At 37.1% G+C, this 52511-nt stretch overlaps 1 protein-coding gene across 1 annotated transcript; it reads left to right on the top strand.

Annotated features, from left to right (window-relative positions):
* Window positions 1–1576: 1576 nt before the first annotated feature.
* Window positions 1577–31178, top strand: Myh8 (myosin heavy chain 8). Its single transcript, XM_015504488.2, has 40 exons — window positions 1577–1730; window positions 1934–1977; window positions 3260–3495; window positions 4348–4491; window positions 4679–4835; window positions 7962–7989; window positions 8092–8200; window positions 8300–8392; window positions 8518–8581; window positions 9249–9347; window positions 9435–9538; window positions 9716–9854; window positions 11029–11147; window positions 11236–11385; window positions 12617–12787; window positions 13957–14266; window positions 14379–14446; window positions 16001–16088; window positions 16174–16291; window positions 16633–16756; window positions 16848–16984; window positions 18651–18906; window positions 20613–20855; window positions 20936–21112; window positions 21191–21336; window positions 21416–21506; window positions 21594–21983; window positions 22609–22735; window positions 23035–23153; window positions 23280–23476; window positions 24512–24695; window positions 24779–24944; window positions 25041–25165; window positions 26046–26354; window positions 26989–27192; window positions 28352–28477; window positions 28568–28738; window positions 28904–29008; window positions 29736–29831; window positions 30897–31178. The coding sequence occupies exons 3-40, from the start codon at window positions 3286–3288 to the stop codon at window positions 31044–31046; spliced, it is 5814 nt and encodes a 1937-aa protein (XP_015359974.1). The 5' UTR covers window positions 1577–1730; window positions 1934–1977; window positions 3260–3285; the 3' UTR covers window positions 31047–31178.
* The last annotated feature ends 21333 nt before the right edge of the window (window positions 31179–52511 follow it).

The following is a 52511-nucleotide window of genomic DNA, read 5'->3' as shown; positions in this document are numbered from 1 at the left end:
CCAGAAAAAAAAAAAAATCATATTGTCAAGGAGGCTTTCCCTAACTCAAAGACTGCAGGTCATACATAAATTTTATATATTCTCAATCAACCTAATGATTTTAAGAAAATATTGATATTTTTAACCAAGTGTGTATGTGATTGGTTTCTGGATTCCAAATTTTGTACCATATTTCCGTGTCAATAGCACATGGGATTTGATGTCTAATAGGGCAAATTTTCTCTCATTATTCATCTACTTCAAAGTCATCCTGACAATTCCTACAGTCTACTATATGAGTTTTAAAATTAGTTTCTTAGAATATGTGGGAAATTCTATTGGGATTTCAATTTTGATTAATTTAGTAGGTTGATTTGATAAGAATAGATGCTTTTACAATAGTGAGTCTTTGGATCCATAAGTTTGATATATTTTTTGTTTATTTTAAATCTTCAATTTTTTTTCCTTCATTTTCCCCCCAGTTTTCTGAATATAGGGATTCTACACAGAATTTTTACAAGTAATATCAAAATAATACATACATAAATGTACAAAAAAGATCTGGAATATTACAAACCAAACTGATATTGGTAGCTACCTCTGAAGAGAAGTTCTGCATGAACCCCTATGAGCTCATGAAAGGAGAATTTTAGCCTAATGTATAAGGCTTTAAGTTTTACACAATTAAAATGTAAGAGGTCACACAACTGCCTATATTTATCAAAACTCGTAGAACTGCAGTTATTCTGCATTCCATCAATTATGGGAGTTACATGAATCAACGCATAGGTTAAAAAAAAACTCATAGAACCACTCAACAAAATAAGTAAATTTTATTGAAAAGTTTAAAATTTTTAAATCTGTAAGCAATTATATAACTGTCACTTAAAATAGGTAAGTTAGGATGTACATAAATTATACCTCAATATTCATGACCTTAAAAGAGTTTAATTTAAAAAGAACAACCATAACTTGTTTAAAGAATAAAGATAAAATTACATTAGTGGTATGAAAATTACCTATGATATATTAATTTTTAAAGCAGATACAAGATATGCATACTATGTATGTGTGTACAATAAGATCTCACTAATAAATCTGAATCATATCTCTCCATACTGGGATTATGAACATTCTTTTCTCTTACCTGTATTTTTTTTCCTATTGTGCACACATTAATTTCTAATAATAATTTTCTTCAGTGTTAGCTGGTTGGGCACTGGCTCAATTGTGGAGACTCAGCAAAGAATCTCCTCTCAGTTTGGCTTTCCTGCCTGAGCCCAAACTCCAAGGGTGAGCCTTGGCAATGGCCCAAGGGAATGCAGTGGGGGTTCCCGTGAGAACAAATGAAAAACACTGAAGGCCCTGACAGCAGTGTGCCTCTGGTATCTGATCATTTGGTTACAGGCATGCATGAAAGAGTTTGCCAAACTGAATATAGCTCTTAAGAACTGACTTTGAGGTCTCATAAGGCACTGTCAAAGATTTCCTTCTCAACACACTAGAAAGCATTCTCTGCCACCAGATTGGTCCCTGTCAAATTATTTATAGGCAATTGGTTCACATACTCAAAATGGTATGAATACTTCTAATTATATCCAAACATGCCAAATGTCACTACAAACTATGCTGAGGGTTCATGTTGCCAAATGTGTTGCCTTAACAAAGAGGAGGTAGTTGCAGCATCAGCACAGTAGTTCCTATATAAACAGGATTGGCCCTTGAGCCTTATCTCCACCAAGAACTCAGAGGTAAGTGATGGGGTCTTGGGAACCCAAGGACCCCTAAAAGAAGAAAGAAGTGAGCCTGCGGCTATCTCTGAGCATGAAACTCTTCCTCCCAACTTTAATTTTTCTTTTCATAGAGCCAGGCTTTAGGACAGGGAAATTTTAATTCTGTAACTGTATTACTAAAATTGTAGAGAGTCACTAATTAGAAACTTCTTGTTTTATAGTGTGGGACACTTCTGACCCTGCATTTTCTTCTGGAATTCCAGAGGTAAGGTTTGGATTGATTTAATCATTGGTGATAGAGAGGATTTATTTAGTCTAAGGAAACTTTGAACAATTCTTAATTATACACCAATTCCATGTTTTTACAGTTATAGCAATATAAATACTTGCAAGTGACTACTTCTAAATGCTGGAGAATCTTTTTTTTTTTTCTTTTTTCAAAATGTCTTATCTTTAGAGATTACTATTCTCAATTGAGTTCCAGGGTTAAAAGACCATTTAGGACAGAATGAGTTTTGACAGTGAGTTCTCAGTGGTTCTTAAAACCATCCAGGGCAATAGAGTATCCCACACCAATCTCCCTACTGCAAAGCACTGAACACTTAGACATTTTACAAACATTTTTTAAACACCCTAGAAAAATTCTTACCAAAAAAAAAAAATGAACGCAAACATTGTTAAAACAATATTTTAGCTATTTTTGATTATTCACTGTTGTTGTTAGAAATATTATTGTTCTTTTAAAAAGTTGCAAGTCTTTAAATGAATAAAGAACCTCATGGAATTTATATGGGAAGAGGGCCTCTATGATGAAGCTCTCATTTCTTGTGGTTAGATCTGTAACTGACAGATGAAATCTCTCATGGCATAAGGAGAGTGTCAGAAGAGATTTAGGAATTAGAACAATGCTAAGTCTCTTGGTAACAAGCCAAATAATGAAAAAAATCCAGAGAACAAGGATTTATTTAGATTCTCTTAACAAACCACTAAGAGACATAACACCAAAAAGCAACATAAAGAAGAGGTTAATGTTAATTATTTGAATCATAAGAGAAAAATGACTATCTGAAAGACAAAGATATTTTTGATAGCTTTGAAAATATCCTTAATTTGCATAAGATAAACTTTCTTTCCCTACTATGTGGTTGTCCTAACATATGGCCGATGCAAACATTATGCAGAAGGAGAAATGAGGATTCAACAATGACAGATCCTATCCATCACTGGTTTTAGCTACAGAGATTGTTAAAGCTTAGAAATAAAAACATGTGAGGATTCCATTCTAACTCAATTGTAGGTACTCCACCTGATGATCAAGGTATATAATCTGGAAAGGAAACTTACAAATTGTAAAAATGAAGTGTCAAATTACAGTCTCATTCCAAACTAGTCCTTTAGCTTGTGTTAGAACACCAGTCGATGTTAAGATTGGAAGATTAGTCACAGCAGCAGCTAAACTCAACACTTTGTTCATTTCCCAGCCTAACTTACCTTAATGATTTCTGCTTTCCCTTTCTACCTTTCTTGTTTTTTTTCCCCCTGCACAGAATCCTCTGCTACATAAACTGCAGCCATGAGCTCGGGTTCAGACGCCGAGATGGCTGTTTTTGGTGAAGCCGCTCCCTACCTTCGAAAATCAGAAAGAGAGCGGATTGAGGCCCAAAACAAGCCTTTTGATGCTAAAACATCTGTCTTTGTGGCGGAGCCCAAGGAATCCTATGTAAAGAGTGTCATACAAAGCAAGGAAGGAGGGAAAGTAACTGTCAAGACTGAAAGTGGAGCAGTAAGTAAAAGCATAAGGAGAAAATAATCCCCATTTAATTTCTCTTTATCTCCTATTGCTGGAAATCTCCAAGCCTGTTGCTAATACAAACACACTTCTAGTTAGCAGGTAGACATCAGATTTAAAAGGCAAAAGAATTCACAGCAGTAACTGCATGTCTTCCTTTCCAACTTCATATAGGACTTTAACCCATTAATACAAACCATTTCTCTTCGATTCCCAACTTCCCAGTCTGAATCTCCCAATTAGGAAAGTAAAAAATAGCTTCTCTGACCACAAGAATTCTTCAGTTACTTATTTAGTTCAATAATGTATTAATATCTCCTTTACTTCAAAAAGAAAAAAAAAAGCAGTTGTTTTATAATGAATAGTAAAAAAAAGAATAAAAAGATATAAATTGATAGATAAATCTGGATAGGAAAAAGATAGTGGGAAGAAAGAAAATCTTTTAAAAAATGGATAGTGCCACAATGAACATGCATGCAGGTAATCTCTTTGATACATTGATTTCATTTCCTTTAGATATATATCCTGGAGTGAGATAGAAGGATCATGGGGCAATGAGCGGGTAGAAAAAGGGTGATTGGATTTGATCGATGCATGCTGTAATGTATGTATGAAAATATCACAGTGTATCCACTGATATGTACAATTAGTATATATTAATTTTTAAAATGGTAGTATCCTAACTTATCATAAGAAACATTTTCTTGGCATTAAACTCTAAATAAATATGTTTATATGCCTTTAAAGAATATAAAATAATATAACAAAAAGTATGTGTGATTAGTTTTATATCATAAACCCTATCTCCAACCATTAATTCTAACTCGTCTCCTGTTTCCTTACCAGACTCTAACTGTCAGGGAAGATCAAGTCTTCCCCATGAACCCTCCGAAATATGACAAAATTGAGGACATGGCTATGATGACCCACCTAAATGAGCCCGGAGTACTGTATAACCTCAAAGAGCGCTATGCAGCCTGGATGATCTATGTAAGTGTCCTTCAACATCTCTTTTTAGTCCATTTATTTTTCTGAAACAAGAGACAGGAGCTAGGGATATAACTCAGTGGTAGAGAACTTGTTTGGCATGTGCAAGGCCCTAGGTTGAACTTCCAGCACTACCAAAAAATAAAAATAAAAAAGCAAGATACATATTTTGAACTATCTGATTTTCTAGACCTACTCAGGCCTCTTCTGTGTCACTGTCAATCCCTACAAGTGGCTGCCAGTGTATAACCCTGAGGTGGTGGCTGCCTACAGAGGCAAAAAGCGCCAGGAGGCCCCACCCCACATCTTCTCCATCTCGGACAACGCCTATCAGTTCATGCTGACTGGTGAGTAAAGCGTGTATAAATAGACTCTACAATGAACAAACAGACTGCATCCTAGTCTTATTATAATAATGTATTCCAGCCACTTGGGACTTCACTGTTTTCAAAGAACTTTCACAGTCATTATGTCATATTTCTTCCCAGGTGAAACTCGCTGAATTCATTGTCCTGCCAAGCTAATACAGCTAGTAAATGGCAACCTATTTAATTCAAGTAGAAGACTTCTGTAAAAATAGTTATTACTGTCCAAAATTTTTTAAACTTTCTGATTTGGGTACAAAAGAGTTTAAATAAAAATTTTTTAAAAGAATCTACATTCACAGTCATGGAGGAAAAGACTTCTCAGCCACAGCTGGAGGATTTTGTGAGTTTTTATCTTTATTTTCAAATGGCACAGTTAATTCTGCCAGCCTCTTTGGTGAGTGAATGAGGCATCTATTCACAGAAATGTATTGCCAGCCTCTCTGGCACTACTAGAACATGAATAAAGAAAGATCTGTGACTCTCCTCCCAAAGATTGTGAAGGGCTTTCCTACCAGAATGGAAGGGGAAAAAAATCTACTTTCACTTTGGGGAAAAAAAAAAATCTCTTTTCTTTGAAACATTTTTTTAAAAAACTGTATGAAAGTCTGTTATTCATGCCTTATCAGAGCATAAACAAGCAGCTTAGATTCACATTAGAGGCCCAAATGTAGGATTAAAACCTTTTATCTTAACATACCAAATGTTTTGCCTCTGGAAATATTCTAAATTCTCTAGTTTCCTGTTCTTCCATGGAATTTTGGAAACTGAGGGGCTTTTTTTTTTTTTTCATTTTTCTTTCTTTTATTTTTTCATTTTTCTTTCTTTCTTTTCTTTCTTTTTTTGTTCATTTCGTTGCACTTTCTTTTAAATTGTCTTTTATAGAGGGAAAGAGAAGAAAAAAAAGGATAAAATAGGAATATCCTATTATGAATTATTCAGGAGTTCTACAAGGATTCTGTGCCAGCAAACTGCTCTTTGGTTGTCTACAGAAGCTAGCTACCTCCCAAAATTTATCCAAATGCTAGCTTATGTCAGAGATTTTAATACTCAGCAGCTGCATTTACAAAATCATGGAAGCTATGTACATCACCCCTACTAATTCCCCAGGCTTTGGGGCTACTCCAAACCCAAGGTCACCTATAGGTGACCTTTGTTTAAAATCATGCACAACTGTGGCATTCAACCTAGTTAATATTATTTTAGCACTGCCAACAGACACCAGAATGTTGTTATCTATTTTCCACTATGTGCGATAGTATCTTCCATTATTTTGCTTATAGTAAAAATAAAATCATCTGAATATGATCCAAATCTGCATTCTATTTCCCTGAATAGAACTTTAAAGTTCTTTAAAGCTTATGTCTATATCTATATCTAGAAATGAATACAATGTTAAAAGGAAAATAAAAGTAAGTAAACTCCAAAATTCACAATTCCAGATCTCTTCTTATTTAGTATTATCAGCAATCAAATTAGTGACATCAAAGACTGGAAGGAGACCAGGTAGCAGAAAAATATGTGAACTGGAAATCAAAAACATAAATATATTTGAGTTTAACTAGCTTGTAATTAATATTAGAAAAGTCACTTTTTCCTCTTTATGTCTCAGACTATTAAGACTTTACCTAAACAATTTCTATGGTTTCTTATGATCTCAAATTTGTATAATTCTTTTTAAAGAATTTACCAAAAAATTATATGATGCTTGAGGTTTTCTTTTTTATTAATAATAAATTTATTTATTTTAATTAGGTATATATGACAGCAAAATGCATTGATTCACTGTATACAATTACAGCATAACTTTTCATTTCTCTGGTTGTACACAATGTAGCATGGCACCATATGTGCAGTCATACATGGACCTAGGGTAATGATGTCCATGTTATTCCACCATCTTTGCCTGAGGTTTTCTTTAAAATAATTCAGCGAGTTTGGTATGGGGTTGAGATGATATAAAACTGGCTGGTTAAACTGAAAATTTTATGCTATGTATATTTTACCACAATAAAAAAATTTAAAATTGTTGTATCTATAAGATGCTCATACAGGGACTCAGTACATTATTGTGTCCACTTTTGTGTACATTTAAATTTTTCTGAAACAAAATTTTTAAAAATTAGTAAAATGTGTACCTCTGTGCATAATATTTTTCTATTATAATATGGCTACTATTAAAAAAAACAGAAAATAAATGCTGACAAGGGTATAGAGAATTTAGAATCCTTGTGCACTGTTGATAGGAATGTAAAAATGGCACAGTTACTGTGGAAAACAGGTGGTCTCTCAACCAATTAAAAATATAATTATAGTATGATCCAGCATCCATTTCTGGATATGTACCCAGAAGAACTGCAGCAGGATCTCCAAGAAATATTAGTACATCCATGAGCACCATTCACAATAGCTAAAATGTAGGAATAATTCAAAAATCCATTAACATATTAAGATATAGGCAAAATATGTTATATTCATATAATGATATATTATTCTGTCTTTAAAAAAAAGAAAATTCTGATCTGTGCTATATGGATGAACCTTGAGGAAGTCATGCTAAGTAAAATAAGTCAGTCACAAATAAAGACAAATACTATTTTACTTCACTTATACTATAAATATAAGGTATTTATAGTAGTAAATTCAGAGAGACAGGAAGTCGAATGGGGTTGCCAGGAGCTAGAGGAAGAGGGAAATGAGGAGATAGGGTTTAATGGTTATGGTATGTCAGTTTTACAAGATGAAAGAGTTCTGGAAATAAAAGGTAGTAATGATTACAAAACATTATGAATGTACTTAATATCAATGAACTGTACATTCACATGTTGTTAAAATGGAAATTTTATGCTATGTGTATTTTACCACAATAAAAAATACAAAAAAAAAAAAAAGAAAGAAAAAGAAATGCATGATTCTTTTACCTCTAATTTTCACAAACTTTACACCAAGCATCAATTGGCTATTTGGAGGGCTAGACACAAAGCCAAAATCCTAAACAAAATCTTCAACAAGTTAAAAAGAACAAGCTTTGTCTGAGCTGAATCGATTTAATTATCTTCCTATTGAATGCACTTTTGTTTTAACTGATGATCTTGATTTCTTTCACAGATCGTGAAAATCAGTCAATCCTGATCACGTATGTGATTTTCTTCTTCTTCTTCTTCTCTGATTTGCAGTGATTGTCTTAGATGTTGGCAATGTGGGTCATAGTTCTGATCTCTTCTGATTTGTTTGACAGTGGAGAATCTGGTGCAGGGAAGACTGTGAACACCAAGCGTGTCATCCAGTACTTTGCAACAATTGCAGTTACTGGAGAGAAGAAGAAGGAAGAATCTGGCAAAAACCAGGTGCGCCTGACTGCCATGGTCAGAATCCAGGCTCTAATTAGGGGTCTTAGGTACTGAATTCTTGAGCCCCAGATGTAAGAACTGCTCTCTCCTTTGCAGGGGACTCTGGAAGATCAAATCATCAGCGCCAACCCTCTACTAGAGGCCTTTGGCAATGCCAAGACCGTGAGGAATGATAACTCCTCTCGCTTTGTAAGTCTCTTGTTCATGAAGCTCTTCTCCATCTTCAAGTGTCGAGTAGCCATGTCTGAATTATTATTTCAGTTTCATCTCTCTGTATGCTTTGATTTTTTAATACTAATCTTTATCTTTTCAAGGGTAAATTCATTAGAATCCACTTTGGTACTACAGGGAAGCTGGCATCAGCTGATATTGAAACATGTGAGTAACAGGACTTCTGACAATCCAAACAGAGATACAAGTAATTTCATTTCCAGGGTTATTTTGCAATACTTACTGTGCATGAAGCCTATAAAACAGTGGCCTGCTGCCTTGTTGCTTGTGAGCTCATGCCAGAGTTCCCCCAGATTCACTGTACACTCCCCTTATCTCAGTCTGAGATTGATGGTCCTATAGCACAACCTAGAGAATATCTGCTTCAGAAGCAGCTATGATTTTTTTCCCAAAACAAATACTAGGACTACCTATGGGTTCCTATGAGTTACCTGTGAGGTTGCAATATAACTTTACTCAATAAATTTTGCTCTTGATCTGAACTTTGATGTGTCCAAGGTAGCCCCTCACCATGGACTGAATCTGACATCATCCAAGGAAGGATGAGATATTAGATATTAACTAAAATAGAGTTCACATATCCTCCATATGAAGCTGTTTTTGTTCCAGAGCAGGTATGCTTCGATTTCTACTATTAGATGACAAGAAGCATAGGAAATGTCATATGCCTATGTACAACTGCAGGATGGTCATCCAGGTGCAATCTCAGTGAAGCCAAATGTAGTGCCCTCAATTTTGACTAAAGACACTGAGGTTCATTTAATTTGTTAAAAGAAATGATATTTTTTTTCTAGTTGTCTTTCTCTCTTTCTAGATCTTCTGGAAAAGTCTAGAGTTACTTTCCAGCTGAAGGCAGAAAGAAGCTACCATATTTTTTATCAGATCACTTCCAATAAGAAGCCAGATTTAATCGGTAAGAAAGAACCTAAATTCATAGATGTTAATATTTTTATAAAAAATTTCTAATATAAAACATAAACTCTGAATTCTGTGTACCCAGAAATGCTCCTGATCACCACCAACCCATATGACTATGCCTTCGTCAGTCAGGGAGAGATCACTGTCCCCAGCATTGATGACCAAGAAGAGTTGATGGCCACTGATGTAAGTCAGTCTCTCTCTCTCTCCGCCCCCCCCTCCTTTTTTCTCTCTCTCTCACACACACACATACATGATTTTTAAAAATCCATGTATGGTAATGATGATAGCAATGTACCATAAATTTTCATAAATATGTAGTGTCTTCTTCCCTAACTTTTGTGCCCTTATCTTTTCTGGTAGAGTGCCATTGACATCCTGGGTTTCACTCCTGAAGAGAAAGTATCCATCTATAAACTCACAGGGGCCGTGATGCATTATGGGAACATGAAGTTCAAGCAAAAACAACGTGAGGAGCAAGCTGAACCAGATGGCACTGAAGGTACCAAATGAACCTTCATCAGGGTTTAAATCAAGAGAATATAGCAACAACAACAACAAAATATTAAACCCTATCCTACACTCATCTCTCCTTTATGGCAGGACTTCTAAAGGGAACAAACACATTTATACACTCCGCATGCTTTCCTCATCACTCACTTTCCTCTCTCCATCTCTCCTTCATTTCTATCCAGCCCAAATAAGATCCAATATCCACTCACAAGCCTAACCTAGGGCCAGATAATTGGACATAAAATACAATGAACTAGTACTCCTGCTTTGCCTCAGCAATGGTGGGTCATTATATTAGATAATTTTGCATACTGGTCTATTTTATCATTATCTGGACAAGACTAGGAGCTGGCAATAGAGGATCTGCCCAAATACTGGATAAGGGGTGAAGAATGCCCCTAGGGACATATGCATGTATATGTGAGTTGTGTACATATAAACCTGTTGGCAATATCAGCAGCACATAAGATTAAAAAAAAGGATTTGAGAAAAAAAAATCATGTACTCTGCATATGACTAGGATATGCAATGTAATGGATATACAACACAAAGCTAGTTATCTGCTCTTTAAAGCCATTCCTGACCACCAAAGTTTAACATTTGTTCTTCCCTCCTCTAAACTTTCTAGAAGTTACTTTTGAACATGACATGTGTCATTACATTATAGTCACTAAAATTTTAGTCAGAATCATCCATTTTAATTTAATCCCCACATTTTCAGATAAAGAAATCAAACCAGTAAGGTTAAATCCAGAATGGCAAAACTAAGATAAAAATCCAAATATTCTGATTTTTACTCCTCCCTACTATTGAGTATTAAGGTTTATTTATCTTATCTTTTCAACTATATCTAAAATGTCTTAAAAGCAGAGACTATGAATTTTACCTTACATAAAATATTACAATAAACACTAGACACATGTTTACTTTTAATGAAAAACTTCTCAGAATCTACTTGGAAAAATCACTAAAGGCCAGTATACATGATCAACCTTTCAGAGGCAATTACATGTCCTGATGTACAGAGAATCTTATTTGACCTTCTATAGAATTAATTAAAGCTTTTTATTTAAATAATAAGAAAACTGGACTGGAAGAAAATGGAAAGATTAAGTTAAAAAGGATGTGCATCATTAAACAGTCCCTGATTTGTGTGTCTGCAGTTGCTGACAAAGCAGCCTATCTCCAGAATCTGAACTCCGCAGACCTGCTTAAAGCCCTCTGCTACCCCAGGGTCAAGGTTGGCAATGAGTATGTTACCAAAGGTCAGACTGTGCAGCAGGTAAGCACACAACTTCAATGAATCACACCCATCCCAGGCCTCCATGACATGTTTTTAATAATATTAACAAACATTACTGTTTATGAAGGTGTACAATGCAGTGGGTGCTCTGGCTAAAGCTGTCTATGAGAAGATGTTCCTGTGGATGGTCACCCGTATCAATCAGCAGTTGGACACCAAGCAGCCCAGGCAGTACTTCATTGGGGTCTTGGACATTGCTGGCTTTGAGATCTTTGATGTGAGTTATCTTAATATTAATACTAAGTGAGGGGGAGGCAATTATGGGATTTGATATACTAGATATTTTCATTATTCACTTACATTTACAGTGTCCACACAGTTTGTTCCAATGATGCACCTAGAACAAGACTTATCTCCAAAATATCCAGGCAGTAATAGAATGCAATAATACTAATAACTAACTTTTATTGAGCAGTCAGTGTATTTCTGGCACTATACTAGGGATTTCAAAAGGTTACTTCATTTAATCTTCAAAACAACCCATGAAGGAGAAGTTAACATTGCCTTTAGTTACATACAAAGAAGTTGAGATTCAGGGAAGTCAAAACAATAGCAAAAGATCTAACAGACCTTCAAGACAAAGCCACATCACGAACCCAGATCTGCAGCATTTGAGCCACATGCAGGCATCTTTCACGGAGGAGAAAAGGTAGAAAGACGTCCAGACATAAATGATAGTCTTTCCTTGTCCAAGTTCATCTTATACAAATGATTTAACGTCCAGGAGGATTTTTTAAATGTTTGATGTAGAGATAATAGCCTATTAATTTCACTTTATGCATCAATTTAAGATAAGATTTCCTAGCTGGGTGCTGTGGCTCATGCCTATAATCCCAGTGGCTTGGAAGGCTGAGGCAGGAGGATCATGAGTTCAAAGCCAGCCTCAACAACTTAGTGAGGCCCTAAGCAACTCAACAAGACCCTGTTTCTAAATAAAATAAAATAAAAGGCTAGGGATATGGCTCAGTGGTTAAGCACCCCTGGTTTCAATCCCTAGTACCAAAAAAAAAAAAAAAAAGGATAAGCTTTCCTTAATAACATGACAACCAAGGTGAAACATGAACTTTATTTTGAATTGTAGCATTGGGGCAGTTAAATAAGGGAGGTGTTCCAATAAGTTTCTTTCCTTTTTGCTCTTAAATCTGAACCACAGCATACAGGACCATGATTGCATTTTTAATGTACATTCTTGTCTGTGCAATCTTAAAGTGAAAAGATACCTTATAGTGTAATTGATACCTGGGCCCCTACAGAATGTCCAGAATTCATAAGAAAGACTCATGTCAATAATGATCATATTTTCCTGGAAATTTTGAAGGAAGAATAAGTACTTTAAATCGTATCTCATTATTCTATTACACATTGTTTCAGTAAAAGAAAATTTTCAGTAATGAATTTTACCACCATAAAAAACAGTTAACATTGGAAATCTCTTCTGTTTTGAGCAGTTCAACAGCCTGGAGCAGCTGTGCATCAACTTCACCAACGAGAAACTGCAACAGTTTTTCAACCACCACATGTTCGTGCTGGAGCAGGAGGAGTACAAGAAGGAAGGCATCGAGTGGACCTTCATTGACTTTGGGATGGACCTGGCTGCCTGCATTGAGCTCATTGAGAAGGTCTGTTTGGCTTCCAAGGAAAAGTCAGGCTGTGAGGATTACTTTCACATATGTCTTCAGTAATTTTAGAAAGTTATTACTGTAATCTCAAGTAATTTAAGATCTGAGTGAACTGGAAAATAACTATTTAGAAATAACTTCTTCTATGACTCTTACATTGGAAGGATGAAAGAGAGGTTAATTTTGTTCTACCCAGTTTTCCTTTTCCTTTCTTTTCTTTTTTTCTTTTCAGTACCGGAGATGGAACCCAGGGCCTCACCCATGCTAGGCAAGCACTCTAACTCAGATTCATCTTCAACCCTTTTTATTTTACTTTGAGACAGGATCTCACTAAGTTGCTCAGGCTGGCCTCAAACTGTGATGATCCTCCTGCCTCAGCCACCTGAGTAGCTAGACAGCAGGCATGCACCACCGTACCCAGTCAGTTTTATTCTAATACCAATACAAACACAATTTTAAAGCAGCACTGAAATTCTACTTGAGGTCTGCTTCACCAGAAGAATCACCCTTATTAGATTAACTATCTCCATTACGATCCAATATGTCATTATAAAAGACTTCTCTAAACAAAAATGAATGCACAGGTGATACAGTTGGTGCTTTTATGAAAGCTAATTTGTTAAAGTCAAACTGCTCATGCTACTTCATAATGTGTTTTTTTAACTTTTTTTTTGTAGTTCTAGATGGACAGAATGCCTTTATTTATTTTTATGTGGTGCTAAGGATCGAACCCAGTGCCTCACACATGCTAGGCAAGAACTCTGACACTGAGCTATAACCCCAGCCCCATAATCTATTTTTAAGGAGATAAATATACAACACTTTAAATAAAGTTTGGATTACTCATACAATTCCATTATTGTATATAGAGTCAACATCATTCTAAGTAAGTAGGTTCTTTCCATAGCAAAATAAAACTTTGACATTTATTTAATAGAAAAAGAAGTGTGATTATTCAAAGCATCTTTAAAAATCACCGCTAATTGCTCTGCTGACCTTTGGATTTGTAGTCAGGTATTCTTTTAATTGAAAATAATGCTAGATTGAATGTGAGAAAAAATACACACACACACATATTTAATTGAGGGACTCATAATTTTACAAAATAACAGATCTATATATTTTGAAAGAGAGGCGACTGATACCACTATTTACTCTTCTGAATCCAGCCACTGGGCATCTTCTCCATCCTGGAAGAGGAGTGCATGTTCCCCAAGGCAACAGACGCCTCCTTCAAGAACAAGCTGTATGACCAGCACCTGGGCAAGTCTGCCAACTTCCAGAAGCCCAAGGTAGTCAAAGGCAAGGCTGAGGCTCACTTCTCCCTGATCCATTATGCTGGCACTGTAGACTACAACATCACTGGCTGGCTGGACAAAAACAAGGACCCCCTGAATGACACTGTGGTTGGACTATACCAGAAGTCAGCAATGAAGACACTGGCCAGTCTCTTTTCCACATATGCTAGTGCTGAAGCAGGTACTTTCTATGTCCTTAATCTAAATTAAACCTGTATCCATAGAGTGTTCACATAACATTCTAGCCTTTGGGATTCTATTATAATTGATGGGTTTTCTTCTTTTTACCATAGATAGCGGAGCAAAGAAAGGTGCTAAGAAGAAGGGCTCTTCTTTCCAGACTGTGTCAGCTCTTTTCAGGGTAAAATGCTAATTTAAAATAAAAATATATATTCAGCTTCTATAAATTATTATAATTATAGGATTTAGAAAGGAATGGAATGTTAATAGGAATCAATTCAAATATTTACTTTTGTCATTCCTACAGGAGTGGTTGCTTTATTCATTATTCCTTATTATGATTATCTAATGAATTCAGGAATGCCAAAATATTCTTAGAAGCTTTTTATTATATAATGACCTGATTTTTAAGGAAGCATAGCTGAACTTCATAGCTATTTTGTGAAGGTCATATTCCTATTTCCTAATGTTGCCCTTTGAGAATGTTTTTGAGTTTCTCTTTCAGAATGAGCCTGAATATATTCTTTTTAGAATATCCTTACACTATAACACATCTTTGTCCTCTGAAGTGCATTTAATTTTTTATATCAGCTGAAAAATCCTAGTGATTTAAATGAATAAGATAAAAAAATCTCTTGAAATTGAAAGAATAATAATTTCACTACAAATGTAATTTTCTTATGTCGTTGAAGAAATGGTTCTTCCTAAGGGAAGTACATAATACATCTAGTCTAATGCCTGCTTTATGAAATTTTGTGTGGCTAAGTCTCACTCCCTTCAAAACTAAAATGCAGATATGGCCCATAACCTCTGACTTAAACGGAAAATTTCTCTTGTTCTTTTCCTTTCTCACTACTGATTTGCATTAACTCACCAAATAGACTCAGTTTGTTAAATTGTTCTTATTATATGTTTTCAAGACTACAAACTCACATTACTTATTTCCATTTCCTAATGGTTAACTGAGATACAGAAAAATCTGTCTTCTGTCTTCTTAAAGATTATGCCTAAGAAAGACTGATCAATATTTATATGTAAGATTTTTATGGCTGGATGAAACATCCTCTCCTGTCATAATCAATCACTGTATTTTTGGAATAACTATCCCATATGCTGCAGACCATGTTCTTGGGTACCCAAGATCAATCCACACAAGATTATAAAATCTCAAAATTTTAGATTTGTCAAAAAACTAAACAAAACTAGAAGTTAGAGGACCCTGGGAACAATGAACTCAAGGAAGGAATCGAAAAAGTTGAACAATTGTTAATCTAGGTTACCTCTGTAAACTGCTAGCAACTGTGAAAACTATTAGCACTGAAAGAGACAAAAGAGACCAAAGGATCATATCAACTATTTTCAGATGAAGCTCAGAGAGACAAAAGGGATTTTATAAAGTCAGGCAGCTCATTAGTGGCAGAGAAAGGCCACTAAGTCTTTTGTCTTCTGATTCCCAGTTGAGAACACTTCCTGTGTATCAAGGCTACTGACTTTGCAGTCTGTTTATCAAACAGATCCTAGATGTTATAAATTAATTCCTTAGAGGTCTACATTTCTTCCCAGCCCTCTGGCCTTCTGGCTACTTAGCAAAATAGAATCCTGAGACCTTCAAAATACTGAGCAATTGAAGCTCCATAAGCTTATGTCTATTAGTTAAGAGAGTATCATATAATTATTTTTTTAAAAAATCCAAAACAGAACTTTCTCATCAAGTCCCTTCTATTTGGTTTTCTAGGAAAATTTAAATAAACTGATGACCAATCTGAGGAGTACACACCCTCACTTTGTACGGTGTATCATTCCCAACGAAACCAAAACTCCTGGTAAGAAACAGAGCATGAAATAATCAAGCAGGAACAGGTTTGAAAATTCAATGCCCAGAAGTTAAATTCTCTTCTTTATTTTTAGGTGCCATGGAGCATGAACTTGTCCTGCACCAGCTGAGGTGTAATGGTGTGTTGGAAGGCATCCGCATTTGCAGGAAAGGATTCCCAAGCAGAATCTTATATGGGGATTTTAAACAAAGGTCAGTTCTCTTTGTTGTATTTAATCAAACGTTGTGAAGATTTTATCATCTTAATTGCTGTCCTCTGTTATTCTATTTCATGTAATCTTCTTGGTATATATTATAAAATTAAGAGGTTTAATAATACAGTTTTGAGGTAAAAGTACAGGATAACAGGTTAGAAGAACAATAGGAAGGAGGTATGCAACAGAAAATCATAGTTTCACTATCTGACCTTAAAGAACAGTTAGACATCCTACTTTGACTTTTGTTCTTAAGATTTTTATTGATATTTCTTTTTGGTGTCATTTGAATCTGGAATCACACCTTCCTAACTATTCTTCATCTGTCTAACTTAACAGATACAAGGTTTTAAATGCGAGTGCTATTCCAGAGGGACAGTTCATTGACAGCAAGAAGGCTTCTGAGAAACTCCTGGCCTCTATCGATATTGATCATACTCAGTATAAATTTGGACATACCAAGGTACGTTACTTATTTATGCCTGATCCAAGTACCTTCTGCCATTTCTGTCTCATGTAGTATGGGGATGATTTGTGACTCTTCCTTTCTCCAGGTTTTCTTCAAAGCTGGTCTTCTGGGTCTTCTGGAAGAAATGAGAGATGAAAAGTTGGCCCAGATTATAACAAGAACACAAGCTGTCTGTAGAGGATTCCTAATGAGGGTAGAATACCAGAAAATGTTACAGAGGAGGTAACAATGATATAGAATATCAAGACTATAATTATCAATTAGACTGGAGATTCCCAATCAGACTTCATCATTCACTAATTCTTTTGTTTTGTGGTTAACATGTGCCTCTCAACCCTATAATACATCAGCTTTTGCTTCACAGCTCATACTTGAATTCCCTCCAAAACTTCTCTTGCCTCCAATTTCTCCCTTTTCAACTATGTCACATATAGCCACAGAAACAGTTTGCAGAAAGCACTATTTTCATCAAGCCATATCTGAGTTTGTGGCTCCCCGTGGTGTGCCATATCAAATCCAAGTTGCTTTGTTTGGCTTCAAGGCCCTCTCTGTTCCCCACCTCATCTATCATTTCCAACCACACAGTCTTTTCCAGCCAGGCTAAACAGTTTACTTATCTCTTATGTTCATGTTTTCACAAGTCCTGTCCCCTCATCCAAATTTATCTATTTAAAAGTTCCATTTCTCCTTTCTGTAATTAACCTCACCAAGCTTATCTACACATTCCCTCTCCTCACACACATCTTACGTTCATTTTGCTTGACTGTACTTATTCAGGTTCACATTACTAGTGTTCTCAAGGCTTTCCCATGTGTCTACATTATGGTTTTGCCATAGTGTCTGCCTTCTCAGACTTGTAGTTCTTAAAAATTGGACCTATAGAGATAGAATTTTCATTTTAACAAACTTGAATATAGATACACATTGTTACTAGTTACTTAAACCCTTTTAGTCTATTGGTATACTTTGCAGAAAGGGTATATTCTATTACTATTTTTTAGTTTTACCTAAGATTAAACAAATTTTAGAGCATAGTTCATATTAAATACTCAGCAATTATTAATATCTAATTAAGCAGATAAGACTGAGGCCCTCAAAAGAATTTAGAAAAACCACTGTATAATCTGAGGAAGCTAACAAAAGAAGAGTGGATATTTCAGTGGTGATTAAAAAAGAGAAGTTTAAAGAAAGAGATGACAAATCAGATGGTCACTTTAGGTGGGGCAATTCTGAAATAAACCTATTCCATTTCACAGCTAACATTCATATGGCAAGAGCCAAGCAACACAAGCAACTTAAAATTGCTACATCCACTCCCAAATCATTACCACTGTAATAGGTCAAATGATCCTTCAGTGAATGGGTATGCTACTCATAAATTCAAATATTTACCCTCCAAAGTCAGCTTCTATCCTAGTTTGATGGAAACTAAGAAAAAAGAATTGCTCAATAGGAACAGAACTTATTAGCAAAGTAGTTGTGCTGAGGACTGCAAACTATGAATGTGAGTGTTCAGAGTACATGTGTGTAAATTTTGCATATACAGAATCTGACATTCATGTACAAAGATTATCATTAAAAGAACAGTTCATGTGCAATAGTCATAATAATATTGCATCTAATGGATCAATCTACACTGATATTGTTTTGTTTTTGTTTTTTTGGTAAGGAGGATTGAACCCAGGGTTGCTTAACACTGAGCCACATCCATAGCCCTTTTTTAATGTTTTATTTTGCGACAGGGACTTGCTAAGTCCTTGGGGCCTCACTAAGTTGCTGAGATTGGCCGGAACTTAAAATCCTCCTCCTGCCTTAGCCTCCTGAGTTGCTGGGATTACGGGCATGTGCCACTGTACCTGGCAACACCGATATTTTTATGTTATTTCAGAGAAGCCATTTTCTGCATTCAGTACAATGTCCGTGCATTCATGAATGTCAAGCACTGGCCCTGGATGAAACTCTTCTTCAAGATCAAGCCCCTCCTCAAGAGTGCGGAGACTGAGAAGGAGATGGCTACCATGAAGGAAGAGTTTCAGAAAACCAAGGATGAACTTGCCAAGTCAGAGGCAAAAAGGAAGGAACTGGAGGAAAAAATGGTCACTCTCTTGAAAGAGAAAAATGACTTGCAACTCCAGGTTCAGTCTGTAAGTACCCCATATTCTGAACACTCTATGTTACCAAATCTTTATCTGAAATGAGCATAGAGTCTAACTAACAAAATTGTCTTTTCTTGAAAAAAAAAATCTCAGGTTTTGATGTTATTGTTGTAAGTATTTCCTGATCTTCCCATATTATGTGAGGAAGGAAAAGCACAATTACATCCAAGTTACAAAAGGGAAAAGGGAAGATTGAAGAATTTATTCAATAACATCACAAAATTTAATTGCCACAATAGAATCTAATTGAAAGTAAAGCCCCCAGATCTCAGTGAAGTATTTTATTCCTTTGTCTTGGCTGCACTGTCTTGGCCTTAAGAGTATAGTCTTATTTTCTAAACACAAGTGTATGAGATTGTCTTCAAATTCAAAAATTACAGTTAATATTTTTTGTCTCTATACCTCCTTTCCTCAACACCTGAGGTTAAACATAATAAACATACTTGCATTGACTTGAACTGAACTACCAAAGAAGGAGGCCAAGCAATGCAGCCTCCCAATTCCTCCTTTGATGCAAAGAAGAGTTCTTAGGCCTCTGTTTATGAGTCAAGGAGTTCTGTCAGGGTGAGAAGTATATTTGTCACCAGCATCCTGGACAAACATAACCTCCCATTTCCTTAGTTCAACAAGCCCAACATGTCATAAGGAAGCTATAAAGAGGATAGTTTTCCTAAATTTTAAGTGATTTTCAATGTTTCCTCTGATAGTTTCATTTATATGAAAGTTACACTTTTCTCAAAACACAGGAACCACAGCCTATCTTTACCTCTTTCCATAGTCATGATCAGTTAGAGAATACTTATTGAATACATCACCATTTTTAAAAAAGCAAAGGAACCATAAGAGTATCATTATCACCCTTTTTTATTACACTTATTTTCAAATAATTTTTTAAAATGTAAGATATAAACAAAACAAACTGTGAGAAGTTAAAGAAATTCCCTGAGGCAGAGTTAATCTAATAAGTTGTTGGCTGAATTGATTTTAATATGAGTCCTTTAATCAGTCACTTATAAAAAAATTTTACAAAGCTCTCTATACAGTTTCTCAGAATTACATATACATTCTAAAGTTCATTTTGAAGCTAATAGGTAATTCTTTAAATGGAAATGGAAATGTTAAATAATTATAGTGTTGTTATGGACTGTCAAAAAGGTTTCAGCTTAATAAAATGCTTAATAGTGTTTAAGTTATTTTTCTTTTATTTTTTAAATTAAATCCGGCAACTAGTTGTTGATAAGAGGAGGGAACAAACAAAATCAAAACTAATTGATTTCATTTAATCAACATCTTTGAACATTACAGCTGAAAGGCCCTTGGCAATCATTTATTCCAGTCTCCTTTTTTACATATAGGGGAAAAAAAACAAGAATAAGAGAAATAAAACAATTTGCCCAAGAATCCAGACTTCCTTTTGCACTGTCTAGATGTCTCTCACTCCTCTACACACTATTTTTCAGAGTCAATGGCATCTATGATCCAATCATTATGGAGACAAGTGAACTTCTGAACCTAAATCTCACGTCTAATTAGCCACATTTCTTCAGGCCATGTAATAAGGTTCACTTAAAGTGGAATTTATATTCATACTGAAAAATTCAACAGAATTCAATAAAACACTAATACTTTGTGCAAAGAATAAGTTTCAAAATCAACACCAAGTTCTCTAAATGTCTTAATGAATCTCTCCACAGGAAGCAGATAGCTTAGCTGATGCAGAGGAAAGGTGTGAACAACTGATTAAAAACAAAATCCAGCTTGAGGCCAAAATCAAAGAGGTGACCGAGAGAGCTGAGGATGAGGAAGAGATCAACGCTGAGCTGACTGCCAAGAAGAGGAAACTGGAAGATGAATGCTCAGAACTGAAGAAAGACATTGATGACCTTGAGCTGACACTGGCCAAGGTTGAAAAGGAGAAGCATGCCACAGAGAACAAGGTATGAAATATACTCTGTTGTACTGTATCCAGGTTCTTCTCAGTCAGTAGCAGAGGTCACCTCTTTCTTAACCCCTATAGGTGAAAAACCTCACAGAAGAGATGGCAGGCCTGGATGAAACCATTGCTAAGCTGACCAAGGAGAAGAAGGCCCTCCAAGAGGCCCACCAGCAGACCCTGGATGACCTGCAGGCAGAGGAGGACAAAGTCAACACCCTGACGAAAGCTAAAACCAAGCTTGAACAGCAAGTGGATGATGTAAGCACATTTTTAATGGCCTTTTGAAATATTTATCAAATATACTTTCAATTTTTAACATGTTTATTTTTTCATTAGCTTGAAGGGTCTCTGGAGCAAGAAAAGAAACTTCGAATGGACCTAGAAAGATCAAAGAGGAAATTAGAGGGTGACCTCAAATTGGCCCAAGAATCCACAATGGATATAGAAAATGACAAACAGCAACTTGATGAAAAGCTTAAAAAGTAAAACTCTAAAAAAAAAATTTATGTGATACCATTTTGCAATTAATATGGGTATTAAAATGACTTATTCTTTCTACAGGAAAGAATTTGAAATCAGCAATTTGATCAGCAAAATTGAAGATGAGCAAGCAGTAGAAATTCAACTACAGAAGAAGATCAAAGAGTTGCAAGTGAGTCATCTCACCTCTATTTTTTCTATAGAGCAAAACCACTAAAATTGAGCTGGGTTGATGTTAATGTTCTTGTTTCACTCATAGGCCCGCATAGAAGAGCTGGAGGAGGAAATCGAGGCAGAGCGAGCCTCTAGGGCCAAAGCAGAGAAGCAGCGCTCTGACCTCTCTAGGGAACTGGAGGAGATCAGTGAGCGACTGGAAGAAGCTGGTGGAGCCACTTCAGCTCAAGTGGAGTTGAACAAGAAGCGGGAAGCTGAGTTCCAGAAACTTCGCAGGGACCTGGAGGAGGCCACCCTGCAGCATGAAGCCACTGCAGCTGCTCTTCGGAAGAAGCATGCAGACAGTGTGGCTGAACTTGGGGAGCAGATTGACAACCTGCAGCGGGTCAAGCAGAAGCTGGAGAAAGAGAAGAGTGAGCTGAAGATGGAGATTGATGACCTCAGCAGTAACGCAGAGGCCATTTCCAAAGCCAAGGTATTCAATACTGAATCTAAATGAGGGTAATGACATAAAAATACTCATCCACTGTTCTCTGGCATTAAACATGGTTTGCAGGCATTTTATAGCACTACTCAAAATATTTTTATCCTAATATATTCATTTTATTTCATTTTTTAAAAAATTACTGGCTATCGGGCTGGGGATGTGGCTCAAGTGGTAGCGCACTCGCCTGGCATGCGTGCGACCCGGGTTCGATCCTCAGCACCACATACAAAGATGTTGTGTCCGCCGAAAACTAAAAAATAAAAATATGTTTAAAAAATTCTCTCTCTCTCTCTCTCTCTCTCTCTCTCTCTCTCTTTAAAAAAAATTACTGGTTATGACCCACTAAGAGGATTTCAAAATTCACTTTAAGCAAGTGTCAATATCATTGGAATACACGAATGGTCTCCAACAGCAAACAATGCAGAGGCATTATGTACTCACCATGCTTGAACTCTGGCATATCCCACAGAGTTGACATAACTTTCTACTCACACTCGACATAAATTTATACATGCTAAAAATGTTTTAGGAATCAGAGTCTAACTTTCGTTTTTATTTTTTTTATTTTTTGCTGCATTCAGTATCTTTATCTTTCATGGCATCTGCCCCATAGGTAAACCTTGAAAAGATGTGCCGTACTCTAGAGGATCAGGTCAGTGAGCTGAAGACCAAGGAAGAAGAGCAGCAGCGGCTCATCAACGAACTGACAGCGCAGAGGGCACGCCTGCAGACAGAAGCAGGTAAACGCACCTGCTTGGAGTCCCAAGGTTATGGTCTAGGTCAAAGTGATTCAGGGGATCTGAAAAAATAGAAATCCCCCATGCAGAGGAGGACAAACTAACTATCAGAATTTTCTAGGCAGAATAAAAAAGGAAAAAAAGCAAGATGAGCAGATAAGTTTACTAGTTACCCTCTTCTGGCAGTTCTGCTAGTTAGTTCCCAGTTCTGTAACAATATTTAAAAGCAGATTACACACACCAAAGAAGTTTGAGGCTTATTGTTATGCCACTAAAAATTCTTTTGCTTCAATTATTCTTAGGTGAATATTCCCGACAATTAGATGAGAAAGATGCCTTAGTCTCTCAACTTTCAAGGAGCAAACAAGCATCTACCCAACAGATTGAGGAGCTGAAACGTCAGCTAGAGGAAGAAACTAAAGTGAGTTTTACCATTAATCTTCTTGATTAATCAAATCTAAGCATGCTCAATAGGGACAACTTAAGTTGTATAAACTAAGTATCACTAAATACATGAACTAAAGTATCTGAATTGCCATTTCTATAGGCCAAGAATGCCCTGGCCCATGCCCTGCAATCCTCCCGCCATGACTGTGACCTGCTGCGGGAGCAGTATGAGGAGGAGCAGGAAGGCAAAGCCGAGCTGCAGAGGGCGCTGTCCAAGGCCAACAGTGAGGTTGCCCAGTGGAGGACCAAGTATGAGACGGATGCCATCCAGCGCACGGAGGAGCTGGAGGAGGCCAAGTATGTGCTGTGAACTTGGAGGAGTAGAAAGACATAGTCTCTTAGTAGTGCAACTCTGCAACTCCTAGAAATAGCTGTGATTATTTTGATAATATAAAAATAGGACAAGCTAATATCCACTGAGTGTATACTATGTGTCAAGTACTGTATTAGTGGATATGTATCCACTAATTTAGTTTTTATAACAATATTATATCATTATTCTTATCCCTATTTTACTGATGAGGAAATTGAAGCCACAAGATGTTAACCAATGAACCTAAAGATATATGCTTAATAAATGTATATAGTTGGGATTAGAACCAGATATTCTGATTCAAGAACCCACCTTCTTAAGCACTGAGTAGACAAACACATCTCTTAAAACTTTTTATATACCAAAGATGCCTTCCAGTATTTTCTTGAATATCAAAACTAAAGTTTTTTGTATCTTAAGAATATATCCTTGCAAACAATTATAAATAAAACAACAATGTAGAAAATTTTAAACAAAAAATAATCATGCCTTTGCTTAAACTATGGAAATTTTCCTGATTTTCTATCAATTTCTCTTTTTTAGATGGTCCAAATATATATATAATTAGAAGAAACTGGCTATTCTCAGGGGGGGAAATGGAACAGAAATGGAAAGTATGAGAAAATAATGCTGGGTATATTTTTGCCCAATAAAATATCTAGTTAGCCTCAAATCCTTTTTGAAATGAGAAAGGATATGTAAATCAATCAGATTTTCCCTGATAATAATTTTCATAACCACCCCCAATCAAAAGTCCTAAAAATTCCAAATTACTAATGAAGTAAGGCCCAATGGCAGCATCCATAGCAGCCTCTAAGAATTCAATGATATACCAAGGACATAAATTCAGTTGTTGACTACTTCAGAACTTTCCATATAGTTTATCAATCGAGACAGCTCTTTCGGCTCCCACAGTTTTGAAAACAGAATGGGTTTTGCAAGTATTGAACAGGACTGTGAGAGAAGCCATGGAGGTTTTCACTTTATCCCTGGTCTTGACTGCCTGGCTTCTTCTTTAGGAAGAAACTGGCTCAGCGTCTGCAGGAAGCTGAAGAACATGTTGAAGCTGTGAATGCTAAATGTGCTTCCCTGGAGAAGACAAAGCAGCGACTCCAGAATGAGGTGGAGGACCTCATGTTGGATGTAGAAAGATCCAATGCTGCCTGTGCAGCTCTCGATAAGAAGCAAAGGAATTTCGACAAGGTGGCCGAGCCTTCTTCAACTTTATGAATTTGTTATTTGGTTTTCCTTCTCCATGTATCTGCTGACAATGTATTGCTTCTCAGGTCCTGTCAGAATGTAAACAGAAATATGAGGAAACTCAAGCTGAACTTGAGGCCTCCCAGAAGGAGTCCCGTTCTCTCAGTACAGAGCTGTTCAAGGTGAAGAACGCCTATGAGGAATCTCTGGACCTACTTGAAACACTAAAGAGGGAAAATAAGAACTTGCAGCGTGAGTCCTCATGACCCTCACTGCCTATGCGGCCCTGACAGGACCTTCCTGTGTTGCTAGAGTCTAACTACTTCTCCCTGGTCTTTTCACACACAGAGGAGACTTCTGATCTCACAGAGCAGATTGCTGAAGGAGGGAAACAAATCCATGAATTGGAGAAAATAAAGAAGCAAGTGGAACAAGAGAAATGTGAAATTCAGGCTGCCTTAGAGGAAGCAGAGGTACATATAATTATGTTGTGAGAAAACTCCCAAGACAAACATCAGTGAAAACACTGAAAGTGGGTACCATGAGATCTATACATTATTATGGATCTGATAACAATCTGAATTTGTATGATATTTGTGAAGAACAACCTGACAATGGTTATCAAAAGCTGTAAAAACACAAATTTTCTGATCCGTTAATTGTAAGGATTTATCCCAAGAAAATAAAGTTAAAAAGAAGAAAAGCTTTAAGATAAAAATGGACAAAAAAAATTATAGAATAGCCATATAATGGCATTCCATATAGCCACCAAATAGGATTAATATGGGGAAATATTTATGATAGATCAAAATATTTGCTTTTTAAAATCAGCATACAGAGTTGCATGTACAACTTTGATTATGTAAAAAATATGTAGAAATGGGAAAACATATTAAGATGGGGAAAAAAACACATTAAGATGACTATCTCTCAGTAGAGGCACAATTGGTGGTTTTAAATTCATTCTTATACATTGCCCCTACATTCTAAAATGAACATATATTATATAATCAGAGAAATATATATTTTTAAAATGATAGTTTCTATACCAGATTAGTATATCATGAACATTTTAATTTATAAAACAGATTGAGTTCATGTTTACTACACATTAAATTTAATCACACAACTTTGCTACTACTAAAAAGAATCTTTTTGTAACAAAGCATCTTCATTACAAAGCTGTCCTATATAATTTGTGAGTGGATAAACAAAAGCATTATTTTGCCTAGGTTTCTCTATTGTGCTTTGCACAATTAGATAAACTTATATATTAATAAGTTTGGGTCACAATGGGATAGGCTCCAGATACTCACATTTTTTTCATTATTAATTGATCACTGTTTTGTTCAGGCATCTCTTGAACATGAAGAGGGAAAGATTCTGCGTATCCAGCTTGAGTTGAACCAAGTCAAGTCTGAAGTTGATAGGAAAATTGCTGAAAAAGATGAGGAAATTGACCAGCTGAAGAGAAACCACATTAGGGTGGTGGAGACAATGCAGAGCACCCTGGATGCAGAGATCAGAAGCAGGAATGATGCTCTGAGAGTCAAAAAGAAGATGGAAGGAGATCTGAATGAAATGGAAATCCAGCTGAACCACGCCAATCGCTTGGCTGCAGAGAGCTTGAGGAACTACAGGAATACCCAAGGGATCCTGAAGGTAAATGGGTCCACATTAGCCTCTCAGACCAGTCAAGGAAGTTACCTGGCTGTCATTCCCCAAATACTTTGCTAGGGGTGAGCCCTTTTTTTGTCTTTTAACAAATTATGTCACTGAATGTATGAAGGCAACTAAATTAAAGGCACATAGAACAAAATATTTTAAGATACCATATAAAGAAAAGCAAAGAGAAGCCCAAAGATTAAGGTATAAACATACACAGAATTTGGTATCAGACAGGCCTAGGTTGAGTCTGTTTTGTCGCTGCCTGATTTTTAACAAGTTATTTAGCCTTTCAGAACTTCTGTTCCTTTTTCTCCAAAATAAGAATGAAATGTTCCACCTCATGGGATTACTGTGAGGATCAAATGAGATAACAGATACTATGTACTATGTAGAACATATGCACAAGGATAAACATTCATGACTCACACATTAAATAACTACTTAAAGGCAGAAAAAGAACAAAAATCTATGTCCTCTATAAGCAAGCAATATAACCATTCTCAAATTCATTCAAATGACATGCATGTCATTTCCTGTTCCTGGTACCAGTACATTCTTCTGGTTTGTCTCCTGTGATGTTTCCCATCCTCTTCATAATATCTAAAATCTTTTTTTTTTTACTTAATAGGAAACCCAGCTGCACCTGGATGATGCCCTCCGGGGCCAGGAGGACCTGAAGGAGCAGCTGGCAATCGTGGAGCGCAGAGCCAACCTGCTTCAGGCTGAGATTGAGGAGCTGAGGGCCACATTGGAGCAGACCGAGAGGAGCAGGAAAATCGCAGAACAGGAGCTCCTGGATGCCAGCGAGCGTGTCCAGCTCCTCCACACCCAGGTGAGTCAAAAGCTGATTATTGGTAAGTGATCAGTCAGATTTGTTTCTATAAATATGGATATATAAACAAGAATGAGAGATATGCTTTAAAATATCAAGTGCCATTACCTTCAGGTGATGGGATTATGGGTGATTTGGGTGTGTGTTCCTATTTTAACTTTTTTATTTTATTTTTTAAGATTCTCTACCAAAAAGTGTTGTTGTTGTTATTGTTGTTAACTTAAAATTGAGGTTTGCCTCTTCAGATTATCTTCAAAACTATGAGGTAGAATAAATTTGAGTAAAGACATCTGTGTCTCCAAACTCTGAAAATGTTCCATACAGGGCGCTCATTAGGGCCACTGCCATATTTGGCTTCACTGTATCCACTGTCTCTGTGCTTCACAGGATCTTTGGCATCCCTGACATGCACAGGCATTAAGTGCAATAGCAACTCCTAGTCATTGTGACACACACACAAAAAATGCATTTCCAAGCATTATCTGATATCCATGGAAGCAGTTTTGCTTCTCTTTGAGAATACTGGGTTGAAAATTTAACAAATTCAGAATTACCCAAGGAAGCAAGCAATGAAAGCTCACCTTCTGAGAAACTTCCTGTTTCAGGCACTTACAAAAAAGAATCTACTCTTTTCTAACACAGTATTCCTGACCTTTTAAGGATAAAATAGTAGTGCCAGGTCCCATCCACTCGAGAAGCTGAGATAGGAGGATCACAAGTTCAAAGCCAGCCTAAGTAACTTAGCAAGGCCCTACATAACTTAGCAAAACCCTTTCTCAAAATAAAAATATAAAAAATAAATGGCTGGGAAATGTTGCTCAGTGGTAAAGCACCCCGAAATTCAATCCCCAGTACCAAAACATAAAAAATAAAAAGAATAGAATATTAGTGATGTCTTATTAAAATATAATTGAAAGAGCAAATAATTAATGTCCATCAATAGGAGCATTCTTACATTTTAGAGGTCCTTATACATAAATTAGATGACTGCTGGAGAGAGAATGAAGGAGTTTCAAACTGTGCAAATGACTGATTTCGGCACTGAACAAACATTTAAAGCTTGATGAAATGTTGGTATCAAGCCAACAACAAAACATTTGTAAAATGTGAAAAGGGCAAACTGAAAATCTTGTCAATTTCCACTGCCATTTTTTACCAGAACACTAGCCTCATCAACACCAAGAAGAAACTGGAAAATGATGTTTCACAACTCCAAAGCGAAGTGGAAGAAGTAATTCAAGAATCACGCAATGCAGAAGAGAAGGCCAAGAAAGCCATCACTGATGTGAGCAAGATGTGCATTTGTCTTCTTGACATACCTGCAGTAACTGCTACCAGCAGGTGTCATTATTTTCTTGATTTATTTGCTAAATAGGCCGCCATGATGGCTGAGGAACTAAAGAAGGAGCAGGACACCAGCGCCCACCTGGAGCGGATGAAGAAGAACTTGGAACAGACGGTGAAGGACCTGCAGCACCGTCTGGATGAGGCTGAGCAGCTGGCTCTGAAGGGCGGCAAGAAGCAGATCCAGAAACTGGAGGCCAGGGTGGGTGTTTCAATCTTTATGAACTTGAGAAAGGAAAAGGAGCACTGCCTCCTACATATGGCTTCCATTCATATCTTGGGGCAAGGGACACCTAGCCCATACCTTCAGTAGGTTGTAGTCTAATTAATATCCCATAAACTAATTACAAGTGTTTCTTGGTTGCAGGTACGTGAACTTGAAGGAGAGGTTGAAAATGAACAGAAACGTAACGCAGAGGCTGTCAAAGGGCTTCGGAAACATGAAAGAAGAGTAAAGGAACTCACCTACCAGGTAAGGGGAACAGCTTTCTAGAATATCCAGACTCCCTTACTCAGAGGGAAAATGAAACCCTGGGGACTATTTATGTGGCACTCACAAACAGATACATCTTACCTCCGTACATATAATGGGTAAAAGATGGTTTCCTATCATATACATATACTCAGCTAGGAAGATTAGGGAGGTCTTTAGAAAATAATACAAAGATGGAGATATAATTCAGTGGTAGAGCATGTACTAAGTATGGGCAAGACCCTGGGTTTAATCCCCCCCAAAACACACACACACACACACACACACAAATACACCAAAAAAAAAAAAAAAGAAAGAAAAAGAGGAGAAAGAGGAGAAGAAAAAAGGGAAATGGCATATCAGAGAAAAGAACTGAGTAGATAAACCGAGTATTAATCCTAGTTTGGCCTGTTGATTTTTGAACTTGAATAAACTACTGATCACTCTTAAGCTTAAGCTTTAGTTTCCTCATCTATAAAACAGAAATAACAGCATCTACTTGCCAGGGAAGAGAGGTAGGGGTTAGAGAAGATGTATGTAATTCCCTAATACAATGCCTGCAAAAAGCAGACATTTAACAAGAGTGGCCACTGTTAATACAATGAGGGAATCCTCAGAGTCGGTCAAGTTTCCCCCTGGTCCACCTGCCATCATACCAACTAATTTATTTTACTACCCATAGTTGGACTAATTTCTTTGGGTTGAATGCACATTTTCAAACTTTCAGACTGAGGAAGATCGAAAGAATGTTCTCAGGCTACAGGACTTAGTGGATAAATTGCAAGCAAAAGTGAAATCATACAAAAGACAAGCTGAGGAGGCTGTAAGTATTTTTTAAGCCCTTGAGAATAGAAGCAAATTCCTACTGAGGTTAAAAGAATGTGTTAATGAGAAAAAAGGAACAAAGAATCTACCATTTATATATATTAAGAAAGGTGAATTTATAAATATGAATTTATCCCCTAGATCTTAATTGCAAATTAGGACTTCAAGAGAATATATTTTTATTATTAAGCACTTTGTAAGAGATGGGGGATAAAGAAAGTTCTAAATAACCCACTTACTTGATAGCTGCAAAGAATATATAGCAGAAACTCTAACACCAGGATGAATATTCCTCTCCCTTCAGATATACGCAAAACGAATGGTTCTTAAAAGCCACACCAATCTTTTACCTGAACTGGTGACTTGTTCACTCCCTACCAGTATCATCAATGGGGGCTCTTGTTCCTGTGTCTGCTCTAGCTACCTTAAGATCGTGGTGAAAGGGCTGGGGGTGTAGCTCAGTGGTAGAGTGCATGCTTTGCATACATGAAGCCCTAGGTTCAATTCTCAGCACTGGGGGGTTGGGGGGGGGGAAAGATGTTGGAAGATTCTCCAGCCATACATTTCCTGGTTGTCCCCTGAACTCTTCCAGATACATGTGGTGGGTAGGAAGGAAGGAAGAGAAGGAGAACAGAAAAGGAAAGGAGGCACAAATGGCAATGAGTCAAACTAACAGAGGTGGTCTTTCTCTTCCTTGCCTTTCTCTATAGGCTGAGTCAAACATGGCAAAACAATACTTGTGGGATTTTTCCTAAGTTATAATTTGACCTTACATTTACTTACTGAACTCTATTGGGATATCTGGGTCTTCTTCCTTTCCAGCCCAGGACATGCACCATGAATAATATCTGGGCTTGACAAGAGGCTGACCCTTGTACTCCAAAACTATTTCTCCTTTTCTTCTTTCAAGTAAAAATTGAAAATGAAGTTATGAATTCTCTCTAGATTTTAAGTCAGATGTGGCAAACAGAACATGAGAAAGAAGTATCTGACTAGAGGAAATAATCCTGTGTAATGACAAGTACAATGAGGACAAAAGTCACAATTCTCTCTCTATTCTTAGGAGGAACAATCCAATGCTAATCTAGCTAAATTCCGCAAGCTCCAACATGAGCTGGAGGAGGCTGAAGAACGGGCTGACATCGCAGAATCCCAGGTCAACAAACTTCGAGTGAAGAGCCGGGAGGTGCACACAAAAATTAGTGCAGAGTAAACACACCTGCCTGATGTTGCCAAGTGGTTGAGAAATGCACAAAATGTGCTATTTTTAATCGCTTGCTTTATCACGTTCATTTTTCTCTTCATGTTAAATAAATAAAACCTACGGTAAATTTATTAACTAAAAGACTTATATTTTAATTTGGAAAATTATTTACTTTCAGGTACAGTTCTCACCTACCTATTTTAACATTTATTTTGTACCTCCATTACCATCCACTGCCCCTTCCCCCACGTTTCCCACAGACACATATTAACATCTTTTGTAGAGCTTATTTTTATTAAATTTCTCTAGACTGTTACAAATTACTAAGGAAAACATTCTCTGATGACACCTCTCCAAACAGACCCACTCATTTAACCATTCCATAAATAGATATTAAATATTTACTGTGTGTTAAATACCGCTCTAAGTAGGGAACAAAACATATTCTAGAAGAGAGAAAAGCAAGAAACAAGTAAGTAATCATATAATGTATAAGATGATAAGTGCTAGTGAAAAATTAAAAGTAGAGGAAGTCAGTCACAATTTTATAGAGAGTAGGTAAGTGGGTGAGCTGCAGCGACAGGAAGAAGGTCAATGTGGCTGAAAGAAATAAATGAGACAGACAGTTCTAACATGAGAGAAAAACCAGGGATGCAGATCATCTAGGGACTGAGTGCCACTCTAAGGCCTTACTTTTACCTTTACCTCAGAGTGAAGCAGGAAAGCTTTGGAGGATTTGAAGAAGAAAAGTGATATCAACATGCATTTTAAAAGAATCACTTTGTCTGCTGGCTTGTATAAAGAATGAAGAGAGCAAAGGAAGAAACTGGGAAACCGATTATGCACCTATTGCAAAATAAAAGGTTAAAAAATGTCAATGGCTTACACCAGAGAAATAGCATTAGGAGAGGATCAGAAGTGGATGAATTCTAGATTTACTGAAGGTAGCACACATAGGATTTTCAGGTAGGTTAGCTGAAAGAGGGAAAGAGGGAGAGCGAGAAGAAAAGAGGAAAGAGGGAGTGAGGGGAACATAGAGGGAGAGAATGAACTATGAAAAGAGGGATGAAGGATAAAATAACTTTGGAGAAGTACAATATCAAAGCCGGCCTTCAGAAAGAAGGAAAGCAGTAGAACAAAAATGCAATCTAGAAAAGACTATACTTCATGTACTCCTTCTTTCACCTTCTAGCATCTAATCTTCCCCACCTCTCAACCCCTACCAATCTCAATCCTTTACAGTATAAATTGTTCATCTCATAATCTCAAATATGTCTATAATTAATAACAACAGTTTGAAACAAAAACAAAGACAAATTTTTCATAATGTCTCTTGAAATTTTGGGTCAAAGAAGAAATCAAAACCACAATCATGAAAACTACTAAATGTAAACCTTAAGAGAAAATCTTTGTGACCTTAGATTAGGCAATAATTTCTTAGATCTAATGCTAAGAGCATAAGCCATGAAAGAAAAATTAATAAATTGGACTTCATCAAAATTTAAAGCTTCTGCTCTTCATTAAATACTGTTGTGAAGAATGAAAAGATAAACCAGAAGCTAAGAAATAGTTTTTGCAATTTATATCCTTCATAAAAGACTTGTATTCTGAATAAAAAACAAATCTAAAAGTTCAATTAAAAAAACACCCAAAACTTTAAAAGGTTTAAACAAATGTTACACTAAAGAAAATAGGCATGCTGGGTACGGTGGCATACACCTGTAATCCCAGCCACTTGGGAAGCTGAGGCAGGAGAATTGCCAAATTCAAGGTCAACCTAAAGCAATTTAGTGAGACTTTGTCTAAGATTAAAAAATAAAAGGGCTGGGGATGTGGCTTAGTGGTTAAGCATCCCTGAGTTCAATCCCCAGTATCAAAAGAGTAAAAAGAAGAAAACAACAAAGGAGAAGATGACAGAGAAGACAACAAAATAGAAGGAGGAGATGGAAGAGGAGGAGAGAAAACATGCAGAATTTCAAAAACCGAAAAATGCTCAGCATCATGAGTCAATAGGAAAATACCAATTAAAACATGAGATACCACTATACACCTATTTCAATGATTAAAAGACCAAGAGTTAGCCCAGAAGTGGTAAAATGGGCCTCTCACAGCTACTAGTCATAATGTAAAATGGTACAACCACTTTGGAAAACAGTTTGGCAGCTCTTTAAAAGTTGATAAATTATACATATGAGCCAGCCATTCCATTTCTGGTTATTTATCCAAGAGATATCAAAATATACATCCACATAAACACTTGGGCACAAATGTTTACAGCATATTCATTTCCAATAGTCAAACACTGGAATCCGAATGTCCACCAACAGATGAATGGATAAATTGTGGAACATAAATAAATGGAATTCTACCCAAAAAAATAAAAATCTCAAAATATTTACTTTTTTTTTTAATAGTACAGGGGTTTGAACCCAGGGGTGCTCTACCACTGAACCACATCCCCAGTTCTTTTTATTTTATAATTTGAGATAGGGTCTTGCTAAGTTGCCAAGACTAGATTTAAACTTGCTATTCTCCTGCCGTGGACTCCCCAGTCACTGAGATTAGAGGCATGTGCCACCACTCCCAGCAGATAATTACACTTATTGAAAGTAGCACAACACCTCTCCAAAAAAGTACATACTGTATGATTCCATATATATAAAATTTCTAGAAAATGAAAACTAATCTATAGTGACAGAAAAAAAAAAAAACTAATGGTATGCAGAGGGAAGTTAAGGGAGAATAAAGAGGACAGTAGGAGAGAGCAAGAATCGTCTTGGGGTTAATGAACATGCTTATTATTAACTAAGACGATGGTTATACAAGTGTGTACACATCAAACTTAGGCTGTATACTTTAAATGTGCTGTTTATTACATGCCAATTATACTTACACAAAGCTATTAAAAATTCTTCATTGAGGGAAATACTACAACACTTGAATATTGCATATCAAATTTTAAAGCCAGAATTAAAAATTTTGAAAGGAATTGCAGTAAACCGGTTCATTAGTTCACTGATATTTTACTATGCTGAGTTCTCCATTTCATGACTACAGTCTATTTCTCCATTTATTTATATCTTGACTTAATCAGTGTTTTGTAGTTTCTAACATGTAAGTCCTGTGCATTTTGTTAGATTTACACATTTTACTTTTTTTGTAGTAAACATAAATGATAAATCTTGGACTTCCAGTGAGGTTATTGCCCAGGAATCCATGATAAATTGAAAATATCCTACTCCAAACATGCATTTAATACATCTAACCTACCAACCATCCTAGCTTAGAAACACAAGACATCAGATATCAGTTGTTTCCCCTGGTGATCAGAGGGCTGACTGGGAGCTGCAACTCAAGAGACAGTTCTACTGCATATTAGTCTGGGAAAAGACCAAAATTCAAATTTCAGTTTCTATTATATATATGTATATATGTATGGCTTTCATACACTTGCAAAACCAGAACTTCTGTCTGTACACAGACCTATCATAAATTGGGGAGGGTCTGTGCTTTATATCATCAAAAAAATTACAAAATATGTTCTAAAAGCAGAATACAAAACTGTGCTTACAAACTGATACTTCAGTTGCATGTGTTTAGGAACACATACAAACATGTTAGAAAATGGTGGGAAGGGATTTAACCAAGATAGACATAACCTCTGTGATAAAATTTTAGGAGCTGTTTGGGCAAATGTTATTTAAAGGATAAAAATTACATTTAAATGGGAGGAATAAATTCAAGAAATGTATTACACAGCATGATTCCTATACCTAATGACAATATTAATAATTATTATACTATTAATAATTCATTATAATTAGATAAAATAATTATTAATAAGAATTATGGATTATTTTTGAAAGATGCTGAGAGTGTATGTGTTTTCACCACAAAATAAATATGGGAGGCAAAATATCTATAATTAGCTACATTTAAATATTTCCTTTTGTGTGCATGCATATAGGTGTGACTGTATGTGTGTGCATACAAATATATGCATAACACAAAAATATTTCAAAACATCATGGAGTACATGACGAATACCTGCAATTTTGTCAATTAAAGAATAAATTTGAAAAAAATAAAATTTTTCTTCATTATGGTTCATTATATTTTTTAATGTGTTTATTACTTTGGGAAATATTTAAAGGCTCATATTTTTAAAAAGTAAATAAAAATAATCTGCCTCTTAAGATTTCCTATCCAGTTTTCATCACAACTGACAACAGAAAGGTGAAGGGGAGAGGGTCATTTGATGGATGAGACCATTAGCACAGCTGCTAAAAGCTGTGGCCTTTCATCCAAGCTTTCTGTACGGATTAACATTCCAGGGCTAACACCCAGCAGCTGTCAGTGGGCAAACTTAAATTCTGCCTCCTGGCTGTGGCAGAGGTTGGAGCACATGTTCCACATATCAGTGTCCCCAAACACCTTCACCGAAGACTTCATCGGTCACATTTTCCTAAGTGGGAAGCTGAAGCAGCAGCCGTGGGCAGATTCTTAAGCCCTACTTAAGGATGGAATTTACCACTGGATTCCTCCCTCCTGGGCTCCACAGGTCACCAAGATGCTGCTTCCGGAGGCCACAAGCAGGGACTGGGGGGAGGGGGCTCTCCATGATGAAAGAAAAAACATCCCGCCTTAGTGACTGCACCCCCAAACAAGGCTTTTCTTAGATTCCATTAACCTGACCTTCAGGAGAGGACGGACAGTTTTTTTCAGCTCCCAACAGAAACCCCGGCCCGTGGCGCTCTCGGGGAAATGGAGAGGATGAGCGGTGGTGCCAGGGCTCAAATGATGAGAAATTCTGTTAAAAGCATGCACAGAGAAGACGGTTCTTCCACAGCAATGGAACCTTTTTATCCACTATTTTGAAAAAAAAAAAAAAAAAAAAAAAGATTGCTATACACACATTTTAGTACCCAAACTGGATTTTTTATGACATATACTATGTCAATATAATATACGATATTATGATAATATACATGCAAAATTTTTAAATGGGATTTAGAAACTCTAAAGAATTTTCCAGAACTTTCCTTCAGGCTCAGTCATGTCACGTGCCCTGCCTTCAAATTCCCTTTGCGTTCGGTTTTACACACTCGCCACCACAGTCCTTCACACAGTCACTCACTGGGGTCACACGACACAAGCCAATCGCACTCCAGTCCCTAAGGAACCCTCCAATGCGCACTACCCACCAAAACCGGGTACTGCCTCCAGACCAGCGCCAATCATGGCGCAGGGTTACTTCCTGCCTCAGCCTGGCCCCTCCCCTGATGCTCTGGAAGTGATTCCTGTCTCCTGTTAGCAATTGAACTGGGGTCGCTCTCCCGGATGTAGTGTGTCTCCCTCAAAACTGACCGCCGTGTTTCCGTGTATTTTCAGTGTTGTGACCACACACGCGTCTGTACCCCAACTAGGTCGTAAGGGGGTTGAGAAAATAAACTTAATCCCCACTGCCTGGAATAGTTTCATTTATTGAATGAAAAAGCAGACGTTCACTACAGGATTTTTGTTCGAAAGAATGAAGCAATGTTGAGCAGAAAAAGAGCAAGCAAAGCCCGCATGGCCTCACTTCCACGTGGAACCTTAGGATAGATGACTTCATCAGGGCCAGTTCCACTACTTGACTACTCTGGAGGCTGAGGTAGGAGGATCACTTCATCCCAGGACTTCCTGGCCAGCATGGATAACATAGCCAGACCCTGATAAAAATAAAATAAATTAAAAAAAAAATTCAAAGAAATGGCCACTAGAATTTGGAGCAAGGTTGGCGTCAGGGGATGATGGGTGGTCAAAGGTACAAAATTACAACAGATAGGAGAAATAAGTTCTGGTACTCTATGGTACAGGAGAGTGACTCTGGTTACTGGTAAAATACATTTCAAAGTAATTAGAAGAGAGGATTCTGAGTATTCTCAACCACAGAGAAATGATAAATATACAAGGTGATGGATAGGCTAACTGCCCTGATTTGATCAATATGCAACGTATACATGCATCAATAATGAAATTGTACCCCATAAATTGTACAGCTATGAAATGTCATTAAATAAAGAAAAATATCAGGTAATAGAGCTACCAGCAAAGGATAAGGAAAAATAAAATTGTCTTTATTATAACAACTGACATTTAAAACATAAAGTCCTAGGGCTAGGGATATAAGCCAAATGGTAGAGCATGTGTTTAGCATGCACAAGGCCCTGGGTTTGATCCCCAGCACTACAAAAAAAAAAAAAAAGTACTAAATGGAATTCAGCCCAATGGGCTTACTTTAATTTGCAAGGCTCTAAACCATATGACCCCTGCCACTTCAATGCCACCAGTAGTTTCATCCTGCACCAGTGATCGCCTTCTGTTCTTGCCCAGCCACACTCACCTCCTAGGGTCTTTGCTTTTGTTTCCCCCTTTGACATTCTTGCGGCTTGCTCCTTCATTTCAGTTGCGAACTAGTTCTTCTCAAATATTACCTCCTCAGAGAAACTGTCACTGATCCATCTAAGTAGACACCACAGGTCCACTATATCCTTAATCTGCTTTCCTTTCCATTGGAGCATTTATCACTAAGTGACATCTTAGTATATATCTAGTTGTCTGTCCCCACACAAACATACAACCTAGATGTAATTTCCATGAGGGCAGAGCCCGGCACATAAAATCTTCCTTATACATAGTATTTCCTCAATAATGTTTGATGAATAATCAATCGAATGAGTGCATTCTCGCTGTGTGGCTGGCTCCCTGCTGAGTACTTTATACAGCTTTGAATCAGCAGTTCCAGGTGAAAATTTCTTCAACATCCTAGTTTGGTAGGAGATCTCAAACTGGTTTCACTTAGCCCCCATCTTGAGGCCAGGCTTAAGGACTTTGCCATCACACCCCACCAACTTTTCAATTGCAAGAACTCCCTCAGCCCCAAGCAACCAGGATGACTGTCATCCTACTTTCACGTATCCAGGTTCTTATTCTCCCTGTTTGTTTTATTATTGTGTATGGGAGGAAAAGAGGTTGACCTAAGAGTGTTTGGGCTGTCTGAACAGTATGCTAGTTGTGTGTAGGGGTGTAAAGGGAGGATTTGATGGATGATGGACAGGCTGTGGGTTAGCTCCTGGGTCTTACCACACCTAGTATAAAAGATGCAGAAGAACAACATTGACCAAATTTCCAGACCTTTCTGTCCGTGGCAGTGGTTGGTGCATTGTCCAGAAAAAGCTCATGATTCCTCAATCTCAGGTCCTTCTATTGACATGACCCTAACCATTCTGCCCCTTCCCAAACTATTCATTGACTCAGAACCCATCTTAGAGATAGTAAACTAAAAATCAGAAAGGTTAAGTAACTGCCCAAATTCACATAACTTAAGTGGTAAAGTCAAAATTTGGTTCACACACATTCTAATACTCAAGATCCATTCTTAGTTACTACATTATCATGCATATTTAATAATATAAATATATACTTTGTGTCCAACAAAGGATGTAGCTTTTTGAGGGTACATTGTTAAGACCCCAATGGTAGTAATTAAAAGCAGTTCATCATTTTTTTCCTTAGTTCTGGTAAGGCTTTAAGCAACTGAAGTACCAAAACATGGTTAATAGATAAAACAAAGGCAAGTGAAAGGAGACCCTAACTCTCACAGACATCTGTCAAGGTTATGAAGCCAGGCAGGAAAATCTCCAGTTTACTGAACCGACATAGCTGGTAGGATTTATTCGCTGAACAGAATGTTCCCAGACCAGCCACACAATATTTCCATGTTATTTTCAGAGAGATTTATACGTAATTTCAGAGCAGCGTGTATAATTCTGAAAGCATTAATGTCTTACGGGATCTTGTAAAGCCAGGAGCAATGGTCTTCTAACAGAAAGACAAGCCAGATTTGGAGTCAAAAATGTTTGTTTCCACTCTCCCAATTACTAGCTGTATGACTAGTCACCTAACCTTTTGAGCCTCAGTTTCCCATCTGTAAAATTGTAATGTCTATCTCCTCATTGCCATTTAATAAGAATCAATTTAAATAATGCCCTTGAATTCCCCTTATCAATTTTTGCAATGCACATTTTCAGTATGTAAATGCCAGCCGTGAAGAAAGTTACAGATTATACTGGAAAGTTCTGCACTTACGCTCTTGGGTTTGAATAAAATGAAGAGAGGGTCAGTTTTTACCTTCAGCATGAATTAGGCGATCTGTCCAAGACCTCAACTTCTGATTCTGTAAGGTGGGAGTTAGACTAGATAATATGCAAGGCTCTCTTTAGTTCCAGAATCTAATCTTCTCCCTCAAATCCTTAGTTAAGCAGTTCAGATATGAATTAGCATCATTTACTAAATGTACCTGTCCTGTGACTTTCATCCAGAAATTTCTGGTCTTGACTGGGCAACTCCCTGCTGCTCTTTGAAACTTCATCTGTTACATAAGCTCTTAGATACCCTGAGTTGTGAGGGGTAAGACATGATCCTCTTATCAGCACAATTAATTGCCCTTTCTTCTCAAGTAGCCTTCTGAAGAATGACCTTGACCGCACTTTTTCCGAGTCCTCTCTATCTGGCTTTGCTACTGCTTTCTCCTCCTTACTGCGCCATCCAAATCTACATTTTCTCTGAATGCATCTTAATTCTTGATTGATGTCAATATGGTATCCTAGGAAAATCAGGAAAACTTTTTCCTCCTCCTTAACACCTGTTCCCGTCATAATCCCCTGCCTTCAAAGCGGCCACCCCCACCATCCTGCTAATATTACTGTCAGGATCACCTCCCTGGCCAGTTCAATGCCCTGTTCCTGGTCCTGTCTTTCTTTGGCTTTCTGTAGTGTTCTTTTTCTCATATATATATATATATATATATATATTTTATTGAAAAATGTCACTTCCCTTGACTTCCTTTGACGTTAATAAAAGTTACCTACATTTTACAGTTGACAAGATAACTATGCTAGGAGACTGAAGAAAATCCATATTCACAGAACTCCTCTCAGGTTTCAGAGAGAGATGGTGAGGGTGTGATGTAGGAGCTATAGACCACAGTGGAAATATTGGGGGTAAAGATGAGACCCTCTAACATAAGAAAATTCTTGGAGGTGATTGAATATGCTATTGCTTTGATTGTAGCAATGATATCATGGATGTATACATAGGTCCAAACTCATCAAATTGTATACATTAAATACATGCAGCTTTTTGATTATTAATTATACCTCAATACAGATGTAGACAAAAATAAATTAAAAAGCAAAGAAAAAAAATATGAGATCCCATTTCCCTGACAGAGCATCTGTGAGTAGAAAGAGGTAGACACCAAACTTGCTTCTGAAGATGGATGCAATCTTCACTTGAGGACTGAATCACCCAATGAGTAGAAATGCAGGTCAAATGGCTGAGTTATTTGGTTCCAAAAAGTAGAAGAACAAATGAATACCACTAATGGGTAGGGGAAGACATATAGAGAACGAAAGAAACAACTACCAACATCAGTGTGAAGAAAACTGAACTTGACAGAACAGCCATTTCTGGTGAAAATTGTGAATTTTACTCTGAGGTATGTAATGTAATCTTCTATGTTTCCCCCTTTACTCCAGTAAAGTTTGCATTGCTCATTTACATTTTGAGTGGTGGCAGATTATTTGCTGAAACCTGTGTCAGGGTCACAGAGATGAAAATGTATTGTTTGGTATGAACTAGAAACTCCATGCTGAGATGGCCACCTATAGATGATATACACAATGTCTAATTTGATCCCCCATTTCATCCTCATAACTTGGGCAGAAAAAGAAAAAAAAAATCTGACTTTTTTGGCAGAGGGGATTTGCTGAGAGAGGTAAATCAATTTGCCAGTCAGTAAATGGCAGAAGTAAGATGTTGTCTTAGCCTGTTTTCTGTTGCTATCACATAAAAATTGAGGCTGGAAACTTCCTAAAGAAAAGAAGTTTGTTTTGTTCGTGATTCTGGTAGCTGGATAATCCAAACAGCCCGACACAGCATCTGAGGGTGCTCTGGCTCTGTCACAACCTCACAGTGGCAGGAGCATGTTTAAGAGACAAGCTCTATATGCAGAAGAGATCACATGACAAGAGATAAAGCAAGGGGCTGGGATTGTGGCTCAGTCGTACAGTGGTCACCTAGCATGTGTGAGGCCCTGGTTTCCATCCTCAGCACCATATAAATAAAATAAAGGTATTGTGTCCAACTACAACTATAAAAATATATATTTAAAAAAAGAGAGATAAAGCAAGAGACAAGGGAAGGGTTAGTCTCACTCTTTTATAACACCCACTCTCTTGGAAACTAACCCATTCCTGTGAGACCTAATCCACTTTGAGAAACTAGCATTAATCCCTTCCTGGGGATGGTCATGGCTCAATCACTTCCCCCAGGCCCACCTCTTAAAGGCTCCAATACCTTCCAATACCATTACATCCCATGAGAGAGAAATCATATCTAAACCAGAGCATGGCTGGACCCACTTGGGTCTTCTGACTCCAACAAGAAGATATTGCTTCTCACTCTGATATTGGCTTAATTCCAGAATGGAGATCAGTCAATATGATCGGTCCAGAATGTGTTCAGTCAATGTGATCACATCAGCATGTTTTCTCCAAACTGTAGCGTTCACACAGATCAGCAAGTTTTTGCCAAACTGCAGTGTTCACAAAGATCACCCTGAAACATACTCCTTTTACCTCTTGAGGTTAAGAAGTTCTCTTTTCTTGCTGTTTCTAAGTAGAATATGGTAGAAGGAAAACAAAGAGCCTGCATAATGTTCTTTTTGAATCTGTAGGTGGGCTCAGCCTAACCACTGTGAAAACCACCATCTGGTGCTTTGGAAAGTTTTAACAGAGTTGAATTCTTAGGGACATCCAGAGGTAGATTCTAACCATCTTACTGCCTACCTTCCCCCAGGATTATGGAGTCATCAGAGTCAATATGTCACATCAGCAAGTGTTCACCAAATTTTTTAGTCAATAAATAGTTTTAGGTGCCCAGGTTTATTCTTCACCATTATATCCTATTCATCAGGTCTAAATATATCTCTACCATCAGGTATAGACCCATCTTTAAAAAAGAAATTATATATATAAAATCTGCTCACCCACCAGGTATGGTGGTGCATACCGATCATCCCAGTAACTTGAGAGGCTGAGGCAGGAGGATCGTAAGCTCAAGGCCTCAGCAACTTATGAGACCCTCAAAAACTTAGTGAGAACCTGCCTCAAAATAAAAAGGGCTGGGGATGTAACTCAGTGGTAAAGCACCTCTGGATTCTATCCCTAGAACTTCAGAAAAAGAAAAAAAATCCACTCACAAATCATAAAATGTTCCCCTCTGTTCTCAGAATAATGCCCTGACTTCTTAAGTGGGCACTGGAAATCTATCACAAACCTGCCCAGCCTACTTCTCCAGCCTTCACTTCCATGTTAACCCTACCTGACCCAAATCCTGCACTATAGCCAGGCTCACACGAACAGCCTGTCTGAAACATATCCTAGGAAGTCTTGTTTTCTTTTTCTTTTTGTTTTTGGAAGTCTTGTTTTCAAGCCATGATTTTTTAGTTCCTCAAGAACCTCCTCCCTGTTCTCTCTGTATAAAAATCCACTTCCTTTCCATTGGGGGTGTAGCTCAATAGTGAGGGCTTGCTTAGTTTGCAAAAGCCTCTGTGATCTATCTCTAGCAGGGGGAAAAAAAAATCAACTCCTTTAAGAGAAAATGGCAGAAGAGAGAAGAAAAGCATGGCTTTGGAATTAGAAACCCTGGATTTCCACTAAATATGGGGCCTTTGGACAACCCTTTAACCCCCTAAGGCCAGTGTCCCCATTTGGACACTGGGAATAAAAGCAATATAAATGGTATAATTCCTTCAGTCTTGTAGAGAAAATTAAACATAATAAATTATACAATGATGGTATGCAAACTGGAAAGAACTAGAAAACATTATTATCTATGTACTCAAAATGATTATTATCTTAGTCACCACGCCCTTCCAAATCTCTCTCCTCCTCTAAAGTATTAATATTATCATTAAAAGCATTTTGATAATATTTTATATATACAACGCACTTCATGGTTTTCAGACACCACTGTGATCCCACTCCTTTGGGTACTTAGTTTTCATCTTATCCTATCCATGCCTATACACTTTGTTCCCATCTCCACTGTCAACTCCTTTAGGACACTGACCCTATCTCATGGGCCTGGTTCCCCATTCCCAGTACAGAGCTCTGTACCATCCATGCAACTCAAAAATGACATGATTCCAAAAGTGAGAGGTTATAATCAGAGGCTGTAGAGTCGGAGAGGGTCTGAGCCCCATTTCCACTGCCCCGTACCTGTGTGGCCCTGAGTGAGTTCCTTAAACTCTTAGGGCTCAGCTTCCTTGGCCATAAAATGGGAATGACATTGGTGCCTGCCTCACAGAATGATTATGAAACTTCAGTGAACTAATATGGATACAGCTTGACATGTGATGAGTTCTTAATAAGCCTTAACCATTACTATTAAATGAAACTGAGAGTCTGATCCCATGATTTTTCACCTTATCACTTCAGGCTTCTTTCAATATAGATTCCCCTGTGAATTTTCTTGGTTTATTTATTCACCAGAACATTTACTAAGCACCTGTTACATGAAGAAAAAAAAAAGTATTCCTTCAATAAAAGCAGCTGTATGTATGCCTGATAGCTTTCTGTTGCTCTTTTCTGGGCCAAAATTTCTAAATGGATCTCATCCCTCAGCCTTCCACTTTTGTTTTATAGAGCAGAGACTAAAGAAGTTGATGTTCCAACATTGGGAACTTCCGAGTTCCCAAAAAAGTTATTCAGGACTGGGGAAGTAGTTCAGGGATACAGCACTTGCTTAGCATTTGTGAGGCCCTGAATCCCAAACAATAAATTTATTCATATTTCTTTATCAAAAGAATTCTCAGATTCCTTAACACACTAATATTTATATGACTCTATCAGGAGAGAATAGAATTTGCCCCATTTCCTAAAAGTATTTAATCAGGGAACCTTTAGAATCAGCCTGTTTTGGAAAATGCTGTGGAGAAATTCTGTTCCCTTCTACTCCTATTCCACCTACATATTCATTTTTGACTAATGCAACTTATCCTTTGAAAGTGGCCCATGTGAGACTCTACACTCTGGAGGACTCAACAGAGAATCTTCAATTCAGCAAACATTGGTCATATACAATTTAAACACATCAGACTGTTTCTGTGAGTGGCTTGAACTTCTACATGTACAAATTCTCCTACATATTTAAATATCATTTGTTGTATCCCCAAAATCCCCTGAGCAACCATAGGAGTTGTCCCAAAGACTTTTTTTGTTTCAATTAGAACCCTCTAAATCTTATTTATTCTTACTTTCATCTGATCTTAACTTTGTAATCTCAATTCATAGCCGATTTTAAAAAGAAAAACCAGGCTAGTAGAGGTAAACTTATTAACCACAGAAAGAAAGTACACCAGAGAGGCTGATCCTGAAGGTAAAAATATAAAAAGCTGGGCACGGTGGCTCATGCCTATAATCTCAGCTACCAGACACCCTGAGGTAAGGGATCCCTTGAACTCAGGAGTCCAGGCCAGCCTGGGCAACATAGCAAGACCTTGATTCGAAAAGCAAAACCAAACACAAACAGGATATAAAAGCTTAAAAATAGAAATATTCACTTCAGCCTAGGAACAATGAGTGCAGGGCAAAACCCACTAAGAACCTAATATCCATGATGACCTCACTACATCATTTCCCAGAACCCTTGAATGGTTCAGAAAAAGTTAAATTCTATATTAAAGAATATTAAGGATATTAAATAAAGCAAAAAAACGAGTAATACATTTTGGAAAACTTTCCTCCTACAGTGAATTTTTAACAAACAAATTAGCAAGACTGGCTGTGTCAAATGGTCAATCTTACATTTTCCAGGAATTTCTAAAACAAGGAATACTACTCCATCCACATCAATGCTAAGTAGGTGAGGTGTAGTTACTGTCCATGCTATTGATCGTCCATCACTTGACATATCAGCCTGCGTTTCTGCCCTTCGCTGACCTTCTTAGCACACTCTGCCCCAGTTCCACTCAGCCCCTAGGACTCTCTAAGTCTCAAAGATCTGTGTCCAACGTCAAAATCCCTATGCAGCTGACTTGGCATTATGCAGCCTCCGCTGGTCATTTATCCAAGTAATTTAACAAGAGTGAGAGATCAGGGCTACGACGCATTTACATCTAACAAGTAAATGGTGATCCCCCAAATATAGCCAAGTTGGAGTGCTGGGCTGGCAGATTTGGGAGTATAAAGAGAGCTGGGGGCCACACTCCTGAAATTTCTCCGACCGCAGCATCTAAAGGTAAGTACACACAAATGTCCGCTTTTTTCCTCCATGTAGCAATGATTAACCTGATCAGATTACCAGTGAAGAAGGGAAGGTGACACAGAGCACTTAAAATGTAAGGTCCCTTGTTAAGGGCAATGTCAGAGATAATATGGCAAGGCAAGACACCTGTCTCTTCAAGATTTTACAAGGGGCAAAAAGACAAGAATAAAAGCAATTATGACTTAAAAAAATCCACGCTGCTGAAAAAAACTGAATATAACGCTTAATCCACCTCCCATTCTCAAAGTTAATTTGCTATTCAATTAGCAAATTAACATGTTAACTCATCTCCTCTGTGATTGCCTTGAATATTTTTATGATTACTTAAATCTCTGATTGCAGGAAGACATCATCTCATCGAATTATTCCACATTTTATCCATGATAGGATGCATCATCATCTCGTTGTTATTGACAGGTTTGCAGGCTGGTCTGGTATGATGTGCCTTCAGGACTTTGAACTAGATCATATCTGACAGCACAGTAGCATCCGTCACAATGACTCCAGCTTTCAAAGTCTTGTGATGCTTTGATTTCAGGCCACCATTACATTGGAGAACTTTCTGTCATAGACTCAAAAAGGCTGAAAGGAATTTTGAAGATTTTTCTGGTCTGTTTGATTTTACAGAAGGAAAGGAAAACTTAAACCATAGCAGCTCCTTAACAGAATTGTTATTAGAAACCTATGGCTTTGCCTCCAAGTCTTACCCTTTTGGGACTAAGGATTCAGGATATAATATGCAACAAATTATTTTTTTCTGAGAAATTTATGTGCTTATTAGGATATAGCTGGAGTTTATTAAGGCTTGTGAAAGGAGAAGGGAAAAGGCAAACAAAATAGCAAACCAAATGTGGTTGAAGGGATTTCATGAAGTATACACCATAAAAGTATTTCATGATAAATGGAAAGTGTGCTTAAATTAAAATTTATACCCCAAAATTTCAAACTCATAGCTCCATGAATTAGTCACATAATTTCTAAACTTCTAGAGATGAGATTCCTTAGTCTTGATGAGTTTTCAGCTACCCATCTTCATCTGCTCCAGGGAAATTTAGGGCATGTAGGAGGACCTTTCTTAGAACTCTTAAAGAAATCTTTACCCACAATTCACAACTTTTCTCCTACTGGCAAAAGAATTTGAAAGCTGCTCTATAGTGTCCAAGTTACAGTCTAGATCAATCCCCCTTTCTCCTTTCTTTGTCTTTGATTCCAACCAGAGTCAGCCCTTCAACCAGATGCAAGTCCTCTAAGCCTTAATTTTGACTCAAAACTTCTTACTCTCCCTTGTTCAAAGATTTATTTCAGGGCTGGGGATGTGGCTCAAGCGGTAGCGCGCTTGCCTGGCATGTGTGCAGCCCGGGTTCAATCCTCAGCACCACATACAAACAAAGATGTTGTGTCCGCCGAAAACTAAAAAAAAAATATATATATATATATATATAAAAAGATTTATTTCAGCTTTTCTTTTAACCCTGACTAAATTTTGAATTCTTGTAGGACAGAAACAGGATTTCTTTCTTATCTGTTTCTTTTCTTATCTCCTTCCTAAGAAGCTGAATAGTTGTACATATGGAAATTTCTAAAGAAAAAAAAGTGTTGTTATTAACCAATTATATCTAAAGAATGATAAGTTGATCAAAACTAAAAATGCAAAATGGAAACTTTCTTTTCATCTCACCACACCTACTGTGTATCTATTCAAATCTAGTAAACCAGAGCAAACACAATTTCTAGTAAACCAGAACAAACACAACTTACTTAAAGTCTTTGCAATTCACTCATTTTTTTTTGTTTGTTTTTGATTTCTTGAATCACCCCTAAGAAGACACTTCATTCCTGAAGGACACTCACCAACACTTTGGGAACCAAGAAGGTAAGATCTACTTTTGACTTAATCCTGAATGCAGAAAGGGAAAACAAACATTATTTTGCACATTCTCATTCTTGCCATACGCATAAGTAGTGGAAACCAATGAATTTGAGATCAATTACTAAAGTACTCTTAAAGACAAATTTTTAAAATGTGCAGGTTTTGCCAAAGGAAAAATAACTTCCCAAGAATTTGCTCACTACATTGAAATGTGTAAAATAGATTATAGAACTTTAACGAGCAGTCTCCAGATTAGTACACTTAGTTGTTCATAGGATCAAGATCCAGTTCACACACTGCTAACTTGACTGTTTCTTAGGCAGAATTTGCACCCCTGAAATCATGCAGCCATATCTTTGCTTATAAGTAATGCTGAAAGAATGAAGAGGGATCATTCAAATTTATGCCCCATGTGATAATCAAACTCCTTTCCCCCAAATTTGTGTCTATTCAGGGTAATTCTAGATTAATTAAAATCAAAGGAACCAAAGTGTAATTGATTCATGACCACATTGTTGCTGACCAGACAATGTCAGATAATGGCTGAGAAATTTCCAAGAGAGGAAGGAAAACCAAGAGCTGTGTCACGGTACCCTGAAAGCAAAGAGAGAGGGGAGCTCTCAGAGGTGGGATGGAGATTAGGCAGGTGGGGGTGGTTATATCCGTGTGCAGGTTCTTGAAGACAGGAGAAGAGGAGGTGGTTAAAGGGGCACAGCTATGTAGTGTGGGAGCAGGTCATGCTCATGGAATGAAGAAGAGGCTAATTAAGGTTGTTTCTGAGAGTAAATTCAGGGGCCATCAGGAGTCATCTGGCAAGAGAGTGGGGCCAGATCTAACAAGGTGAATTTCATTAGCCAGGAATAAATGGTTTTTGCCCTTGAGTCCCAACACAGTCGCATAAATATAGGGAGAAGATCTGACTTAGCAACCGCATGCACAGAGAGGATTGAGAGCTTTGCTAGACAGTGAATGGTGAGTCAGCAGAGGGACATGGTTGCCAACAGGCAGTCACCACCTCAGCCATTACACCTAGGTCAAGAGAGGTGAGGGCACACTCTGATGGAGGAGGACATGTGGTTTAGATATCACACTTTAAGAGATTAGCAGGAGTAGATTCAGAGTAAAGTGACCAGGACAGTAAAGGATATTCAGAAACACATCATGGAAGAAGCAGATGAAGATGGAAGATGGAGCAGGGCTTATTTAACACAGAGAAGATAAAGTCAAGAACACAGGACAACCATCAAGCAAATGAAGAGCTATCTTGTTGCAAGACTTGAGCTTGTCTTATTGTTACCAAGAGCTGGAATGAGAATGAATCATCCTGAAGTTATGAGAACAAGATTTCCATTCAAAATGAGAAGAATCCTTGGCCTGTCAAAGTGGCTTAAAATAGAAATGACTTGTACCTGAAGGTATTCAAGGAGGCTGGATGACACCTGTTTAAGAATATTACTGAAGACAACTCAAGTCATTAGATAATACAATTAGTAGATACTGGGCTCTAAGTCATGGTTAGAATAGTTTTTTTTTTTCTCTACCTGAAAATTAATCGTAACTTGAGGCCCACATGGAAAAGTCTACTTTTTCTAAGAAGACTAAAAACTATAATTTAATCATCAGTTATTGTAGTCTTTCACCAACTTCAGGATTAGCATCACAAATTTTGTATTCAGTACCATTAATTCACTTAATAATATATGTCTCTTCATTATTTTTTCTTTGATTTTTTTTTCTAACTTTCCCTGAATTTTTACTGTGAAAGTATTAACCAGATACATCAGAATCAGCTGAGAAATTTATAAGATATTCAAAATCTCAATCCAGACCTTCTAAAAATTCCCAGTTGGATTCATATGCACATTAAAGTCTCAGAAATATTGCTTTATATTGCTGGTATAAATGGATGTGAAATACTCTCAAATGGGAAACATTTATTATCCTGTTTTATCAATTCTTATTTTCTTCACATTTTTTCATAAAATGTTACTTCTGAAATTGGGATGCCTATTACAATCTATGTAAGGAATAGTATGGTTTCAATTAGCTGTATTTTCTTTCGCTGTGGATCACACAATTGATGGCATCTTATATTTTGATATAATAAGGTAATGATAAGTTGTACAACATGGAGAAATACGGCTGTAATTTCAGCTACTGGGGAGGCCGAGGCAGGAGAATTATCAGTTCAATGCTAGCCAGGGCACTTTAGTAAGACCCCATCTCAAAATAAATTTGAAATATATATATATATATAAAAAAGAAGAAGAAGGGGGGAAGCTGAGGATGTAGCTCAGTTGTAAAGTTTTTGCCTCACGTGCATGAGGCCCTGGGTTCAATCTCCAGTACCAAAAATTAATAAAGTTAAATAAGTATATAATTACTAAATAAAGAAAGATTTGCCCAAGATCATTTTGTGCACAACCAATGGGACTATGTCACGATCCTAGCCTTAGAAAAGCAAAGTAATTTCAGAAAAGTAAAATAACAATTTAAACAAGTAATGTCTAAACCTCACTCTGAGGCCCTTGTAAATAGATCTGATTCTCTGGTCCCCACTACAGAGATTCTGTTGCAGATGGTTTCTGTGTGTATGATCTCTCGCCATCACTTTTGGGAACGTACTTAACATTAAGTCAAACTAAGTAATAGAAGCCTGTAATTGTGCATTCTGCCTAGATTCCTTAATGCAAGAGTGCAGCCATTCTCAGAGTGTGATTCGTGGATCCCTGGAGATCCCCCAAGAACCTTCTAGGAGATACGAAGTTAAAACAATTTCATAATAATACCCAACTGACTTTCTAAAATCTATTTCACTATATGAAAGATGTAAAATCATGGATGTATAAAACTGCTTGCAGTTTTAAAAATCAAGGTCTGGCACCAAACTGCACTAGTAGTCATGATATTCTTCACTGCCATATAGTTGAACTAAAAAAAATTTCTTTTCAACTAAAAAAGCCAGTTTCACTAAGAATTACTTAATTTTTTTTAAGAATTGTTAATTTTATTTAATTTCAATTCTTATGTATACATCCTTTTAATATCTTTTGCAATGAAATGGGAAGTCCACTAGTGTTTTATAGTTATCTCTGGGGAAAATACATGTATAGTTTTATGAGTTGCAAGCTGAATTCGACATTGTACTCATGAAACACCGTTTTTACCTGGAAGACCAACAAGCAGACAAAACTGTGTGTTATTCAAACTTAGAGATTTAGTAGACATGCTCCCAAAAATAAATGAAGTGTGATTGATTTTGGGAGGAAAAACATGCATTTACTAGAAATAAACTTGAGCCTTTAAACAAAAATTAGAATATAAGAAACCATGTATCTGCCACCATTAACTTGACAGCTTCCTAGTATTTAAAGGTTTTTTCCAATGATATCACAGTGGCAACATTAATGATTTTGAGTTTTCAGTAATGTGCAATGAAATGTTTCTACATATGGAAGTTCTGTATAACTCAGTGATCCCCTATTTTCCAAATGGACACTATATAATGCTCATTCATAGGGGAAAAATTAAAATACCAGATAGATCAATGGATTATAATGTACCAAAGAACAAAACATTTGTTGATACGTTTTCAGATTCCACAACTAGTCTTCAAGAAACTTTCACTTACTGTTGACACAGTATCTAAGAAGAATATTCACAATTATTTGAAAAGTTGATTAAAATTTTCTTTTCTTTTACAAATAGTGTTGCTTTGCAAAACTGGATTTTTAAAATATTTATTTTAACTCCCCCAAAATATATGGCAATACACTGAATACAGAAGCAGTCATAAGAACACATCTGTCTTCTGTTAGCAGGCATAAAAGAGATTCACAAAATTAAAACCAAAACTACCCTTCTCGCTAATTGTTTTCTTTTTTTCTTTTGCTTTGAAAAATGCTGTCTTCAGAAAAATGTTAACTTATGTTAAGATATAGGGACTTTATAGTAATTTCAAAAGAATTAGTAATTTTTTTTAATATTCTTGATTTTAATATCTCATATGGTACATATGGAGAGGTATGACTCATATATATAAAACAAAGCTCTTGGGTTCTCAGGAGTTTAATTTTAAGAGAGCCAAGGGGTCCTGAGACCACAAAACCTAAGAATGGCTGTCCTAATGAAACCCACTTAAGCCACAACACTAGGGGCTGCCTTCAGAGAGTAAATGGGGGAAATGATGGATTCTTTTCCTTTCCCTGTAATAACTGAGAAAATTTAAACTGCATGACAACTACAAGCCAGGGGCCTTCTTTGGAATTCTAGACTCTTAGCCATGAAATCTTAACCAGGAGTCCACAGAGAGTTCAGAACAGCCCTTGGCCAAAGTAAAACCAAATGCAACTTTTTTCCTCCATCCTGGGAATTGAACCCAGTAGCGTTCTACCACTGAGCCACATCCCCCACCCTTTTTGAGACACTGCCGGGAACCTTAAACTTGCAATCCTTCTGCCTTAGCCTCCCAAGTCTCTGAGATGACAGGCATGTGCCATTGTGACCAGATCCAAAACACAAGTTAATCGATTAAGGCCCAAAGCAAGACAGGTACTTCTCTCTATGCAACATAGAACTCCACAGAATCATAGGAAGAAAGGGTTTTTCCCTTTTTGTGGTGCTGGGGATGAAACTCAGGACCTCAAGAGTACCAGTTGAGTACTCTACCACTCAGCCATATCCTCAGCCCAGAAGGGATATTTAAACCTTGACCAATGGAGAGCAAAATCCTAAAGGCTAAGATGGGGGAGAGAGAACTATAATATGTTCAACTGTCTCACTTTAAAAAAGAGTATATAAAAGATTCCATTCAAAAAATATTAAGTGTTTTTAAGAGGGATATGGGAAGGTGTGTATGGTAGTGTCATTTAATTCCATTTTATTCCAGTTACAGGAGAATAAATAGGAAGGAAAAGAAGAGTGAAAGGGAAGAAGGATGAGACGAGGGGAAAAACAAGTAGAGGAGTTGAGGGAAAACAGATCCAAAGAAGAAGTGGAAGAGGCAAACAGAGAGGGCGAGAAGGAACCATAAAGTCACACAGCAGGCAGGAACCTTAGACAGGGGTTAGACTGGCTTTATCATTTTAAGTGGCAAGAGACAGGAGACCAGAGAAGTTTAATGGTCTGAACAAGGTCAGTGCTGGGATTTGGGGATTGGGTTTTCTGATTTCTAAGCAGAGAATGCACATAAAGAGAAGGGCCAGCAAAGGAGACGGTGCGGGGGGGGGGGG

The sequence above is a fragment of the Marmota marmota genome, unplaced genomic scaffold (assembly GCF_001458135.2).
Source record: "Marmota marmota marmota unplaced genomic scaffold, marMar, whole genome shotgun sequence".
Taxonomy (NCBI): Eukaryota; Metazoa; Chordata; class Mammalia; order Rodentia; family Sciuridae; genus Marmota; species Marmota marmota.
Note: the sequence above shows the minus strand (reverse complement) of the source record. Positions and strands in the feature narration are given on the sequence as shown.

Bases quoted from the DNA above. Each gene is read 5' to 3' on its own strand.
- Myh8 (XM_015504488.2), top strand. From the start codon at position 3,286: ATGAGCTCGGGTTCAGACGCCGAGATGGCTGTTTTTGGTGAAGCCGCT. The intron at 8,201-8,299 runs GTGCGCCTGACT...TCTCCTTTGCAG, and splicing joins AAGAATCTGGCAAAAACCAG to GGGACTCTGGAAGATCAAAT. The intron at 14,447-16,000 runs GTAAAATGCTAA...TTGGTTTTCTAG, and splicing joins CTGTGTCAGCTCTTTTCAGG to GAAAATTTAAATAAACTGAT.